The 72,089-nt window shown below is 36.3% G+C and overlaps 2 pseudogenes; one reads left to right on the top strand and one right to left on the bottom strand.

Annotated features, from left to right (window-relative positions):
• Nucleotides 1-16,857: 16,857 nt before the first annotated feature.
• Nucleotides 16,858-53,378, bottom strand: LOC105706432 (neurofilament heavy polypeptide-like; annotated as a pseudogene).
• A 112-nt stretch (nucleotides 53,379-53,490) lies between these two features.
• LOC105727051 (menin-like) lies at nucleotides 53,491-55,318 on the top strand (annotated as a pseudogene).
• The last annotated feature ends 16,771 nt before the right edge of the window (nucleotides 55,319-72,089 follow it).

Raw genomic sequence — 72,089 nt, 5'->3', positions numbered from 1 at the left:
AATATATGTAATTTCTAAACACTAAAAAAGATGTTTTTTACAGCCTTGCAATGTTTCTCTTTGTTTCTCCTATAAAGCATTAAAACACACAAACACAACAGCTTTTCACATTATGTGAATACTAGCTTGTTTTCATTTGTAGAATAAGATAAAACAAACAAATACAATAGTTATATAATTTTGTATAACAACCCTTGTTATTTAGATTTTGTCTATTAATGTTAGGCTAGAGAATGGCATGGCAGTGATTTAATTTCTATGAATTGATTACAGTTTAAAGGCAGCAAACATTCAGAGAGCCACATCACTCTACCTCTGAGTATTGTTTTCTGAGTCCTCTCTTCAAATCAGCTTGCTGAAGGATAAGGGTTTGCCTCTTTTATTCAGGTAAAGTCATCTCAGAATGAAACATAAAAGCTATTATATTTCTCATTTTTTGAGTGATGCTTAACACATTAAAAACTAGTTGGGTAGTTATAAAGCATTGTATCATAACTTCTCAGAAATTTTATTTATCAGCAATTTAAAAATAAATTCTGTATTTAAATTATTTATGCATTTTGTGCTGACCTTTATGATAAAAACACACAGTGGTAGATGGAGTGATGATGTTTTGATATATCAAAGCCAGGTATGCTTTCAAAGAGAGAAAAGCAAATTAAAAGCTTGAAAACTATTTTCATTCAATTATTGTAGTCTTTAAAATTCTGTACATTTAGGATAGACTTGTATAATACATCTCTTGCTTCTCTGTTTTATCTAGAGGATTTTATTCTAACAAATCCACAATTAATGTATAGCAGTTAGTCTCTAAATTACTTCTCAAAGATGGTAATATTGATCAATTATAACTCTATATTGCTAAATTTTCAAATCTTAAACTCACTGATCCATCTTATGCATTTGGGTACCTATAATGAAAGTAGGTACAAAATTATTCTGAAAACGTCTAGACAAACCGCAGGATTACATAGCTACCTGAATACAAAATATCTGATCACAGAAAATATTCATTCAAATAAAAATAAGAGGGATTGTTTCTTTTTTATTGCTGTTGTTCTATAACCAGAGTAGCTGCCACCAGCTTCCCTGGTTCCCACACCGGGAGTAGAACCCAGCCCACCTAGGTGAAAACCAGGAGTCCTAATCACTAGACCAGCATAGAAGCAGAGTGAACAGAGCCAGAACTTAGGCTCTTGGCTTTCCTAAACTTGAAGAATGGGGAAAGGGTCCTTGGTGTCATGGTTAGTGTTACAGCTCAAATAGAGCTCGTGGACCCAAAGAGAGTGTGATAGTGCGATTTATTAGGCAGAGCAAAAAGACAGCTTCCACACCACCATGGATGGGGACCCAGAGAGGGTGCCATCCTAGGCTGGGGCAGCTAGAGCTTTTATCCCTGAGTTATTCCCTCCCCATTCCTGTTATTGACCAATGAGAGGTTTTCTTTCAAACTTCCTCTGGATTAATTAATCTTTGAACCCTTTACTGCATTGGCTACTGTTTTACAACCCTGAGTCACAGAGCCCCTATATTCAAGAGCCAGAGGTGGAAAATCAGAGACATAGCCCCTACTTAGCCTGCCAGAGGCGGGAAAGCAGAAACAAAGGCCCCTAGCTGGCCCCAGGAAGTCCATCTAACATAGTCCCTCAGTTCTTATAAATTATTATTTCTTTTTTGCTTTTATTTCTGAAAAATCGGTATTGTAGTAAGAAAGAAATCATGTGTGCAAGCAGCTGGTTATTTCATGGAGACTGCGAAAAAGTTTCCATTAATACAGATCCTCCGATATCTGCCTCTAGATCCCAGATGAGCACTAGTTGCAGCAGTCTAATGTCATCTATATGTACATCAGGGTAAGTTACAAAAGGATAATGTACCACGTTTAAATGACAAAGAGAAGAAAGGTAGGCAGTAGGGAAGAAAGTGACTTAGGGGCCCCCAATGTTCCCCTAAGCAAGAATAAACTTTAGCCAGGCTTTATAGCTCTAGTCCCTTGCCCACCAGGTTAGTAGAACATTTGCTTTAGAAAACTTGTAATTATAATCTTTTTCTCTGTGCATTTTATGAAAATCTTTTAGAAAGCCTTTTCCTAGCTTTACTAATTAGGACATTCCCCACCTCCCACCCCAAATACCTGGCAATCATCTCTTTGAAATGTAATAATCAAGAAAGATGGAATCTCTACCTCCTAATGTCCTGGGAGAGTAGGAGCTTGAGCTCTGTGATCCTCTTGCTCTAACTTGTAAAACTACCTCCTCTCATGAATATACAAGACAGTTTACTTTTTGTGGGAGTAAGGCCAATTAGCAAATGCAAATAGCCTATGATCCTCTTGCCCTATGCCATTTCTACCTAAATTCTTAGCCACTCTTCATCCATTTGTTGCAGTAAAGTTGAACCTCTTGCCCTATTGCAATAGCCTTCAATAAGTCTTCCTTGTCTGTGTAATTTTAGACAGTACAATTTTTACTTTGGCATGAAGTTTGAAGAAAGGAAGGGGAGAGAGAGAAAAAAAACAGAGAGAGACTAGAAGATAACAATTATTTATAGGAATAATTATGTTAACTTATTTATTCCTATAATATTTATAGGAAGTTAGGAAAAACCTCCTAAGTAACACTCAAAATTCTGAAACAATAAAATAAAAGTTTGATACACTTTAACACCATAGAATTATTTTGCATAACAAAAATGATCAAAGTTATAAATCAAATGAACTGATCAAAACAATTTTTGCACTTTATAGCACAGAGAAAACATTAGTACTCCTGATATAACAAGAACTCCTAAAAATCAAGAACACATAATAGAACATGTGAAAAAAGGAACAAATAATCACATTTTTTAAAAAAAGTTAAAAAGAGTCTTATGCCTATAAGAAGATGCTCAATTTTGCCAAAATAGCAGAAATGCAAATTAAAACTCCATTAAAATATTTTTACTTATCAGAATTTTTTTAAAAAATTTCAAACTTTAGCATCATACTGTTTTAATTCTCTTTTTCTTTTTCTGTATGCCTTTATTCCTTTTGATAAAAAATTTACTTTGGAATACATAAAATATGCATAAATTATAAAATTCAATACTACATGTAAAGAATTATTATGAAGGCTCTAATTATATCTCTGCCTCCCATCCTTGTATTTCTCTCCTGTTATAGTAAGCATTTGTATTAATTTTTATTTACTTTTCTAATACTTCTTTTAGCAAAATATACATGCATATGAGTGAACATATTAATACATATACACATTTCTCTTTCTCTTTCTTATAGAAAAAGTAGCATGCAATATTTATTGTTCTGCACTTTGCCCTTTTAATTTTATATTCCATCTTGCAGATCATTCCCAGTCAGTGTGTAGATGGGATTTCTTCATTTTTAAAGATACAGGGTGCTTCAGTATGTGGATGAGCTGTAAGTTATTCAACTAGTCCGGCATTCATAGGCACCTTAATTGTTTCCAAACTTTATAATTACAAATTAGACCACAGTAAATAACCTTATACCTGAGCCCTCCTATATTTTTGACAATGTTTCATAGAAGTGGACTTGCTGGGTCAAAACTTGAATGAACATATATATTTTCTAGATACTGTTAAATTTCTCTTTACTGGGGTTGTACCACTATTTATTCCCAATGGCAATGCAAGATAGATTTCCCCCAAAATAACGTATTGTCATGCTTTGGTGTTGGGGCCCATCTGCAGGTGGTAAATGACCTCTCTGAGTAGTAGTAATTTGGATTGCTTCTATTTAACCCTGTATATCATGACTTACTTTCCAATTTGACTCTGGCATGACAGGAAGAAAATCAAAATATTTTATCCCAAAACATGTTTCTCTGCCATATCTTGAAACTGCCCTGTAAAGTGTCTTGTGAGAAAAATCCACATTTGATAGACAATCCTCTCTCCCTATTGTTTTCCTTCCTTCCTTTCCAGATCCATGAGATAATCAGCTAAGAGCCAGGCACTCTTTTAGGTCCAATAAGAAACATTTTACCACTTGGTCTCTCTCTGAAGTCTGCTATTTGAAAGATTCCTCTGCAAAATAAAACTTGGTCTCTATAACCTTTGTATTAACCTGAACATTTCCTTTCTATTGCTTCCAGGTCTTCAGATAAACTCAACTGTTAACCAGAAAATGTTTAAATTTACCTATAGCCTGGTAGCCCCCTCTTTGAGTTGTCCCATCTTTCTGAACCAAACTAATGTATTTAATTGATGTCTCATACCTTCCTAAAATATATAAAACCAAGCTGTATCCCTATCAACTTGGGCACATGTTCTCGGGTCCTCCATGGGTCCTCATATTTGGCTCAGAATAAATCTCTTAAAATATTTTACAGAGTTTGATACTTTCATCAACTGCTTAGCAGTTTGTTCTTCCTCTAGAAGTTATTTGCTCTTGTATTATCAGTTCTGATTCATTGTCCTCAATATGAAGAGCAAATTGGACTTTAAAGGTAGAACAGAAAATGTTTATTCCGCCTTTCTATTTTGGCAATACTGAGCAATTTCCCTGGGTATAAAGTAGTAATCTCACTTTCACTCCCAGTTAAAGGGTTATTTTCTGAAATAGAACAACCATTATTAATGGCCTCTGTGATCCACCTGCAAGAGATTTTAACTGGCCCAATTACCTTCTTCTCATACCTTAACTCTGATTCAGATGTTGTCCTGAGGGTAAAATTCTTTCAAGTGTTATGGGACAGAAGCAAAAGAAAGAGGGATTTTAAAAAGGCAAAGAGATAATGCTGGCTGACAGCTGAAGCGGTGATTTTCAAGGAGGTGAGGTATAACAGAAGTGAAGAGTAATTGTGCTAAAAAAGAGGAAGTGGCTGAAAAAAATTATCCTATTATCTATCTATCTATCTATCTATCATTTATCTGTCTCTATTTGCCACCAATCACATTTAATTAATTCAAGAAAATAAATAGTTTTGACTTTAATTTTGATTTCTGGATTGATCTTCGATGGAGATACAGATCAGAGGTCTGACTATATTTTATATTATATAAGCAATTCCTACACTTTTTATTCTATTCATGGTTCAAATCAAGTTTTTAATTACCTACACCTTTGTTTCATTTATCTTTTTCAAAACAGTTTTGCAAACACATTTGCAATAACAATCTTATTTCAATTTTTATTTTATTTTTCTCAAACTCAAGGCTTTATTTCAAATTATATTCATAGATTTAAAAAATGAATTAGATAATTGCAACCTAGAAATCCAAAAATCATTGTCAGATATCAATTATTCTAATAACTGATTTGATACTGCTTCTACTGGTATAGCGAAAATGACCTGATTTAAAGTTTATTAGATGACACTATTGGAATTTTACAGTTGCTGTTGTATTTTCTAGGGAGAAAATAGTTGGCATTACTAAAATTCAAATACAAAAAAAATTAAAACAAATAAAATGTATTGTAGAGTTCAAATTCAGTTTTCTTTGATAAGTTTAATATTAGTTTTGATCAAATAAAAATATGACATTCTCTTAACAGCTGTTATAAATATAAACCACTATTGTCTTCAGAAAATCTCCTGGAGATAGTTAAAAGATATCTTAGTGATAGCACGATTTACATTGTTTTTTAAATTTTATAGCCTAAAGAGAGAGGTTGACTGTGTATATTATATCAGCATACATATTTATGTGATTCAGTATGTTCACATCCAGGGAAGTTCAATATTTTCTTTTCTGAAGTAAGAAAGTTTTCTCTTACTGACTCACACCAGAAGAATGGTGATACACATAGTTATACTGGCCAAAATAGAAAACATATCTATATTGGTACTACATCTACTAGACAAAGTACATAAACAAAGAATAAAAAAAATTAAAAATGCACATATAAACACAGTTATTAAATAGAAGCAAATGAATTCAATAATCTAAAATTATTACTAAAATTGGCAAACAGTTAAAAATAATTGTTGTTTTCAGTAAGAGTGCAGAAAAACAAAAATTCATGCAGTTAGTAAAGAGCGAATTGTTACACTAAGAAAACTTTATTTTTACATATGAGACACAATTTTTCATATGCATGACTCAAATTCTACACACAGAAACTTATGCTCTGTAGAAAATAATGATGTTTTATGCAAATATTCTGAAGCTGGGATGCTTATCAGATATTATTTTCACAAATATTTGAAAATAGGTTAAAACAAAAACTAGAATAAGTAATAACTAAAATACAAGAAAATACATTCATATGACGCAAAATCTTCCTTTACTTACATTATTTCCTTGGAAAAATGTTTGTATTATCTAAAATAGCTTGTTACTATGTTATTGATAGTGACAAGAGACAGGCAGATCCCTAGGCAGACAGGGATTGGTTCCCAGTGAATCCTGACCTTCAAGCCAAAAACAATTTAAAGCCTGAAAACTGAGCTGCCAGATCCAGACTGATTCCACAACCAGAGTGAGAGCTTCTATCCCCATCTTACCTACTCTCTCTTTATTGGTTCCTTCTGAATGATGCCTTTTAACCAATTGAATGGTGCTTTTTCCAATACCACCCATGGACCAATCAGCATGCACTTCCCCACTCTAAGACCATAAAAACCCCAAACTCAGCCTCAAAGATGGCTACCCACTTTTGGATATCCTCTTGTTGCTGAGAGCTTTTTTCTTGTCACTCAGTAAAATTTTGCACTGCCTTATTCACTCTCCAGTGTCCATGTACTTTATTCTTCTTGGTCATGGAGCAAGAACCCAGAACTCACTGAACTATGGGAGCGAAAGAGCTGTAACATGCCTGCTCTCCAAGCTGCAGGTAGAGGAAGTAAAAGAGTTGTAACATTCCCTGCAGCTCGCCAAACAACGAGAGAGAAGCCACCAGGCACCACTCCCTCCTGCTCACTGAACTATGGGAACAAAAAAGCTGCAACATTATTATACTTTGTATTTGTAATATATATGATATTACTGTGATATCTGTGTGTATATATGTGGGTATATGTGTTTGTGGGTGAACGTGTGTGTATATATATATTTAGAAAGCAAGAGAGATTGTCAAAATACAAAGATTTTAATGCTCCATATTATTGCTAATTTTTCATTTGCATTATGATGTATTTAATTGTCTTTTTTTTTTTTTTTTTAACAATTTTCTTTAACCACTGAAGTTCAATTGGGGCCTCCGCTCCAAGTCATTGTCCTCACTCCATGGCCTAGACTCATGGAAAAGCTATCATTTTGAGTAGTTCTGTTTCCCGTTACACTAACAGAAGAAAGTTACATGGCATATAATTCCATTTGCTTCTTGTGGTGATGTCCAGAATTCAGGCATGGCCAAAGCAAGACTCACAACCACTGTTAACTTCAAAGGGCATGGAGGTGAGACACTCTGTGGCTGCATGTGCTTAGTATAAAGAGTGCTGGAGGTATTGTGAATAGCATTAATGACTCCCACACTTATGTGGTGGGTGGGGAAGAGAGATTAAAAAGGAAGACAAGAAGCAAGACATTCCCATTGAATAGATAATTCTTTACTGATAGCCATTTATTTATTTTGCGATAATTATAGCTCTTGCCCTGAAATTTGTTTCATAAACTTCCTGAGGTGGTTATTGAGACACATAGCACTTTTTGGCCCATGGGTTCATCTAAGAGACACAAACTCATTTAAATCAGACCAAAAGAAAGCTACTTGAACCATAGCAGAACATATTGAGTTTTAGGACCATTGCCTCATTTTTATAAAGTTCAACTTAATTTACTTTATTCCTCTATATGTATGATTATCCATATTGTTATGACTTATAATTACACAACTTGTATTTAGTAAGCAGTAACGAGTTAAGGATAAAAGTGCTGATATATTTCTCTGGTTCTCTGTCAGACAATAGCCTTTAATATATGGCTGCTTTGATTTAAAGAAACAGAGAGCATATAAATAAAGGGTTTTCTTAGTTTCTTGATGAGAACTGTCTTCTTTGTGGAACTACACAGAACTTAGCTGTTTTCTATTGAAAAAACAGATTTTCTTGTAGGTTAGATAAATAATTTATTCTATAACACAAAGGGAGAGAAGAAGTTTCAGAAAGACAGGGCATCAGAATGCACTATAAACTGAGTTTATTCCCAACAGAGAAGCTAGTGATTCAAGGTAAAAGTCAGTCACATACACGATATAGGACCCAAAACAGGGGAATGTCAGAACTCAATGGCAGAAGTCAAGGAAGTAAAATATGTGGTGCACAGGTAGCAGAGGATAGGAAAATTTAATTAGCAATTTAGAAAAAAGAAGAACAATTTAAAGGGAAGAAAGAAAAAAAAATGAAACCAGTGGATTCTTGAAGATTTGGGCAAGCACTGCAAATCTAGTAGTAACAGTAATAAATACCTGATCAGTCACCTTCAGAGGAAAGTATAAAACAGCTACAGTACACGCTACTATAGGCAGGGACTTCATAACAGATAGAATTAATTTAGTCAGTAGAATTTATATATATATGTGTGTGTGTGTGTGCGCGCGCGCACGCGCACACGCACGTGCACTCGTGTGTGTATGTGCCTGTGTGTGTGTTTGTGTGTGTGTGTGTGTGTGTGTGTCTTCTGAGAAGGGCAAAATTAACAGATTTTGATACAAAATTAGGCCAGAGGTAAGACAGGCAACCATCAACTCACATTTGAGAATACACATACATTTGTAATTTTTATTTATGTATTTAATAGGACTATTTAACAAATAGAATTAAATCCACAATGAGTCCATGAGTTATGTAGTCAGATGTGCTCTGTCTTTGAGAGTTTAACATATGTAGTTTAGCATAATATAGTTTTTAAGACAAAAATCACTGAATCTAGATGAAGTGATCTCATCCCAGATTAAGACCATTCTCAGTGTCTACAGTTTTACTATCCACAATAAGAGAAGTTTCAGAACTGAATCCAAATAGAAGCAGTTTGACTTACATGACATCCATTCTCATCAAGGAGAGATGCATGAGAACTGTAGCTAATTTGAATTCCCTTTGGAATGGAATGATTTCCATGGCTAATTATTTGCCTCCTGGAAAGACTGCAGGCAGCTTTGCGTGCTACATGGCTCCCACAGGGAAACATTTATTAGGGACAAGGACACAAGATGATAATAGCATGCAGGCATCAGTCCTAGAAGAGTGATGTTATAAATACATAGTCTAATATGGTTGGCAGTAAAATACGAATGTTTTCGTATAGAAAGAAAATTGGAAAGGTTAAGCTATTTGATGTTCAAAAAGAGTCTCATGCTAGTATTGAGTAATATGGTGATTATAGTTAATGTTATTATTAGAAATAATAGTGCCACCTCAAATAGAAGAGCCATTCCAAATTCACCACTTTCAAAGACTGTGTTCATCTAATTAGGAACTATAGGTCTTCATTCCCACAATGAAAACACATGAAATGTATGAATAAGACTGTTAATTATGATACATTTCAGCTTCGAAGAAACTTTAGCAGGAATGAGGACACCAAAGAAAGCGTTAAATTCAAATTAAGTTAATTAAGAGCTACAAGGGACTACTTATATTTACACTTTCTAAAAGCCATAGTCTTCCAGTGCACAGTGTCCTTTTGGAATAAAACTTTATATTTTCCAGAATTTTTCTTAACCCATCTCAGTCATGATTACCAATACACAATAGCAAAGCATCAATTTTATAAAAACTGCCCAGTAGGATGCTTAAACCAACAAAGTTATTTGTTGATGGTTACCTTTTGACGAATGACATTATGGCTAACATTTTAAAGGAAAGAATGTAATCCTCAATGTCAGCATATTTCACTAGTCCTAGAAAAGGCACAAGCTATTGTTGATGAATCTATCTGTTTTTAGATGACACTGGACACTTGCATGCCTGTAATTCAAACACTTTAGAAGGCCAAGATGGAAGATTGATTGAAGCTACAAGTTTGAGACCAGGCTGGGCAACACAGTGAGACCCTGATCTCTACTAAAAAAATAATTAGCTGGGCATGGTGACATGCATCTGTAGTTCTAGAAACTCAGGAGGCTGAGGTGGGATGATGGCTTGAGCCCCGTAGTTTGAGGCTGCAACCAGCCATTATCACATCACTGCACTCCAGCCTGGGTGGCAGAACATGACCCTGTCTCTAACAAAATAAATAAATAAATATAGTCAGAGATTAGGTAATCATAGTTAATGGAGTAATTTTTTGTTTGTTTGTTTGTTTTTACCAGACACTCAATAAATTCCAAAATTGATGAGTAGCTTGTGTCATAATTATGGATCTTCTGGGGCCAACTTTACATCATTATGTACAAAAGGATCAAGTGACCCAGCAAGTGTTACTTTTTCTTGGTTACAGGGTGCATTAGTCCATTCTCATGCTGCTGATAAAGACATACCTGAGACTGGTAAGACAAAGAGGATTAATGGAAACATAGTTCCACCTGGCTGGGGAGGCTTCAAGATCACGGTAGAAGGCAAAAGTCACATCTTACATTTGGTGGGCAGGAGATAAAATGGGAACCAAGCAGAAAGGGAAACCCCTTATAAAACCATCAGCTTTCATAAGACTTATTCACTATCACGAGAACAGTATGGGAGAAACCACCCCCATGATTCATTATCTCTTACCGGGTTCCTCCCAAAACACTTGGGAATTATGTAAGCTACAATTGAAAATGAGATTTGAATGGAGACACAGCCAAACCATATAATTCTGCCACTGGCCCCTCCACAAAGGTCTCTGTCATGCCCTGGAGATATTTTCACCATTGTCTTGGTAATTAACATTTGGCTCCTCGTTAATTATGCAAATTTATGCAGAGTTTTTGAATTTTTTTTTCCTGGAAAATGGGTTTTTCTTTTCTTTCACATCATCAGGCTACAAATTTTCTAAATTTTTGTGCTTTGTCACCTTTTGAATGCTTTGCTGCTTAGAAATTTTTTCACCAGATGCCCAAAGTCATTTCTCTCAAGTTCAAAGTTCCACAGATTTCTAGAGCAGGGACAAAATGCTGCCAGTCTCTTTGCATAGCAAGAGTCACCTTTACTCCAGTTCCCAACAAGTTCCTCATCTCCATCTGAGACCACCTCAGCCTAGATTTCATTGTCCATATCATTATCAGCATTTTGGTCAAAACTATTCAATAAGTCACCATGAAGTTCCAAACTTTCCCACATTTTTCCCTCCTCTTCTGAGCCTTCCCAATGGTTCCAACCTCTGCCTGTTACCCAGTTCCAAAGTTGCTTCCCTGTTTTTGGGTATCTTCACAGCAGCACCCTATTACCCAATACCAATGTATGGTATTAGTCTGTTTTCATGCTGCTAACAAAGACATACCTGCGAGTAGATAATTTATAAAGAAAAAGAGATTTAATGGACTCACATTCCACATGGCTAGGGAGGCCTTACAATCATGGTGGAAGGTTGAAAGGCATGTCTTACAGGGTGGCAGATAAAAAGAGAAAATGAGAGCCATGTAGAAAAAAAAACCCTTATAACACCATCAGATCTTGTGACACTTATTCACTACTATGAGAACAGTATGGGGTAAACCAGCCCTGTGATTCAATTATCTCCCACCAAGTCCCTCCCACAGCATGTGGGAATTATGGGAGCTATAATTAAAGATGAGATTTGAATGGAGACACAGGCAAACCATATCAGTGGGTATACGATCAAGGACCTCATAAGCTGATGCCTTTGAATAACACTTTCAGAAAATTATAGATAACTTGAAGACTAAATGTCATGCTTTAAAAAAGACCTGTATCAACCTTTCACAAAAGAACACTATCAAAACTTGTCAATATCATAGAGTTAAAAGCCAGAATTGATTATTCATAATACAGTAATAAATCTTGATGAAAAGACAAGGAGGCCAAAATAGTTATTTGTTACAAAAGTGTCTGTCTTTTTTTTTAAGGTCTCTAAAGGAAATATAAAGTCATTTTCATTCTTAACTAGTTTAAATACCACTCTACACTCACTACAAAATCTCAATTCTAAGGCTATGTACTTTTCTTTCTTCCTTTGCATGTATGATGCTTCTCCCTGCTCAGAATTATATATATCTCCTTTCCAACCCCTCTTTGGACTAGATGACACTTACTCATCCTTCAGATTGCACTTCAATCAAAAATTTCCAGGGAACCCCTTCTTGGTCTCTCTTGATCCCTTGGTCCCACAGTGAAGAATGATGTCCTGTGTTACATACCTCTAAGCCCTCTCTTTTTTACATCCCAGGCTCTTACTTACCATAACTCTCTAACAGAGAGGTAAGTAAGTTATTATTATGTGTATTTTGTTTTATGCTTGCACTCTTACATTTGTCCCAGTGTTCCCTGGTGTTCATAAATCAGGTCAGGTGGATGGACTTTCAAGCATGTTCATAAAGCTTAAGAGTACGTCAAGCTGGAGATCAAATGTAGATATGGTTGCATCTCATTGGCTGTCAAGACTAGTGACACAAATCAAGTACCACTTGCAGTGATTGATGCCCAGAAATAAGAATGCAGGTTTACCATGACACTGATCAAGCATCTATTCAAAGAGGAGAAAGTAGAACCTAAAAGTTTGAAATTAACTTAGGACTATATATGCCATTTCATCAACTAGATTTTTCCAGATATGACTTGCTCACTGTTGTGCATTAGAACAAATGGAGAATTTATAGAAAAATATATATAATAATAGAAAAAAGAAAATTGCATTTTTGCATTCCTTATTTATTATTTTTAAAATTTATATATATTAGAGATATTTGTGTGATTTTTCATCAATGTCTGTCTTCCTTACCAGTGTGTAAAACCTCATAATGAAACAATATCTTCTTCCTTTAACTTTTATCTCCTTCAAGCTGCATTTTTAGCAGAACACCTTACGCACCATAGACACTAAGTAGACATTGAATAAATATGTCACAAATATGGAGTAAAATTACAATCTGATGTACCACTTGTATATACTTATCATATATATGCCATAAACATGATTTTCTCAAAAAAAGATACATGGATGAGAAATAAGCATACAATAAGATGCTCAACATCATATGTCATTAGGGAGCTGCAAATTAAAGCGGTTACCTGGCTATCCATCTATTGGATGGCTGTAATCTGAAGCACTGAGAATGGCAAATGATGGTGGGGATGTGCAGCAGCAGGAGCTCTCATTCATTGCTGGTGGGAATACAAAATGGTACAGCTCTTTTGGAGACATATTGATAGTTTCTTACAAAGCTAAACATACTCTTATAATTCAACCCAACAATCATGCTCGTGATTATTCCAATGGGTTGGAAACTGATTTTCTCAAAAACCTGCACACAAATGTTTATAGCATTTTTATTTATAATTGCCTGAATTTGGCAACAAATGCTCCCAATAGGTGAATAAACAAAAAATGTGGTATATCCATGCCATGGCATATTATTCAGTGATGGAAAGAAATATAATGCCAAGTCATCAAAAGACATAGAATAAACTTAACTGTATATTGCTAAGTGAAAGAAGTAAATCTGAAGAAGCTATATACTGCATAATCCGAATTATATGACATTTGGAATAGGGAAAACTTCAAAGACAGTAAAAATATCAGTGGTTGCCAGTGGTTTGGGAAGATGGAGGGAAGAGTGACTAAATAGAGCACAGGTGCTTTTTTAATGTGCTGAAACTATTTTTTATGGTATTGTAATAGTAGATACATGTTACTATACATTTATCAAAAGAATGTCATGAACTACAGTTAATATAGTATATCAGTACTGGTATATAAATTGTAACAAATGTACAACTCTAAAGCAAGATGTTAATAATAATGAAGTCTGTTGGGGTAGCTTGACAGGTGAGGAAAAGAAGGAGGGTATGGAAGAACTCTCTGTACTTTCTGCTCAATTTTTTATAAATCTAAAACTGTTTTAAAAAATAAGGTTAGTTAATTTTTAAAAATTTACTTTGAAGAACCTTACTTAAGGATGAATTTCTTTAAAAAATAAGCACAACAGATTCTATCCAGATCCATTTATGCTACTTCCACTGATGTGCCTTGGGTAAATCATTTTATCGCTTTGGCTCAGGTTTCTATCTACAAAATGGGGTAATGATGCTACCTCATAAGGTCATTTAGGACTACAACTGGAACAGGGTCTGGTATACAGTAAGTTTATTAATTTCAGCACAACAATTATCCATGAGAAAAAATGAAAGTGAGGTAAAACAAGAAGATGAGAGAAACATGTCATAGGTATGAGATTATATGACCAGACAACACAATCCTGTTTTCACAGGTAAGTCCCACACTCAATTGTGATATTGAACAGTCATTAGATTGGAAAGCATTCCTTTGTGATTAATATCTCACATGGGCATGTATATTAATTTTGTCTATAAAGACTCTTGATTCACCTGGTCAATTTTGTGAAGATCATTAAGTAATGGTAACCACTGGCATCTATTCAAAACTTTTGTTTTGTTTTCCAGGCACTGTTCTAAGATCTTTGCATCTTATATAATTTGTACATCAACTCTTAAATAGGTACTACTGTTTTTCTCATTTGATAAACGAGAAAATTGAAGTTAATTGACTTAACTTGCTCATGGTCACACTGCAAATAAGTAGTAAAATTGAAATTTTTTTTTTCCTGTTTTAGTAAAATTGAAATTTGAACATAAGTAGCCTGATTTTAAAACTTAATTTTTTGACAAGTTGTCAACTTTAGAATATATAATTATATATGTACGTTTATCTTTGTTTCTTGTTCTATATTAAGATTTGAATTTGGTTCCACAATTTATTTATTTTGTTCTCTTAAGCATCTTTATTGGCCTCTATGGAGAGAATGATATTGACATCACAAGGTTTTGGAAGGATTAAATAGGCAAATACATATAAATTACCTTTAATAGTCCTTGAAGTAAACCAAGTACATTACCCATGTTATCTTTTGTTATAATTGAAATTATTTGTTAATTATTTTTTTATTTCAGTATTATTACTGGTCATGCCAATAACAACTTTTAGAATTTTTGTAACTTTATTACGTTTATTTGTGAAACTATTTTGTAGAATATCAATAATATTTTTAAATGTTTTATCATAGCCAATAATGATTCCTACTTTACAGTTAAGGTAGTTCTAAGAGCATTAACTAGAAAATTTTAATTGGAGCAGGTTTATCATCATTGAAGAATAACACTGAATTCGACACAGTGCCTTGTGTGTAGAAGGCTCTCCATAAATATTTAATAAATGAATCAATAGCACTCATTGCAGTAGCGCCCTACTAGAGAACAAGCATAGTAAATGACAATACTATCCCTAATGCCATGGTTAACCACAAACACAGGAGGAAACTCAGCTCGACTGAACGAACATAATATACTTAAACCTAAAACACTTAGTAAAGTCATAAACCTTACAGAGGTCCAACCAAAGGAGTTTCTAGGAAAAAATGATTGTCAGTGGAAGATTAACAGAGAAGGTAAGACTTACATTTAGATGTCATAGTTTAATAGAATTTATAGAGGAGAAAGTATTCTATTTATCAAGTCATGTGTATTATAAATAAAAGCATTACTACTTAGTGCTAGGGTTAGAATAGTAAATAAGTAATTATTAAATATTCTTTTTTCTATATGATGATTTAATATATTACATAAACCTCATGCAGCTATATGCAAATTTATACACATCTACTAATCTAGTAATAGTTTATGCAACCATTTCTGTGATAATGCTACCTAACAGACCACTGCAAAATTCAGTGATTTAAACAACACACCTTACCTGACTAGAACTGATTATGGTTAAGCCAGTCTTGTCTGGGCTCTTCGGGGTGGATATACTTCAAGATGCAAGTCAATCAAGATTGGCTTCATAGTGTGGGTTAGGTTCAGGCCTACTTCAATTTTCTCTTATCTACATTAGACCAGTGGCTTACTCAAAGCAAATTCTTCTCATGGTGAAAATCCAGAGGCCAGTGCAAAGATTTCTGCTTCTTTTACATCCAGTAACTTTCCATTGGTCAAAGTAAGTCATGTGGCCAATCCTAATGGTAACGGAGCCTTAAAATGTGCTCAAACTATCCAGTGCACCACAAGAGGCACACACTTTGTTCAGGGATCCATAAATGCACATATATTGTCATTCTGAAGAAAGAAAAAAGAAACATTGTCAGTCTTCTTGAGGAAAGAATAATTGACTCTGAGCCAACAATTAAGCAAAGCAGTTAGTCATCTGAATAAGAGAGAATAGAGACATTGGATAAATTTGAGTCCCAGAAGTAAAATGAGATGTGTTACTCAAGGAAGCAAATTTGGGGCTTTCCCTGACTGGGAGTAGACACTCATAAGAATTAAAACAAATCCAAAGTGTCAGGCAAAGAAATCATGGGCTAATAATTATTTGGACTCTAATATCAGGGCAGTAAGACCTCAATCTTGGGATTCTTCCTAAGCTGAAATGTACATATCTTCTATACATTCTATGTAAAATTATACTTAGCTATGTGAATATGTTTGTAACCTCAAAAATCATGCTACTTGATTTGTAATAGACATATTTTTACTGCATGCAGTTGGCACAATTCTTGAGATAACACTCACATCTACGTGCAATTCCTTCCCCTTGAATGTGGTGGGACCTCCTTGTAACCAATAGAATATGGCAAAGGTGAAAGGATTTTGATGAGATTACTAACCAATTAGTGGACTTTAAGTTAATAAAAAGACCAATTTGAGTGGGCCTGTTCTACTCAGGTGAGCTCTTTCAACAGTGGTCTAAAGGTCAGAATTGGAAGGAAAGCAACAGTGTCTGTCTCTTTCTCTCTCCCTCTCTCTGGCTTTGAGGTAGGAACTTGCAATGAATTCCATGGCTTCAAGAAAATGAGTTCTGCTGACAACGTGTGGGAACTTGGAACTGATCCTTCCCTAAATGAGCCTCCAGATGAGAACACATGTCTGACACCTTGAATGCAACTTTCCTGAGAGCCTGAGCAGAGGAACCAGCAAAGTCTAGCTCTTGACTCAAGGAAACTGAGATAAAAACATAACAAAGAGAAAAATAATAAAGTAAAATTATATGTTAAATCTCTGTGTGATAGTTTGTTGCATAGCAATAGAAAACAGATGCATTGCATTAAAATTAAAAAGCATGAGTGATACTGTGATTCAACAAACATTTTGTAATTAGCCTCAGAAAGAAGGAACCATTCCATTTGGTGATCATGTGCACAAAGGGAGAACCTGTTCATAGTTTTAGAGCAAAACTTGGATAGTTATTCTGTTTACCTAGTGAGATAACTTGATCTTTCCAAATGTACCCTTAATATATTAACTTTACTGAGGTCAAAATTAATTCACACTCAAAATGACATAAGGCAAAACCTTATTATTTGTCAATATACAAATTGATTTTATTTTTATTAACATCTTTAATAACAAGACCCTTATTTTTTTATACCAAAAGCTATTTGAATACAATATAACAGAAGAAAACTATTTCGGCATATATCAGATATATTAACAGGAAAAGGTTGAAGTGTTAAATATTGGTGGGTTTGTTTTCCTAATATACTCTAAATATTGTGTCACTGGTCACATTTTTTGGGAAGTAGACTCCAAGACAAAAATGTGGATGCAGGAAGTTTATTCTAGATTGCTCTCGGGATCAAAGCTTCTAGGAAAAAGGGAAGAGAGTAGAATTAATGGGGCAAGGCAAGAAATTGTTCCATAATGCATTCTCAAATGGAAGCTCAGTTGGTCTTCTGGTAAGCTCTGAAGCTGAGGTGACCCTTCAGAGATGTCCTGAATTTGGGTCAAGTGTCTAAGCCTTTATGTTCCTTACAAAGAACATTCACTGGGTGTTGGTTACACATAAAAGAGGAACAGCAAATCTCTTAAGTTGCCAGCAATTCCTGGAAAAGGCTGTCAGCTAAGACCTGACATCTGGCAACACTCCTAGCAGCTGAGGGAGAAGTTCTTATCGTTCTAAAAGAGGACTGGATGGGGGGCATCAGCATGTTCCTGATACTGATTTGATATTTTATCTCAGTTCAGGCTCAGTACATTAAGTTGGAAATCAGGAGTAGAAGGTAAATCAGTGACCATTTTCTTACTTTCCTAAACAAGAATATAGTAACTTTACTTTTCCTTTCCTTTGTTTTTCCCATACGGGAAATGAGAATAGGAGCTGTGCCCCTGATAACCTTACGGGAATATTCCTTAAGTTAAAATGGTGACTGGGTGGGTGTGATACAAACAGATAAAATCATCTTTAAAGGTCTTTGAGGAAGATGTATACATTAAAATTATGCTGAAATTAATAGTAAATTGCTGTCAAAATGATATATTCTAAAACATCGGACCTGCTTCTGACAAACCTACTTGTAATTGGGAATTAAACCTTTCATGACATTGTCACATTCGGATTTATCTTAAGTCCTGGAGAGTCTTGTGATAGTGAATACTCTTATTGATCTCTGGACCCTAAATAAAAGAAAATTTAATGGAAGCCACAGAATTTCTAGTGGGGCAGTCACAGAGCCAGTGATTAAAAGTCTGATCTTTCACCTAAGCATTACAATTCTGCCCTGAGAGGTTTAACACCTCACCTAAGGACTCAGGCAAGTCCCAAGTGACTGAGTGGACATCATAAACACATCCCCAAATTTAACAACAACAAAAAAAGTAAAACTGGGGGAAAATTTTACAAGAAACTGTTGAGTATGGAGTAAAGAACAAGGAAAAGCCTAATGAAATTGTTTTTAAAAGTCTTTAAAGAGAAGAAACACAACAAAACACATCTCTGTTTTAACTGAAGATCAGGCTGCCAGAGGCGAGCTCAATTGTGTCCAGATAAAGTACTATCATCCTTTACCTTAATGAACTCTGTACTGACAAGTCTTTTATGACAAATTTTGTGCTCTAGCAGAAACTTCAAATCTATATAAGATTTGGAGCTTCATTTAAAAAGTCGTATCTAGCTCTGTCATGCTTGTGTGACAAGTTTGCTCAGTCCTCATCTGGGTCACTAAATGGGGATCCCATGATAGAGAAAACTGACATTTCATCCATCTTGCTTTGCATGAATGTGTCTCTGTCAGTGAAACTACATAACAATGTTGGTTTTATATACTCTTAGGAAAAGCAGCCCTGAATTGGCTTCTAACAGTTCAAACAGAAGCAATGTGCAAGTTTCAAGTTAGAATATAGTCAGTCCCCTTAACCAAAAAACAAAAACAAAGCCAACATTTTCTCCAACCCTATAGCATACAATTTTTCAAAGTTCCTGTATACCTCTTTGTTTCAGACGAAAAGATTAATTGGTCTTCCTTCTTTGAAACAAGAAAAAAATCATATCATGTAGACAGTAAAGAGAGTTTATTGTGCAGTTAATTAAATTTTATTAACATTTTACTTCAATTACTTCCTCAAAGAAATTAAATAAAATTTTGCCAGCGGTTTAAAATGGAAAAGATTTCATCTTAGAGTTGTAGCAGTCTTTTGTGCAATTTTATGTTTTTCTCTATCTTTGTTTTCGTTTGTAACATGGGTTTTTTGATTTTCCTTTAAGCAACGTGTTAAAGGAAAAACACCTGTGGCCTTTCTGTTTTCTTGTAAGACCTGCAACAACTCACGATTAGTGAAAAAGTTGTATTCCTAGAACTCGGCAAAACATTCTGAAGTTTTTAATAAAAGTCAAGTTGCTCTAAGTAATTTTTAAATTATATGAAAGTCAAATTAAAGGTGGCATTGTCATCTACACAACAAAAGTGAGTCATGCACATAATTTTTTAAAAGGCATCATGAAGTCTCTTGTGTGTTGCTTCATCTTTATGGTATATAGGAAAGTCTTATGAAACTGCCTAGACTCTTATGAAGCTTGGAAGTAATAAAAGAATAACCTGAGTCTGTTCAACTGTAAATGCTTATTAAAGATGAGCTTAGAATGTGTTGTAAAGTTACTGACTTCAAATAGCAATAAAAAGAACAATAATTGAAAAGAATAGAATGACAAGCTGCATTTAACTATTACAAAAAAAAAAAAAATGTAACCACTGTAGACAAAAGGACAAGGCTGCAATGTCTGAAACTTTGAAATACCATTTAGAAATCATATTTTCCCCCCAAGATTTTCTCCAATATACATTTTGTGAGAATTATTTCCGACCTCTTGTCTATAGAGATGCTGGTGTCTGTAGAGGAAATTTTATAGAAAGCATCCCCTTGAAATGAAGGAACAACTTACATTTGCCCTTCACTGATATAAACTATATTGAAAACAACTTATGTTGCTCAGCAACATTTAATATACCAAAATAAAACACCACCGTCCACCTGGCTCTTAAAAGCAACAAAATTGAATTTCTTAGCATGGCTTCTGATATCTATTTAGTTTAGATTAAATATAGATTAAAGTGTAATCTTTCTATAATCTGATCACAGATTCCAACAAATAAGATAGCTAGGAGCAGGACACAAAATAGAAAATTCCACATTGTTTTAAGCATGTTCATATCTAGACTGTGAAGCAGAGTCCCCAGTGGCTCAGTGCCAGCCTTGCATCTTCCAAAGGATGTGGTATCTCTGAGTGAACTCTTTCTGAACTCTACTTGTCAAAATAATGGCGAAATAACCACATCACGTAAACAAAACAAAACAAGAGGCTGGATTTCTGCTATTGTTAGGATCATTAAAAATTAAGGACGACTGATTTTGAGCAAATATTTAATGCTGGCTATTCCATTCTTTATAATGTTTTTCTCTAAAATGGAGTTATTTTTCAAAACATTTTAAAGGTGTTACATGATTTTTATACTTTATTTCTTTTTTCTATTGTTACATTTTTGTTTGACCTCACAGATTATTGTATTTATGAGATCTGAGATCCCATTTAAACATAGCAACATATAAACTGTTATAAAATATGAAAGCAATTCTTTCTCCTTCAAATATCTATTAGAAGTTATATATATGTCAAAATAACAAAATAAATACATAGTAAATGTGTGTGAAACTTCTAACAATTCTGAGGTATCAAAAAAGCAGATATTACTTAGGTGAAACATTGAAATAAGTTTTCCATCTAAATTTATAAGGAAGCATATTGAAAACACAGAAGAAAAAATAACCTTTATTTCAGAGGTTAGTTTTTAGGTCCTCCTGCTTATAATTTGATTTGCAAAACCCCCATGTACAAGCCCTGTTATTGGTCCTATTTTGTGAATAAAAGTAAAATTTGAGCCAGCTCTGACACTGTAGAACAGGTACTCCATGTCAAGCTTTATGTTTTGATTCTACTTCCACCTAATATGAATAGTTTATACCCGCCATGGTATTCATACCTGCAAGAGCAAATGTTAGAGTCCTACAGATGTTTTTATTTTGAGAAGAGGAAAGCCTACAGTCCATGGAATGAAAATACAGTCATGAAATTTAGTGAGTTTATATGATCTGTGTTGAATTTTGGGGTGAGTTAGCAGCCTCTCAACAAATACACGTATAGTCATGTGATTGACCCCCCTAATGTCCTTTCGGCCTGCAGTGTTAAAAAATAATTCTCAAGGAATCACAGGTTTCAGAAGTGATGCTCTAAAAGTAATAGCTACTAAAGTGATGATAGACTTTATGTGTTTTTTTCTTAGAACATCATCAATTTTTTGGCTGAATATATGTTTTGCTTCACATTCTGTTCTCCAGTGTTTTTCAGTTTATAGATTGTCCTCTCCTTGTTTTGCCTTTTTATTTTGCACATCCCATTTCCTCTTCTTAGAATTTTCTTTCCTTATTATACTTTAAGTTCTGAGGTACATGGGCAGAATGTGCAGGTTTGTTACAAAGGTATACACGTGCCATGGTGGTTTGCTGCATCCATCACACTGTCATCTACATTAGGTATTTCTGCTAATGCTCTCCCTCCCCTAGGCCCCCGCACCCCAACAGGCCCTGGTATATGATGTACCCCTCCCTGTGTCCATGTGTTCTGATTTTTCAATACCTATTTATGAGTGAGAACATGCGGTGTTTGGTTTCTGTTCTTGTGTCAGTTTGCTGAGAATGATGGTTTCCAGCTTCATCCATGTCCCTGGAAATACATGAACTCATCCTGTTTTATGGCTGCATAGTATTCCATGGTATATATGTGCCACATTTTCTTTATCCAGTCTATCACTGATGGGAATTTGGGTTGGTTCCAAGTCTTTGCTATTGTGAACAGTGCTGCAATTAACATATGTGTGAATATGTCTTTATAATACGATTTATAATCCTTTGGGTATATACTTAGTAATGAGATTGCTGGGTCAAATGGTATTTCTATTTCTAGATCCTTGAGGAATCGCCACACTGTCTTCCACGATGGTTGAACTAATTTACACTCCCACAAACAGTGTAAAAGCATTGCTCTTTCTCCACATCCTCTCCACATCTGTTGTCTTCTGATTTTTAATGATTGCCATTCTAACTGCCGTGAGTTGGTATCTCAGTGTGGTTTTTATTTGAATTTCTCTAATGAACAGTGATGATGAGCCTTTTTGATATGTTTGTTGGCTGCATAAATCTCTTCTTTTGAGAAGTGTCTGTTCATATCCTTCACCCACTTTTTTATGGGTTTTTTTTTCTTATAAATTTGTTTAAGTTCTTTGTAGATTCTGGATATTAGCCCTTTGTCAAATGGGTTGCTTGCAAAATTTTTTTTCCCATTTTGTTGGTTGCTAATTCACTCTAATAATAGTTTCTTTTGCTGTGCAGAAGATCTTTAGTTTAATCAAATCCCATTTGTCAATTTTGGCTTTTGTTGCCATTGCTTTTGGTGTTTTAGTCATGAAGTCCTTGCCCATGCCTATGTCCTAAATGGTATTGCCTAGGTTTTCTTCTAGGGCTTTTAGGGTTCTAGGTCTTATGTTTAAATCTTTAATCCATCTTGAGTTAATTTTTATTTAAGGTGTAACGAAGGGATCCAGTTTCAGCTTTCTGCATATGGCTGGCCAGTTTTCCCAACACCATTTATTAATAGGGAATCCTTTCCCTATTGCTTGTTTTTGTCAGGTTTGTCAAAGATCAGATGGCTGTAGATGTGTGGCATTATTTCTGAGGCCTCTGTTCTATTCCATTGGTCTATATCGCTGTTTTGGTACCAGTACCTTGCTGATTTGATTACTGTAGCCTTGTAGTATAGTTTGAAGTCAAGTAGCGTGATGCCTCCAGCTTTTTTTTTTTCTTCTTAGAATTGTCTTGGCTATGTGGGCTATTTTCTGGTTCCATATAAAATTTAAGTTGGTTTTTCCAATTTTGTAAAAGTCAGTGTTAGCTTGATGGGGATAGCATTGAATCTATCACTTTGGTTAGTATGACAATTTTCATGATATTTATTCTTCCTAACCATAAGCATGGAATGTTTTTCCATCTGTTTGTGTCCTCTCTTATTTCCTTGAGCAGTGGTTTGTAGTTCTCCTTGAAAAGGTCCTTCACAACCCTTGTTAGTTGTATTCCTAGGTATTTTATTCTCTTTTTAGCAATTGTGAATGGGAGTTCACTCATGATTTCACTCTGTTTGACTGTTACTGGTATATAGGAATGCTTGTGATTTTTGCACATTGATTTTGTATCCTGAGACTTTGCTGAAGTTGCTTATCAGTTTCAGGAGATTTTGGGCTGAGATGATGGGGTCTTCTAAATATACAGTCATGTTGTCCACAAATAGAGATAATTTGACTTCCTCTTTTCCTAATTGAATACCCCTTATTTCTTTTTCTTGCCTCATTGCCCTGGCCAGAACTTCTAATACTATATTGAATAGGAGTGGTGAGAGAGGGCATTCTTGTCTTATGCCAGTTTTCAAAGGGACTACTTCCAGTTTTTGCCCATTCAGTAGAGTGCTGTTGAATTTTGTCAAAGGCCTTCTCTACTTCTATTGAGATAATCATGTGGTTTTTGTCTTTGGTTCTGTTTATGCGATGGATTACGTTTATAGATTTGTGTACATTGAACCATCCTTGTAGCCCAGGGATGATGCTGACTTAATCATGATTTAAAAGCTTTTTGATGTGCTGTTGGATTTGGTTTTCCAGTATTTTATTGAGGACTTTCGTATCAATGTAAATCATGGATATTAGCCTGAAATTTTCTTTTATAGTTGTGTCTCTGCCAGGTTTTGGTATCAGAATGATGTTGGTCTCATAGAATGAGTTAGAGAGGATTCTCTCATTTTGTATTGTTAGGAATAATTTCAGAAGGAATAGCACCAGCTCCTCTTTGTACCTCTGATAGAATTTGGCTGTTAACCCATCTGGTCCTGGACTTTTTTTGGTTGGTACACTATTAATTGCTGTCTCAATTTCAGACCTTGTTATTATTCTATTCAGGGATTCAACTTCTTCCTGGTTTAGTCTTGGGAGGGTGTAAGTGTCCAGGAATTTATCAATTTCTTCTAGATGTATTGATTTATTTTCTTCCTCTACCTTTCTTCTGGTAAAACCCTGCTTATACTTCATTCCTGATGTTGGATGTTCCTTTGCTAGGAAGCTATTTACATAACCATGCCCATCCAGGTCAAAGTAGGTGCTGCTTCCTGTACTTCTGAAGTAGCACACCCTTCTCCAATCAGAGTGTTTATTAGATGGTGTCATTTGAGCACTGAAACAGCATCTGTCTTATTCATTACTGTTTTACTCTCTGCACACAGTACAGTGTCTGGCAGCTAGCAGGTTTTTGACTAAATAAGAGCTGATATATTCACAGTCTTGTATCTTAATATTCCCTCACTTATGCTACTTAGTGCAGTCATTTGGAACCATTTGCCATCCTTCAACCTTTTCACGTTCTCTCCTAGCTCTGCACTGTAACTCCTTCTATTTAGAATTGCCTTCTATCATTCCTCCTCTACCCCACTAAGCTGGCTAGTTTTTACTATCCTTCAAGATTCAACTTAGCTATCACCTCATCTGGGAAGCTTCCTGTGACCATAATCAACCTACTTTTGACACAAAAGAGCATTGTCTCAGTCTGCTCCTGGAATTCTCATTAAAATATCATATAGATAGAACTGCTGAAATTATTCTAAATTTTGGGATCCCCAATTTGATTGAAATATCTTTTACTTTTTATTTATTTATTTATTTTTGAGATGGAGTTTCGCTTTTGTTACCCAGGCTGGAGTGCAATGGCACGATCTCAGCTCACCGCAACCTCCGCCTCCTGGGTTCAAGCAATTCTCCTGCCTCAGCCTCCCGAATAGCTGGGACTACAGGCATGCGCCACCATGCCCAGCTAATTTTTTTGTATTTTTAGTAGAGACGGGGTTTCACCATGTTGACCAGTATGGTCTCGATCTATTGACCTTGTGATCCACCTGCCTCGGCCTCCCAAAGTGCTGGGATTATAGGCGTGAGCCACCACGCCCGGCCAATTGAAATATCTTAATAGTGCTGACTGATTTCACTTTATCTTAGGCCCTATACTTATACTCTATTCTGTACTCATGGAAGACATTCAAATACATAGAAGATGTTCAAATGTATTTACTCCGAGCCCAGGATCCACAATGTACTTTTTGTATAATCTTTATTAAATTACTTAACATTTCTGAATTTTAGTTTAGTTTTGTTAACTTTGAAATAGGAACTGTAATAGTTGTTATAATGAATACTTTTATTGATATCTGGATCAATACAAGTATTGGTATCAATATAAATGGACAATTTTCTTTCCCATGACATAATGTTTCCAAGTGGAAAGCTTTCAGCAGGAGTAGAGTACCTCTTCTCTCCCTATGCCTCACTCACTGATACCTGTGAAAGGAGGAGTGACTTTTCTTGGAGGTGAGCTTGGGGTTATATTTATTTTATTTGTCTATACACTATAGAGTGTATATTTTCTATGCTACAGTAAGAGACCTGCTGCAATTCTCCATATTGCCTGTGACTATGTAGATAAGATTTTACGTTTCACAGATTAAGACTGAACAGGCCTCTTTGGCCTCAGTTCTGAAGCTACATTCACCAATGGGCTTTTCCTCTTATAATAGTGAGATCTTTATCTGTTTATCAACAGTTGTGATAACACACTAGGAAAAAGATGTTATCACCGAATTAAGAGTGTAACAAGGAGTAGGGAGGTGGGGCAAGATGACCAAATTGAACCTTCCACTGATCATTCTCCACGCAGGAACACCAAATCGAACAACTATCCACACAAAAAAATCACCAAAAATCAGATGAGTGTTCGCAGTACCTGGTTTTAACATCATGTTAAGAAAAGAGGCACTGAATAAGGAAGGGAAGACAGTGTTGACTCACCTACAATACCCTTATCCTATCCCCTAGCAGTGACTGCATGGCACAGAGAGATAATTAGTGTGTTTGGGGGAGGGAGAGCATGGTCATTGTGTGACTTCACACTGGAACTCAGTGCTGTCCTGTCACAGTGGAAAACAGCACAGGGCAGAACTAAGCCAGGACTCATGGAGGAAGCATTAAGACCAATCTTAGCCAGAAGCCAGTAGCTTATCCCAGTGGCTGAAAGCTGAGTTCTTGCAAGCTACACCACCATGGATTAAAGTGCTCTGGAGTTCTAAATAAATTTGAAAGGACTTGAAAGTCCACAAGGACTGATTCCTGGGCAAGCCTTCATACTGCCCTGGGCTTGAAGCCAGTAGATTGGACTGCATGTGACTTACACCACCTGGGGCAGCCAAGGATATGTTTGCATCACCCCTCTGAAAACCCCAGGCAGCATTACTTGGAGCTTCAGTAGAGATTCCTTCCCCGTGTTTGAGGAGAGGAGTGGGATAGTAAAGAGGACTTTGTCTTGCAACTTGCATATGAGCCGAGCCACAATAAAATAGGGCACCAGACAGAGACCTGAGGCCCCCATTCCAAGCCCTAGATCCTGAATGACATTTCTAGACATACTCTGAGCTAGAAGGAAACTGGAGGACTTGAAATGAAAAATTTAGTCCTAGTAGGATTAATTACATGGTAACTAAAGAGCTCTTGGGCCCTGAATAATGAGCAGTAGGGGCGAGGCAGTACTTACCACAGGCCTTAGGTGAGACTCAGAGCCATGCTGGCTTCAGGTGTGAACAAGCACATTCCAAGCTGTGGTGGCTGTGAGGAAAGAAACTGCTAAAGGAAAGGAGAGAGAAAATGAGCTGAATAAGGCACTAGTGACCAGTCCTACAGAGACAGAGATATGTGACCTTTCACAGAAAGAATTCAAAATAGCTGTGTTGAGGAAGCTCAATAAAATTCAAGATAACATAGAGAAGAAATTCAGAACCCTGTAAGCGAAATTTAACAAAGAGATCAAAATAATTGAAAAAAATGAAGCAGAAATTCTGGAGCTGAAAATGCAACTGACATACGGAAGAATGCATCAGAGTCTCTTAACAACAGAATTGACAAGCAAAAGAAACAATTAGAGAGCTGAAAGACAGGCTATTTGAAAACACACAGTAAGAGGACACAGAAGAAAAGAGAACAAAGAAGAATGAAACACGCCTGCAAGATCTAGAAAATACCCTCAAAAGAACAAATCTGAGTAATTGGCCTTAAAGAGAAAGTACAGAGATAGGGGTAGAAAGTTTATTCAAAAAGAAAATAACAGAACTTTCCAAATGTAGAGAAAGATATCAATATTCAAGTACAAGAAGGTTATAGAACACCCAGTACATTTATCCCAAATAAGATGATCTAAAGATATGTAATATTAAACTCCAAAAAGTAAAGAAGAAAGAAAGGAGGCCGTGTGCAGTGGCTCACACCTGTAATATTTGCACTTTGGGAGGCTGAGGTGAGCACATCACCTGAGGTCAAGAGTTTAAGACCAGCCTGACCAACATGGAGAAACCCTATCTCTACTAAAAACACAAAATATTAGTCAAGAGTGGTGGCAGGCATCTGTAATCCCAGCTACTTGGGAGGCTGAGGCAGTAGACTCACCTGAACACAGGAGACAGAGGTTGCAGTGAGCCAAGATTGTGCCATTGCACTCCAGCCTGGGCAGCAAGAGCAAAACTCTATCTCAAAAGAAAAAAAAAAAGGATACTAAAAGCAGAAAGAGAAATGAAACAAATAACACAGAAAGAGGCTTCAATATGTCTGGTAGCAGATTTCTCAGTAGATACCTTACAGGCCAGGAGAGAGTGGCATGACACATCTAAAGTGCTGAAGGGAAAAAAAAAAGCTTTTATCCTGGAATAAATTACTTCAAACATGAAAGAGAAATTAAGATTTTCCAAGACAAACAAAAGCTGAGGGATTTTGTTAACACCAGACCTGTCTTATAAGAGATGCTAAAGGGAATTTTTCAATTTGAAGAAAAAGGACATTAATGAGCAATAAGAAATTATCTGAAGTTGTAAAACTTACTGATGATAGTAAATACACGGAAAAACAGAATATTATAACACCGGAATAATGGTATATAAACTACACATACCTTGAATAAAAAGACTAAAAATATGAATATATTAAAAATAATAACAACTTTTCAACACATAGTATAATAAGATAAATAGAAACCACAAAAAGTTATAAAACAGGGGTATAAAGTTAAAGTGTAGAGAGTTTTTAGTTTTCTATTTGTTCATGCAATCAATGTTCTCTTTGGTTGAAAGCAATAGGTTATAAGACATTATATGCAAGCCTCATGGTAACTTCAAATCAAAAAACATGCAACAGATATACAAAAAATTAAAAGCAATAAGTTAAAATATAGAACCAGAGAAAAATCACCTTCAGTAACAGGAAGAGGAAGGAAGGAAAGAAGAAAGACCACAAAACAACCAGAAAACAAATAATAAAACAGCAGTAGTGAGTCCTTAATAAGAATATGGAATATAAATGAACAAAATCCCCCAAACAGAAGACACAGAATGGTTGAATATTTTTTAATGACTCAATAATCTGTTGCTTACAAGAAATATATTTCACCTATAAAGACACACATAGCCTGGAAATAAAGGGATGGAAAAAGATGTTTCATGCAAATGGAAACTAGAAAGGAAGAGGATAGCTATACTTATATCAGAAAAAATATATTTCAAGACAAAAACTATAAAAAGAGACAAGGACATGATATAATGATAAAGGGGTCAAATCAGCAAGAGGATATAACAATTTGCAAATACATATGCACTCAACACTGGAGCATCCAGATATATATCAAATATTATTAGAGCTAAAAAGAGAGAGAGAGAGAGACTCCAACACAATAATAGCTGGCGACTTCAACATCCCTCTTTCAACATTAGACAGATCTTCCAGATGGAAAATCAAAAAAGAAAATTGAGTTTAATCTGTACAATAGGCCAAATAGACCTAGTAGATATTTACAGAACATGTCATCCAACAGCTGTAGAATACACATTCTTCTCCTCAGTACGTGGATCATTCTCAAGGATAGTCCATATGTAAGGCCACAAAAAAAGCCTTACAATATTCAAAAAATTAAAATTATTTCAAGTATTTTCTCTTACCACAGTGGATAAAACTAGAAATCAATAACAAGAGGAATTTTGGAAAATGCAAACACATGAAAATTAAACAATATGCACTGAAAATAAGAAGCATATTAAAAAATTTCTTGGAACAAATGATAATGGAAATATAACATACCAAAACATATGAAGTATAGCAAAAGCAGTTCTAAGAAGAAAGTTAATGGCAGTAAGCACTTACATCAAAAAAGTAGAAAAAAACTTCAAGTAAACAATGTAACAATGAATCTTAATGAACTAGAAAATCAAGAGCAAAACAAACCCAGAATTAGTAGAAGAGAAATAAAATAATGAATATGATTAAAGAAACTGAAGTAAAAATATAAACAATCAACAAAAAGATATGTTGCTTTTTTTAAAAAAAGATAAACAAAACCATCAAACCTTTAGAAACATAGAAAGATAGAAGACTCAAATAAAATCAGAGTTGCTGAAAGCACTAGAGAAGCTCTCCAGAACATTGGAGTGGGCAAAGAGTTCTTGGATAATACCCCACAAACACAGACAATCAAAGCAAAAGTGGGCAAATGGGATTGCTGGGGTTCAGGGGAGCCCTCAGCTCCCTTGAGAGGATGTTTCTTCAAGGTTATTGTTCTCCCACTCTCTCAAGAATTAGAGAGGGAACCATAGCAGAAGCACTCATAAAGTAAATACCGGACTCAAGAAGCTTTTGCAGAAAAGTGATTTACTTAGGTAGAGAAAGAGAAAAAGGAGAAGAAGAGAGAAAGAAACAGTTAACTCTCATACTGAATGAGAGAAAGAAAAGCCACTCTTACACCTAGTGAGAAGGGTTCCCAGAAGGGGGAAAATTAGAGAAGGAAAACTACTTTCACACTGAGAAAGAGAATCCAGAAAGATGGAATTCAAGAGAGGAAAGCAGCTTCCACTGAGTGGAAGGGAATTGAGAGAGAGATGGAGTTTAGGAGGGAAAGACAGGCTTCCATGAGAGTGTGGAAGGGGACTCCGGAGGGAAAATCCACCCGGATGAGGGGGACAGGGACTTTTAACCTGGAAGGAATTCTCTCCCTCTCCAAGTCCTTTGGCCAGTGAAAAGAAGTTCCTTAGAACTTCCGCTGGAGTGACAGACTTTTGACCCTTTCTGGCACCCACAAAAATTACAACAGAGACCGTTAAATCTCCCGGATGGAGAGAGATGGGAGGGGGGCATGGCGCTGGGAAGTTCTTGCCCTAAAAACTACGCCCCCTTGTGGACCTGGAAAGAACACGTTCCCTCAGGATCACATCCAGTTAAGAAGCTTCTGAACAGCAAAGGAAACAATCAACAGAGAGAGGAGACAACTCACAAAATGGGAAAAAATATTTACAAACTATCCATCTGACAAGGGATTAATAAACAAAATACATAAGGAGCTCAAACAATTCTACAAAAAATCTAATAATCCAATTTATAAATGGGCAAAATACCTGAATAGATATTTCTGAAAAGAAGACATACAAATGAAAAATAGGCATATGAAAAAGTACTCAGCATTATTAATCATTAAAATACAAATCAAAACTATGAGATATCATCTCACCACAGTTAAAACTGCTTTATTCCAAGAGCCATGCAATGACAAATGCTGGAGAGGTGGTGAAGAAAAGGGAATCCTTGCACACCATTGGCGGGAATGTAAATTAGTATAGCCACTCTGGAGAACAGTTTGGAGGTTCCTCAAAAAACTAAATATAGAACTACTGTATGATCCAGCAATTCAGTTCCTAGGTATATTCTCAAAATAAAGGAAATTAACATATTGAAGAGACAGTCTCTGAAAACCCAAAGTGAGTCTATTAAAGAAGTCATACAATAGGCAGAAATGGCTTGGTCTTTTCTTAGGCAATGGCTGAGGTCGGTTCTGCAGAGTGTGAACTTGATTTCAAAGCTGAAGCATACCTTGGCCTGAATAAATTAAAGCCAGAGGCTGCCATATAACCATAATTCTCACAGCTGGGCAATGAGTGTGCAGCATGTTCCTTTTTTTTTTTTTTTTTGAGACAGAGTCTCACTTATTTACCCAGGCTGGAGTGCAGTGGCATGATCTCAACTTACGTCAATCTCCTCCTCCTGGGCTCAAGTGATTCTCCTACCTCAGCCTTCTGAATAGCTGGGATTATAGGTCTTTGCCACCATGACTGGCTAATTTTTGTATTTTTAGTAGAGATGGGGTTTTGCCATGTTGGTCAGGCTGGTCTCAAACTCCTAGCCTCAAGTGATCTGCCGGCCAGGGCCTCCCAAAGTGTGTACAGGCTTGAACCACCACACCCTGCTTGTTCTATCTTAAAGTAGGTTTTGAATGGTGCATGTCCATGTCTGTAATATGTGACATTATTCTCCCATATGTTGACTATAAGTTTCATTATATAGAGATTTTTGCTTCATTCACTATTTTATCACCTGTGTCTTTAAGAATGCCAAATATGAGTAGGAGCTACATAAATACTTGTTGAATGAATGAATGAAATCTATTTGATTTCTGTGTCCATCTCTCACTGTTTTCAAAATATTGGCAGGGATCAGGAATACAGTGTATTGGATATCTTCTGTCCTCAAAGTGTATGTGGCCTGTCACATAATATTCTGGTAAGGATCATATTCAATAAAGTACATAATTTGATATCAAAATGTTCAAAGCACTGCACAAATGTTCACAATAGTACTGAATACTACTGCCAATTTAAAATTACTATTTCTGTCCTTTCCTTGTTTTTCTATTGATTATTGCTTTTAATTCACATTTTCCAGTTTAAAGGGTATCTATTCTTTCCTTCCTTTTTATTCCCTGTCATGCAATCTAACACATCTTACTTATTACTTCCAAAATAAAATAGTGACAGTATTATATAAAGAGAGACATATGAAATTCAAATTGGAAATTATTTTTCTAAAAGAGCTTATATAAAGCCTTTTGTTGTATGAAAACTTTGAAACCAGAAACTACAGTGTCATTTGGAAATTGTAAATTTGTCCCTGATAATAGAAATGAACTCACTGTCATGCACTCAACATACATCCCACTCACTGGTCTTCTATGCATTCTAAGAGGCATCAATTCACTGAATTCAGCCTTGAATGCTTCACACCCACTAAACCGGGTGGTCTTTTACGGCTACCTTGGCCATAACCCCTTTGACCTGATTTTATTGTCTATATCTTCCTTTTCAGTTACTTCAGACCTTTTCAGTTAACACCTCCCATGCCCCAACTTCTTTCTAAATATCTCCCACTTATATTACTTAAATATACATTTGGTTCTCACAACAGTACTGTGAGATAGGTATATAATTATTATCCTCTTAATTTTATAAAACACAGAAAAGGAAATAAAAAGAAATAGCTATTTTCCCAGATTACACAGCTACCAGGTATAAGAGTGAATACATGAACGGAGGTAAAATGACCTAAGGTCTCAGCTTCTTAATTGGATTGCCCGAGTGCTGGCTTAGTTATTATTGGCATTTCATCAAATACAGCATAATTATGTAACCTGTTCCAAAATGTTTACCATCTATTAATTATTAAATAAGAAACATTTCGGCCTGACATTCTAACTTGTCTGCAGTAATACAAACTCATTTGTCCAATTTAATCTGTTCACTCCTCTCACACATTTATTCTTAGCCTCCCAAGAATTCAACTAGTTTTCTCGCCCTAACCCTTGTATCTAAACGTACTTGTAACTTTCCCCAGCTCTATATTCTTATGCTGTTTAAATTCCATCCATACTTCAAAGAATATATTTTTAAAATAGAGTCCTATCAATTCTCTATCCAAGGTGCTCTGTGAGAGGTGAACTGGTATTACAATGCATTGTACTTACTGCAATATAATATGGATATCTAAGTTCTATTTTACAACATAAACTGTGTCCTTCTTTGAAATGAGAGTGTATTTCTGTCTAAGTGTTAATCTTCACCACTTTCAACACAGTGACTTTTACATAGTATGTCCAATAAATGATTGCTGAATTCAAGAAACTCAAACAAACCTGGTAGAAATTTTCCTTGTTGCCAATGAGAAAAAGATACACTGAGAATGAGGTCATAGATGATCACAATAGTTTTCCATATCTACAAAGATAGGTCTCAAGACTCCTAAGTTAATGCCAAATCACAGATAGTACCAAAACCTATATTTACTATCTTTTTTCCTCTACATACCTACCTATGGTTGAGTTTAATTTATAAATTAGGCACACTAAGAGATTAACAACAATAACATAATAAAATAGAACAATTATAACAATATACTGTAACAAAAATACGAATGTGTTCTCTCTCAAAATATCTTGTTTGTAATATTTTCAGACTGGTTGATTATGGGTACATAAAATCAGGAAAAGTAAAAACCACATATAATGAGGGAACTGCTGCGCTCTGTTTATAGTATTCTCTATTTTGGAATGAAATTTTCACTCACTTTGCTATAGATGCAAATATTGCTTTCTAATTAAATGTGTTTTGTTTTCTTATTCTAATTCTAAAAAGCTCCCTTTGCAATAAAAGGGAAGGAATTTTAGGAATGATGCATTCTATATTGGCATGCTACTCTTTGTATTTTTAGTACCAACTTCAGATATTACTTAACTCTATGGAGGAAAAAAAAACGCTGGCACCACATAAAAATCACATCTGCTGTCACAACTATTTTCATAGGTCCCTTTCTTTCTCCAAAATGGCAATAGAAAAGCTGTGCACAGAACAGAATCCTGAAATGTGGGAGCCGGCCCAGGTGCCCCATTGTCCTTTCTGTCATATTATAAATGAAACAAAAAGACAGCCCAGGCAGTTGGCTACAGGTCTGACTGCCAAAAGTAATAAATATAACGTTTAAAGGTATGTCTTTTTTAAATGAGAATGTCTTGATACTCCACAAAAATAAACATATTAATCCTAACATACAGTGAATTCATATACAGTAGTGTAACCGGTGGAGGTACTCAGCTCCCTCCCAGTTCTGAAGAGGTTCTTAGCCTCGCTAACCCTGAAGAATGGGGAAAGGGGTCCTGGAGGTGTGGTGAGTTTGCTGTTCGAATAAACATCATGGACCCAAAGAGTTTTTGCAGAAAAGTGATTTATTAGAGTAAGAGAGAGAGAAAGACAGCTCCCACGTTGCCGTGGGAGGGGACCCAGAGAAGAAATCCTTACAGGATTTCTGAAGGAGCAGCTGAATTTTAACCCTTGAGTTATTCCCTCCCCATTCATGTTCTCATCCAATGACAGAAATTCTTTCAAACTTCCTCTGGAGTGATTGATCTTTGACTGTGATACCCCATTGGCTACTTGGTCCACAACTCTGAGTTACAGAGCCCCTCTTCCCAGAACTTTCGGCGGGTTTTTTTGTACAAAGGAGCCCACCTAGCTTTTCCCACCTAGTCATCGCGTAGGAAACCAGACAAAGGACTTTCTTTACATTTGAAACTTCTCTGGTTCCCTGATGGAGGTGTGGAGCCGGGAAACTCCTGCCTTTTAAACCACGCCCCTTGCGGACCTGGGAAGAGAAGTCACTCAGTAGCAGCAAGTTTCCTGACAGATGTGATAAATTAAATTCAGTTCTTAAATAATATGTTCTAGAAAATATGTGGAAAGTCATGGTGTAAGGGGAGAACTGACTTTGTTTCCAAAATTTATCCAGGGATAGTTCAATTTTAATTTCAATCTTAGCACTGGAGGCTTAGATGGACTATGTGCTGTAGTGGAAAAAACAGGTTTTGAAACCTGAACTGATAAAAAAAATACTGACTCTAGCAATTTTATAATTGGAAGACGTTTTCATGTTACTTAATTTCTCTAATATACTTTTTTAATTGGTAAAATGGAGATGGTAACCTTTTTTGTATATATAGTAGCTCTAAAAGATAGTCATTATGTCTGGAAACATAGGTGTTCCACAAATAATAGCTAATTTTATTAGTATTATTAACCTTATATGTAAATAATAGCAAAAGGCATCAACATTCTAAATCGTATCCTATGGAAAGGAAACAAGAGAATGTAGGACCTCATTAGAAATTTCTGTGTTGGAAAGAGTAAAGTTACCTTCTCTCCTCTGGTCCTCAGACCTTCACTCCAGTGGAATCATCTCCCCAATATAAAAATTAAAATAAGAAAACAAACAAAAAACATCCAAATGTGAGATGAATAAAAACTCTGGAAAAGTTCAATACTTTTCTTCCAACGACTTCTAATTTCCACTTCTTTGCAATAATTGCCTATTAGTATTCATCCCATTAAGCAGCCAGAGTTTGTAACAGAGGAAAATGGCAGTTGCTTTCCCAGTTCTAATTTTAAACTGGGATAAAGATTACTACCTGACTATACTTATTAGCTTTTATTTTTAACAAATTACCCTGTAACATTAATTAATTCATTTTTTCATTTTTTTCTTCAATTGACATAACCAAGTGTAGTCTATATGCCAGAAGATACAGTGTATATAGATTTGGGTTTTGACTTTAAGAAGCCAAAACTTGGTATTTAAAAAAGGAGGGAAAAAAGCAGTTACTTGTCCAGAGCCAGCTTAGGCTTCTGTAAAATAGTAAAGAAAATTTTAAAAAGTATTTTTTTTTTCAGCTAGGTGTGGTGGCTCATGCCTGTAATTCCAGTGCTTTGGGAGGCCCAGGCTGGCAGATCACCAGGTCAGGAGATCCTGACCATCCTGGCCAATATGGTGAAAGCCCGTCTCTACTAAAACAAAAAATTAGTTGGGCGTGGTGGTGCATGCCTGTAGTTCCAGCTACTAGAGAGGCTGAGGCAGGAGACTTGCTTGAACCCAGGAGGAAGAGATGGCAGTGAGCTGAGATCACACCGTTGTACTCCAGCCTGGGCGACAAGAGCGAAACTCAATCTCAAAAAAAAAAAAATAGTATTTTTTTCTGAATACATTAGCACATATCCTAACACATATTCTAATACATCATATACCTTACGTAAACACACGATCTAGATCTACACCTTACTTGAGATAGATAACTGGAATTCATTAGTTAATCAAAGCTTTTAATTTATATTTTACTTTCATCTTATTTGTCAAAAAATGATGTGGAGAGCATCGAGAAGATTGTTCAAAGAGAATAGACACATAATATAAATGAAGATATAGCAAGAGCAATTTAGTTTCTCTATATAAATTCAAATCCCTGAACTCAGGTGAAGTATGCAGAAGGAGTTGGGAGAATTTGCAAAAGTGCTACAAAACCCCAATGTTGGCAATATTTGTAAAACCAGAAAAAACAAGACAATATCTGAAAAGTGAAAGACTAGCAAATGTTTCTTCTTGTAAGAAACTAAAGTTTCTGGTGTAGAAGTTTTAATAGATGATTCGTAAATCTTGGAAATAAAAACACTGACCATTAGCAAATAGCATATATTTGCACAAAAGAGAAGCCAATTCAACCTTTAAAAAAATCTTAAGTTTCACTGTATTTTAGAAACAGTGCATCAGAATTGGATTAAGAGGTATACCAAAATCTCTCTTTAATCTCTCTTAATAGGATTAAGATGTATACTCAAAATCACAATTTTCAAGAAGAATGCAGAGATGTACCAAGAAGTCATTGTACAACTCGCTGGTTTTAAATATAGATTGATGTAAGCTAGCAGGAACATTTCCAAATGGGGGGTTAATAAATTTTGTCTTTAGTCTTTCTTTCTCAAAATTTTAATGACACAAATTTGAAAGGTTTAGCTAATATGTTCTATATCAGAATCAAATATAAAAATATTTAAACATAGTAGATTAAATTTAACGTAATGGAAGTAATGGAATAAATATAAATTAATAGATGTTAGTGTCATACAACAAACTATACTAGGATCAAGTGGTAAGATTTGCCTTAAAAATGGCAAGTACCTATATATTTTAAGGTCAAACTTAAAGTTTGAAAGAATATTATATGTCATTAAGTTAAATATCTCACTGAATACAAATATTTCCTCCTGAGGAATGATTAGCAAGCTTTAATCTTAAGAGAGGGAATCAGATTCTTCCTTTGCAAATATTAGTTGTGTTCCTTCAATCTAAAGTTGTGTAGGGAAGCAAAATTGATCATAACACCGTAAAATACATTATTTGCATGTGTATATGTATATATAAAATAACATTTATTTACATATATATGCAGATAATATATATTGCACATATTTACATATTTATATATAACCAATCACTTATTACATCACTTACATGTATAAAATTTTATCCAACCAACCATTTTCAGCTTAATGTAACCTCTGAATCAAACTAAGTTTCTTGTCAAATATTATATGTATAGATCATACAGTGGAATACAGTGGAAACTGACTGCAAAATTAAATTCAAATATTTCAAAAGAGGTAGGATTTTATACAAAAAAATAAATAAATGATGTGATGAAGAATGTTTGAATTGCATGCAAAGTCTTTACAAAAGAGCATCTGGCTATTTAAGTCAATCAATTTAGAAGCAAAAACATAAAATATTTATGACATGCTGAACACTTCCATAGAGAACAACTTGAATATAAAAGAAATAAAAGAGGAGTGAGTAGTAATTGATGGAGCATACTACTGTCTCAAGAACGATTTTCTTTATAATCATATTGTCAAACAGGAATTCAAAAATATCATGTTATGCTATTATAAACCTTTGTTAAAAAATTGCATACACACCCAAAATCTGTTAAAACTTGATGCATTCTAAGTTAGCTCACATTTTCTAACATTTAAAATTTGTTGACTATCATACAGAATTTCCACTTTGAAAATGCTAGTTTTAAGACAAGTTTATAATAACAATTTTCAAACCTTTCTATGAAATTTTATTTCTTTTTTTAGAGTAGAATGATTTCAATTGCCTTTTACTGTCACTAGTTATACTTAGCAGGAATCTCACCTGTACCTTTTGAGAAACCTTATTCTGTATTTCAATGAATTAGACTTTATACTTTGCTATCTATTCATTCATTAATGTATTCAAAAATATTTGTTGTGTTCCTTAAACCTGCTAAGATTTGTTGTAAAAGCCAGGGGACTGCAGTGAATAAAACAGATAAAAATCTATCTTTTCAGACATTTTGTATTGAGTCAACCTCTTAACCAATTCTCTTTCTAGCTTCCGTCTATCCTGCCTTTGGTAATGGTACTTAACAAATCACCTCTGCAACAAAATAGCCTTTCGAATATTTGAAGTTGTTGTCATGTTTTACTTTAATCCTCTTTTCTTCCTGTTGGAAATACCCAGGTCCTTTCATTGTATTTTGTTTGACAGTTTTGAAACGTATCATCAACCATCAACTTCACCTGAGACGCCATGATTTCTAAATTACTCCCTCATCCTTTTCATCTTCCTTTAGTGCCTTCCAATAATTTGTCAGAGATGTTTTTAGACTGTAGTTTACCAAATGTAAACATGATAGATATACAATATGAAAATGTAGGATAGAGAATACTCTACCCTTTGTCAAGGACATTATATATCTGTCTGTGCAGATAATAATGTATCTATAATATTTTCAGGAATATATCAAAGCTTAGAGCCAAATTAAACTTTTCTTCATCAAACTCACCCATAGTGATTTAGCTGCAAATACTTCAGTCAGATATTTTCAACTCTGTATTTATTTGAGTTGAGGGTTTGCTTCCCCCACTTCCCCTTTTGTTTTGGCACTGGAGGGCATCATATTTATCTCTGTTAAATTTTATTGATTTTAGTCTATTGTTTTAGGCTTTTAGGGGAATGTTTAGTGTTAATTCTGTCCCAACAATATTTGTAATATTCCCTAGCTTTGTGTCACCTACAAATTTAATAAGCAGGCTTTTTTTCTCACTATCTAATTAAAAAATATAAAATAATAAACCAGAGACAAGCATAGATCCCTGTGGTAACCTGCTGGAGATTGCCACTGGCTAATTCTTTGTATAAGGATGTTAAACTGGGTCTCAATTTCCCTTTCTCTGTTATCAACCAACTTACCTTCCACAAGATTACAACCAATCCATCATGAATACAATTATAATGCTTTTCTGAAACTGGAATATACCACGGTTACAGTATCTCCAATAATTTCCCCCAGAAGAATTGTATAGCTCCTTCCTCTGTGCATTTATTGCACGTTTTATGTACCTACAATATATTACCTACTAGAATTATATTAAAGTCATTTGTTCCAACCGCAGGTCAAGCAATGGTACTCAATATTTATTAGTTGAATGAGTACATGAGTGGTAGGTTAGTTTATGCTAACTTCTTCGTCAAGGACCCTAACAGAAAATGACACAAAGCTGTTCTCCTGGAAATGCTGAATGATTTTTGGCAACACCTAAGATCTTAGATAACAAGATTCAATATATTAAGATCATTGCATGGCTGTAAGTTGTACAAATGACAGGAATTGCTACTTGCATCTAGAGCTGGAGAAACTAGAGTAACTAAAAATTATGACTGCTCCAGGGTCTATGACAAAGCAATTTAAAATAGGACTCACACGTCCTACTTTACAGAAATGTTCCACTCAAATCAGGGACAAATCTGTCAAATCAGAGAAGCAGCTTGGGGGTATATCATGTTTTGCCAATGCAAATTAATGTAGCAGTTTAGAATTAATGTTTTCTTTTATTACATGATTTATTTCACTTGTTAGTGTTTTATAACAGTGCATGCAACTATTTTTATTATTAAATATTTACCACGCATCAGCTATGTAGTAAGTATTCTGCTATGTATGTGTAGCACTTTGGAGACTCTATGAAAGTTATTAAATATAGGATATTTAATTTGATATACATAATGCATATATGTATAGAAAAGTTCTCACTCGTGGGAACTCACCATCTATTTGAGGAAGGCACACGCATGAGAAAATTAAATAGCTAAATATGCATGATTAAGTTCAACGAGTAGTTTAGTATTATAACAATAATGGTAATTTCGATTTTATTTAATTAATGACACAACACATATTTAACGAATGATAATTATTGTTTGCTATGGAATTTCCCCACTGGGCAAAACAGTTACGGATCCTGCACTTTATCAACCTATAGTTTAATATTAGAAACATTGTAGAAGTTTAGAGAAGAGAGATTTAGTGAGGCTATTTGGTCAGTAGAAGATTCATGAGGTACCCTGAATGCTGTATCTTGACAACTGAATAGTCACAGAATAGAGGAAAGCTGAATTCCAGCTAGAGAATAACTGATTTTGCCTATGAAAAAGAAAAGTAATGACAAAAATAGATGCTGCTTCTTAAGAGAAGCTGTGTTTTCTTTTTTTCCTTTTTCTTCTTTTGTTCAATCCTTTATATATATCAAGCAGAGAAAGAGAATGATACAGATTTCAATTGGAAGAGACCAAGGCTTGCACTGGGAAAAGATGAGCACAAAACTGTAAACTGATTAGAAGAGTTTTAGCATCCCTTGAAAAAGTAAAATATTTATTGCTCTATTACACAAAGAATTTATTTTAAGTTCAAAACCTAAAGCTCTCATTTTAACTCTCTGAATCTAAATGTCAAACCTGGTGTGAAGACTAAAATAAAACATGACTTAAAGAGAGAGAACTCTCATACCACAAGCTTCCAACTTCCCTAGAAAAGGCCACTGCAGTGCATTTTCAATGCTGCCTGTCATTCAGTTTGCAAATTACAGGTCTTCCACCGAACATTGATGATCCATCACTGCCATGACAACAAAAGCGCTGCCTTAGCGACACTCACTGCTGGTGAGAGGCTGACACACTGCTTATAAATACTGTAGTTGGGAGATTAGAGTAAATTTCACAGAAAGTCATATAATGAATCATGCTTTGGAAATGCAATTGAAGTATGTCAATTTATTTGTATGAAAATGCTTTCCAAAATTTTGCGTAGTCAAATTTACCTACTTAATTACAAGTTCAAAACAAATGCTTAAATGTACATATATGAACTTTAAATTTTTACTTGATAACTTAATGGATGGTATACCACTTATTACTTTTGATCAGAATTCAGAAAAATAAATACGGAATATAGAAACCTGTCAAATTAAACATACTTGGGCAACTTTTTAATAAATGCCAGTTATACTATATAAAAAATCAAGAACATTGCTCAACCATTATTGTCACGTTCGTCGATATGAATTAGAATTTCATGTGACATTATTTAAATTTATGTTTTGAATTATATTTATTAATTATATTTCAGTCTTATGAGAAAATAAAAGAGAGCTTTGCAACTATATATCAGAAAAAAGAAAAATTAATATGTACTTGTTTGGAAAACATAAAATAAGACTAAAACACATTTATCTTATTTTAGTTTTAGATTACATAAGAAAAAAGTAATATATGAATAGAATATAAAATACGCAATATCCAGTTAGTTAAATTATTTAAAATTTCCAATTGCCAGTATTTAGAACATTGTAAAATTTCTGTGGACTGGAGACTAAGGCAGAATTGCTGAAACCAGAAAGCTGAGGGGTTGTGGTCAGCTGAGGTTACGCCACTGCACTCCAGCCTGGGTGAAAGAGTGAAACTCCGTCTCAAAAAAAAGAAAAAAAATTGTGGAGTGAGTGAGTACTCATTGGATCAATATTGGAAATGCTGACCTTGTATTGACTCAGCTTAGGAACAATAATGGTTTTGAAGTATCACTCTGGTGATGGGCAGTTTTATTTTTTTATACTGCTCATTGGGATTCTATTCTTACGATACTATATATTTATATATTTATTTCTCCAGTCAACTTGAGGACAATCTTTTATCTTTGTTTATTGTATTCCTCTATGGTGCTTAGGGGATTGATGAGCACATCATAGGCAATGAATGCATATTAGCTAAATTCAATTGAAACTGGCTTAAAATAGTTCTGACTAGTTCATGATTCATGGGAAATAGAGCTTTGGAAATAGTGCATTTGGTCTGAGTTCAAAGCTCTTTGTTTCATAAGAATCACTGGGTTGGAAGACATCTTAGCTCTTTGGGTCCAAACTCTCATTCAGTTTGCCTGCCATAAATTCCCTGGACACCTGCATTCAGGACTTTATGCAAACTCTTTAGGTTGTCTATTTTCACTAAAGATCATATTGTTGGAAACTCTTTATAATATTTACCTGTTTATTAGAAGCTTTTATCATTTGGTTATAAATTTATTCTTTCAGGCTCAAGAATTCATCAAATATAAACATCTTTCAATGGTAACGTAGAATTTTCTATGGATCAGGAACCATGCTAATAAAAGGGCAGGGACTCAAAGATAATTTAAAAGGTTACCTCAACTCTGGAAGGAGTTTACAATAAATAAAGTGACAATGCCATATATACATACACACATACATACATGTATATATCAGTATATATGTTATTTGTGTATATATAATATTTAAATATATATATATCACAAAAATACACACAGATATATATATTTTCAGGTTATAAAAGTTATATGCCAGCTATAAAAAATAGGAAAACATTCATAATCGGCTTGAAATGCTTATATAAGCACATGTGTGTGTATTACCTTGTCTAATTTTTACATTTTTTAAAAAGTTTTTGTTTTGAAGTAAAAAGTAATTTTACATTCAAAACAAGATGTAAAAATAATAAAGATGTCTAATGTACCTAAAAGTAACTTTTTAAACAACTACAGTACCATATCAAGTAAGGAAATGAACACTGGTAAAATCCAAAAACTTCAGATTTTACTTGTTTTTCATCTACTAATTTGTGTGTGTGTGTAATGTTCTATGTCATTTTGTCACATGTGTAAGTATGTGTAACCACTGCCACAAGAAAGATGTACAACAGTTCAGTCATCACACAGATCTGCATGCTGCTCCTTTACAGTCTCATGCCCCTCCCTCTCCCTCATGCCTAAAGCTTGGCAACCACTAATCTTTCTCCATCTTTATAATGTCAATTTTAGAAGGTATAAAAATTGAAGCATATAGTGTATAACCCTTTAAGATTGCTTCCACTTTTTGCTATTCAATAGCATTGCCTCTTTAAAAAATTATTTTTTTTAGAAATGAGATCTCTTTGTTGCTCCGGCTGGAATGTAGTAGCATGATCTTAGCTCAGTGCCACTTAGAACTCTTGGGCTCAAGGGATCCTCCCACTTTAGCCTCCTGGATAGCTGGGACTACAGGCTCCTGCCTCCACACTCAGCTAATTTTTAAAAATTAATTTTTGTAGAGACAGGGTCTCACTATGTTGCTGAGGCTGGTTTTGAACTCCTGGGCTTAAGTGATCTTCCCATCTTGGCCTCCAAATGTGCTGGAATTACATGTGTGAGCCACTGCACCTGACCAGTATAAGGCCTTTGACATATATTAAAATCATTATATGTATCCACAGTTTATCCATTCTTGTTGAGTTGTATTTCATGTTATGAATATACTAAAGTTGATTTTGTCATTCACCTAGTGAAGAACATTTCGGTTATTTTCAGTTTGGAGTACTACAAATAAAGCTGTTATGAATATTTGTGTATAGATTTTTGTGTGAATGTTAGTTGTCATGTTCCTGGGATAAATGCCTCTGAGTGTGCTCCTGGATGTATGGTAAGTATGTGTTTAGTTTCTTAAGAAACTGGCAAATTATTTTCCAGAGTAAGTAAACTACTTCATCTTCCAACTAGTACTGTATGAGAGACCTACATCTATTTTATCTGTATATTTGACAGATTGTACCTACAATTATTTTTATTTTGTTATATATTTATATTTATATAATATATGTTTATTCAACTATAAGCCTATGATTTACAAAACTCCCTTTCTTAAAATAATTCTGCAAAGTACAAAACACACACATATAATACATGTATTCAGTTTTGAAGTATTTTTTACTTACTATTTTATTGCATTTTCGGATTTTCCATATATTCTGGTTTTTAATATTTTATTTGATTGCAATATCTACAGGCAAAAACATATCTGGAACAACTCTCAAGTAATGTCAAGTTCTTTATTTTTATCTTTTATCAAGTATCATTTATTTATTTAGCAAACTCTTATATAACACTAAGTCATTTAATCTCCAAGGAAAACTTACCAAGTATGAAATACTGTCATCCCCATTACAGAAATTAAGACAAGAGGGGGTTAAGTAACTTACTAATGCTTGAATAATCATATATTAGCAGACCCAGAATTCAGGGTCAGGTTGTTTGGTCTTATACACCCTCTACTGTAACACTTCCCTAGCATACCAGAAATCTATAATCATCTCATTTTTATTAATTATTGAGATTAATAATATAATCTCAATCGAGGGACATTCTACAAAATGGTTGACCAATAATGCTCAAACTGCAAAGTCATTGAAAAGAGAGAAAATCTGAAACTTTCACAGGCAATAGGAGGTTGAGGAGATGTGAGTATTAAGTGTGTTGTATTTATGCTCGATGGGGTCATGCAACAGAAAAGGGACATTGGAGAAAAACTGAAGACATCTCAATAAAGTATGGACTATAATAATACTAATGTATCAATTATAGTTCATTAGTTACGACAAATCTAATTGATGTAAGATGTTAATAGCAGAAACTAGGTGAGAGCTATTTTGGAACCCTGTACTTTCTTTGCAATAGCTCTAAAATTGTTCTTAGAAAAGGTTTTTTAAAAATTGCAAATTGCAGTATAATCATTATGGTGTTATTCTTTTTGTTAAAGTAAACAAAGTATTATAAACATACAAAAGAGTATTATCAATACATAATATTTATCACATACATACATGCACATATTTTATTATTTTAGAAAACATGTAGAAGGAAAATACTAGACTATTAACGTTTACTACCCCAGTGAGTACCTCTGGGAATGGAGCAGACGTGCTGAAATGACATTGCTAACTTTTATTTTACACATGTAGTTTGGCACTTACTGAACCACTTGGATATCTTTCCTCTCTGAGTCAGGTCTTCTATGATTCTAATACAAGGAAAGAGACCCAGACATAGGGATTAATATGCTCTCCATTTCCTGTCAAATGCAATTGCCAAACAATATTCGACTGCTCCCTCAAAGTGGTTGTTTTCAGTCATCCAAATTGTCTTTGGCTTCAGATTTGATAAATTTATCTATTCAGATTAAGGTTTAGAGCTGAGCTTCTACAAACTCTTATCAGCTTTCCACTTCAGGAAGAAAGAGAGAGAGAGAAAGTAAGAGAGAAGGAAGGAAGGAAGACAGGAAAGTAATACAGAGAGAAAGAAAAATGAAAGAAAGAGAAAGAAAGAAACAAAGAGAAAGAAATGGAGAAAGGAAAAAGACAGCAAGGAAGAAAGGGAGGGAGGGATAGGGGGGTGAAAAAGCAAGAAAGGAAAGAAAGAGAGAGAGAGGGAGGGAGAGAGGGAAGGAGGGAGAGAGGGAAGGAGGGAGCGAGGGAAGAAACTGGTGATTTTATTGCCCCCTCTTGCATGGAATTTTCTGTTTCTTACTTTCCTTGTGTAAAAATGGTAGACTTTGAAAATTTAAATTACAACTGTTTGACTTTGAGATAAAAGTATAATAAAGTTAACATCTATATATGAAAAACTTAATTACTAGTACAAGATAAAAGTATATCTATTCATAAAATAATTTTCACCAAGCAATTTGTTAAATAATTTTTCTCATTTCTCACAGTACTTAGAGCCCATCTTTCACAGAATGTTGATGGAAAGCTGGCCCACCATCCTTTGGTAAAATGTCAAGATGTATTATTCACACATGAGAAGGAAACATCATTACATCATGGAATATCAAGAATTTCAGACTTTATCTGAGAATTTCCTAAAGATTAGGATGATAACATATTGATAGCCTCACTAGTTACAATGATCATTTGTCATTATACAGATATTAAATGTAAAATAAAACACAAAAGGAAAAAATGAAGCTTTTATAAAACTATTAACTACTTGAATAGTACTAGCTCAAATCAGAGAATTGCAGTATCTATACCAGTTTCTGACAATTGTCTCAAATAAATTTTTTTTTAATTATTTAAAAAAATACTCTGACAAGTGAAAGTGTACCTTTTTATTTCTTTTTCTTGCTTGACTGCTCTGGCTAGAACTTCGAATACAATATTGAATAGGAGTGCTGAGAGACGGCATCCTTGCCTAGTGCCGGATTTCAAAGGGAATGCTTCAGTTTTTGCCCATTCAGTATGATATTGGTTGTAGGTTTATCACAGATAGCTTTTATTATTTTGAGATACATTCAATCGATACCTAGTTTATTGAGAGTTTTTAACATAAAGGGCTGTTGAATTTTGTGGAAGCTCTTCTCTGCATCTATTGAGATAATCATGCGGGTTTTGTCTTTGGTTCTGTTTATGTGGTGGATTATGTTTATAGACTTGTGTATGTTAAACTAGCCTTGCCTCATATTTCTAGGCTTTTGAAAAAGTAAAAAATGCTTAGCAGTATACTTAATAGTCTAACTGTATTTTAAAAATAAAGTTAATAATTTGCAAGAAGGATATTTAAAACTTAAACCAATTTACTGATTATGTGTGGCACTACTTTTTAATTTTTCTTTCTTTCTTTTCTTTGTAGCTCACTGCAACCTCTACCTCCTCGGTTCACGCAATTCTCCTGACTCTCTCTCTGGAGTAGCTGGGCAACCACGCTCAGCTATATTTTGTATTTTTAGTAGAGATGGGGTTTCACCAGGTTGGCCAGGATGCTATCGATCTCTTGATTTTGTAATCTGCCCGCCTCTGCCTACCAAAGTTCTGGGATTACAGGCGTGAGCCACTGTGTCCAGCCAAAGATTTGTTTAAAGCTATTAGAATTGAGTTCTCTAAAAGTTGCATACACTCTTGGTTTTGTTTTGCAGGATTTTCAAAGATTATAATAATTATTCAAAAATCAAAATGATCTAAACTATTAAAAATGATGGCAGGGTATAAAAAATGCCTATAAATTATTTTTGATTTTATTCATGTAGAAAATTTATCATTTCAAAATATCATTTTTCTAATTCTCCCCCAAATTTCAATGCCTAAAAACTCTGCACATTTATCTATTTTATATTTGCCCTGAGATATTTTTTTCTTATTCTTTTTATTCTTTCATAATCAGCCTCTCTATTTGAAGACATTATTGGACCTGGAACACGTCCATTGCTGTTTCTGTTGTATGCATAATAATTTTGTTTTTATCACATTTATATAAGACATAAATATATATCTTGATTAATACTAATATATTAATGGTCATCACTTTTTTTTGAAAAAAATTCTATTATATACATTGTCTGGCATAGTATTAAATTATGTTTGCAGAAGCACTCATATGATAGTACTGGTCTTTGAATTAACCGCCATGATTTCAAGTCATGAAATCAATATGGCCCATCTTATTCTTTTATGTTTTAGCTGTAAAGAAACTCAGAGAAAATTTAGTGGTCATTTGCAGTAACTACCCAATCCTTATTTTGGGGAAGATTTTTCAAATCATAAGGAACTGTTTTACTTAAAATTTTTTTTTAGTATATGTGCTGTGTAAGAAGTGAGCACTACTTACATTTTTATTATGTGTATGTAAATGCCTTTGCTGTAACTGTAAATGGTTCATCTTTCTCTACTTCCCTTCTCCTATTCTTAAGCCTCTTTTTGTTCATGTACATTTTTTTCTGTTTTTATTTCATTGTTATTTACTAGTGTCTTTAACTCTGTTATCCTTGTGCATGTCTTCCAAATCTATTACCACCAATTCTAACCTTGCTTGGAACCTTCACTTATTAATCTCATGGTGATATTTAAATGTATCTAAAATCCAAATTGTCTCCCGTGAAAATTGGCTTGCACTACTTTTTGTCCCTCAAAAATAAAGGTATTATCACCATTTAAACTAGAAACTCTGGATTCCATCTTTGAGGGTTTTTTTGTTTTGTTTCGTTTTGCTGTTACTGTTCTATATTCATGAAATTTCTGTAGTCCAGGCACTCCATCTGCACATAAATTATTTCAATAATCTCTTAAGTAATTTATTTTTCTTTAATCTCTGTCACCACTTCATTCACTCTCTAACATGTCATTGTAATTATGGTTTAAAACAGAGAAATCATTATGCCAATTCTGTTTAAGTCTCTTAATTTCCTCTCCCTTTCATATTGGAATAAATACAAATGTTTCCACAGCTTTTCAGATGCTTTGCACATTTTTACCAACCTGCCTCTCTCACCATTCTTTCCACACTCCATCATACAACTTTCCCTTGCTCACACCATGTAATTTTGTGTACCAATTACTGCCCTCACTGTCTGACAAATGGCTATCCATTGTTCAAGTCCAAACAAACAAAAAAAACAGGAACATACAATTAATTTTAAGAATAATAAAAATATCTAATATTTTAACATTTTACAATATATCAGGACTTGCTTTAAGGCCTTTATATCTAAAATTTTATTTAATATTTACAGCAACCATATTAAGTAACCCATAGTGTTAATAAGAGGCTAAATTTCACCAAAAATCTAGATCTCTCTTTCTTAAACATATCTGAACTTTTTAAAGCTTTGTATGGGCCTCCGTGTCTTCACTTATAATAAATGGGTTTAATTATTGAATCCATTTCATAGGGTAGTTACAAAGATTTTAGTAGTTATACATCTGAAGCATCTGGAACAAAAACTTGCATATGACACTAATATACATATATATATGCAATTATTATTAATCAATACTATTCTCTAATGACTCAAATATCACCGCTATGAGTAGTGATATTTGAGTCATTAGGGGATAGTAGTGAATAATAACATAAAATAATCTGTTATATTATTAATAACAATAGATTGTTATTAATATTGTTATTAATAATAATCTGTTATGATTACTTCATTTAGAATAACTTTTTCTACATTTATCTGATGCCTGTAATAACTCTGCTACCATGCAAGCACATTGTATATTTGTATTGTGTTTGTAGCGTTTATTTCTGATTATCACCAAATTTGGTAATGGTATTTTTAAAAATATATTTATTGTACATATTTATTTTTATAGATCTCCAGTGTCTCATCATCAGTGCTTAATAAATGTGTTTATATATGACTCGTGGTTACCTACCTCTCAGTTGTTTAAGGAAGGTAACCAAAGAGCAAGAATGACAGTTAAGCTGATAAATATCATTTTATAATTGAGTCTCCATCCTGAAGAGAATGTTTTTTAAGACCTCTCAGCTCCTCTATCAACTGGAATCTTACATGGGAGACATCTGCTTGGTAGCCAGTTTTGATTTTCTGCTCTGTCGTTGGTGTTGCTCTCTGAATTCTAACCAGATATAGCAGCATCATTTCTCACTAATGCTCACCTCTCATCCCTTTAGCAAGTGAGGTGAGAAAATGGCTGACCCTTCCCCACCGACTCTAAAATGTCAATTGTACATCAAAGCAATGTTCTTTATCAAATCAGTTTTCTTAAAGACTTTTCTTATGAGGAACTTGAGACAAGTTCTCTCAAGGGCAAGATAGAGAAATATGACAAGCACTTCAAATTATCATATTAAAATAACTTTTCTTTGTTTCCCCAACTCTTAATTTTGAATGTGTCACAGACAACACAATTCTCTCCAACAAATTTGTAAACTGATAGCATACTCAATATGAAGTAGTCTATAATTGGATATGAAGATACTTTTTAAGTCATTATTTTGTTTAAGATTCTTTAGTTTGGCATCCTGGTATCCATCTGTAGGACCAAAGTCATCTTAATCATTTCTCTGTATGCAAATAAAACTACTAAGGGCTCATTTTAATATGCCAGAGTTCACGAGGTGAGAATATGAATTAATTTACAATGACTCTTAGAGTATAAAATTAAATTAAGTAGGAAGAGCATAAATATTAAATCAGTAAAACATTGTCAGCACTAGGAATTACTACTATTTTTATTGCTATATGCAAAATGTAGCAAACTTTCTCTCTTGCAAGTGAATCTTAATAGTATGTAATGAAAATTCATTCACTCTCACCTTTTCTGGTGGAAAGTCATAAGAAAGCAGCCTACAAAACATTATTACCAGCACCGATTGCAATGATCCAAGTCAAGTACTACTTACTCAATTAATCTTTCAAGGGGATCACAAATTTGACCTGCCACTTTCTTTTAAATCAAATGTATTTTACTAAATTGGTATTCTGATATCACATGAATTTAATACACAAATAATATACCTTATTTTGTTTTTGTCTTCTCCTATATGATCTTTCACTTATGGCTGCATTCAAACATTAAAAAGAAATTCTCACATCAAGAATATGAGAAGACAAAAACAAAATAAGGTTTTTTTTTTCATTTTATAAGCACTTGGTTTTATTGCAAAGAATCAATTGAAAGTGGACTCCAGTGGAAAGTGGGCCCTGGCATAATTCAGTGGCCAGTGCCCGGCCCCACCTGCATTGCTCTTCCAGAATAGAGAGCTCTGGGCAAGGGCTTGACCACTCCTTTGGAAAACAGAAGGCATTTGGGAATAGGTTAATACATCTCAAGCATAATGTGTTCTAACTGCTCATTCATTATTGCGGTCATCTGTCAGTTGCACATAGTGGCAATAAATGCACTTATTTGGAAAGGGGGGCAGTTTTTATAATCAAGTGTTTACGTGTGGCATTTGGCATATATCACATTCAACTACATAAACTATCATAACATAATTGTCCATCACCTGGGAAGGGTGTGGGAGCAGGGGGCTCGGAGTGCCCTCTCTTGCTAACATATAGCTAACAGAAATTCCTATTTGAAGAAGGAGGTCCCGTCATCTAAGCAGTTTCTTCTTACATAAAGAGAGAAAAAGTGAAAATTACGTTACCCTGATCCTTGAGCTCTGGGACCCTTCCGAGTTTCTTTGGCTGTTCCGGACGTTTCTTTCTCCCTGCCTTACTTCCCCTTTGTGGTTTGTCTGCTGTGGCCTTCTCTGGAGGCCTGCTGTCTTTTTGGTCTGTGCTGGACGATTTTTCAGCCTTTTCCGCCTTAGGTTTGCTGGGCTCCTTTGAGAGCATCTTGTCATCCTCCTTGGCTTTGGCCTCTGTCTTGGATTTGTCTTCAGGCTTCTTGGTCTCGGTGGCCTTCTCCTCTTTGGTCTCTTTTTTCCCCGGTGCTGCCGCCGCTGCCTCCTTCTCTGCTGGTTTGCTGGGTTCCTTGGCCTTGGCATCATCTGGTTCCTTCTTGGCCACCTCTGTCTTCTCTTTGGGTTTAGCGTCTTCCTTCATTTCCACCTTGGCAGGAGCCTCCTTCTCTGGGGTGGCCGCTTTTTTCTTATCTTCAGTCTCTTCCTTTTTGGCTTTGACTTTGGATTCTTTGGGTTTTTTTGACGGCAGGTTCCTTCTTCTCCACCTCAGGCTTTGGAGCCTCCTTCTTGGGTGTCTCCTCTTTCTTGCTGTCCTTCTCCTCCGTTTTTGGCATGGTGGGAGCTTTCTCTTCTTCTGCCTTCTTTGGGGGCTCTTTGACTTTCACCTCCTGCAGCTTCTCCTCCTTCACTGGAGACTTCACCTCTTCCTTCTTTGGGATCTCCTTCTCAGGATGCTTTTCATTGCCTCCAGCTCTGTGGTCCTGGCCTGCAAGCAACACCGGTCCTTGGTTATCTCCTCCAGCCTGAGCGCATGGCGTCTGCATTCACTTTGGCTGCCTTTAACAGTCGGTCCGGCCTCACTCGGAACCATTCCTCTGCAGCGTGCTCTGCACTGCGTGGCCTTCAAGCTGCGCGCGGATTTTGCGCAGCGCCGACGTCACGTCGCACTAGAGGGCGTCGCGTGTCTTTGCCTGTACCTGCGCCTGCGCGAGGGTGGACCCCTAGATCTGGCGGAGCAGCTCGCCCACCTCCTCCTGGTGGTGGTGCCACAGGTAGCCGCACTCCTCCCACTGCGCCTGGGCCTGCGCCTTCTTCTACAGTTCCACGCGCGCCGCCTGGGCTTCCTGAAGGAAGCGCGCGAGCCGCTGCCTTGGCCTCCTCACGCCGCCGGGCCTCGTTGTTGAGGCGCTGGCGCACATGTGCGATGTCCTCGAGCAGGGCCTCCCGCTCCCGGCGCAGCAGACCACGCGCCGAGCCCAGGCACAACACGGTGCCTCGCATCTCGCGGACCTCGCGGTCGTACAGCTCGCCCATTGCGGCGCGGCCTGCCTGCTGCTGCCGCAGCGCCGCCGCCTCGCCCTCCAGGCTGCGGTTGTGCGCCTCCAGCTGCCGCACCTTGTCAATGTAGCCCGCAAAGCGGTCGTTCAGCGCCTACAGCTGCTTCTTCTCACTGCCCGCCGCGGCCGCTGCCACCACGTAGCCCTCCGGCCAGTTGCTCAGCGTGTCCAGCGTTTCGGTGCTCGAGGGGGCGCCTGCGCCGTGGAAGAGGCTGGGCGAGGCGGACACGGAGCTCACAGACGTTCACGAGTGGAAGCCGCTGGAGGAGCCGGCGGCCGAGCGCGTCCTGCCTGCGCCGCCCTGGCCCAGCGCGTAATGGAAGTTGCCGCCGTTGTTCAGCGGCTCGAAAGGGACGCCCAGCAGCGCATCCGCGCAGCCGAAGCTCGTCGTGGCCAGAGGAGGTGTGCGTGGCCGGGACGGGACGGGAGGTACTTTTCTTTCTTTCTTTCCTTCCTTCCTTCCTCCCTTCCCTCCCTTCCCTCCCTTCCTTCCCTTCCTTCCTTTCCTTCCTTTCCTTCCTCCCCACCCCTTTCCTTCCTTTTCGTCTTTCTTTCTTTTCAAGTGCCAAAAATGTCCATTGTATTGGTCAGGGGTGCAGTACAGGCACCACGTAATTGTCCACAGTAGCTTGAGGGGCCTTGTGTGGGATGTAAGCGGAGGTGGGCGCAGGAGACCGAGGCTAGGACTCTCCTTGGGGTTTGGGGGCTTGGCCTGGATGCGCTTTCTGGACGGACCCTAGGGCTCCAGGGGCACAGTCCTAGAGAGGGAGAGGGGTGGCCATTGGGGATAATCAGCGGGATCCTTGGGGCGCATTTCCTTGGGACCAGGAGTCCTGGAATTGTGAGGGACAAAAAGGCTCTGCAGCCTTGGCTGAGGGTCACACCAACAAAAGACGGGAAGCTGGCCGCCGCCCACCCCCACCGCCATGGGGCTGAAGGCCGCCCAGAAGACGCTGTTCCCGCTGCGCTCCATTGACTACGTGGTGCCCCTGTTTGCTGCCGAGTGGGGCCGAGAGGAGCCCGACGTGATGTTCCTCTCCTTGGTGCTGGGCTTCGTGGAGCATTTTCTGGCTGTCAACCGCATCATCCCCACCAACGTGCCCGAGCTTACCGTCCAGCCCAGCCCCACCCCTTACCCTCCTGGCGGCCTCACCTACTTTCCCGTGGCCGACCTTTCCATCATCGCTGTCCTTTATGCCCGTTTCAGGGCCCAGATCCGAGGTGCCGTCGACTTGTCCCTCTACCCTCGAGAGGAGGGTGTCTCCAGACGTGAGCTGGTGAAGGTCTCCAATGTCATATGGAACAGCCTCAGCCGAACGGATTGAGGCCCATATCCAGTCCTTCTTCAGCTTCATCACAGGCACCAAATTTGACAGCTCTGGTGTGGCCTTTGCCGCGGTTGGGGTCTGCCAGGCCTTGGGTCTCCGGGATGTCCTCCTCGCCCTGTCTGAGGATCATGCCTGTGTAGTGTTTGGGCCCAATGGGGAGCAGACAACTGAGGTCACCTGGCATGGCAAGGGCAATAAGAACCACAGGGACCAGACAGTCAATGCTGGTGTGGCTGAGCGGAGCTGGCTACCTGAAAGGATCATACATGCGCTGTGACCGCAAGACGGAGGTGGCGTTCATGGTGTGTGCCATCAGCTCTTCCATTGACCTGCATACTGACTCATTGGAGCTGCTTCAGGTGCAGCAGAAGCTACTCTGGCTGCTCTATGACCTGGGACATCTGGAAAGGTACCCCATGGTCTTAGGGAACCTGGAAGATCTAGAGGATCTGGAGCCTACTCCTGGCCGGCCAGACCCACTCACCCTCTACCACAAGGGCATTGCCTCAGCCAAAACCTACTATCAGGATGAACACATCTACCCCTGCATGTACTTGGCTGGTTAACACTGTCACAACCAAAATGTGTGCGAAGCCCTGTAGGCCTGGGCTGACACGGCCACTGTCATACAGGACTATAACTACTGCCGGGAAGACGAGGAGATTCACAAGGAGTTCTTTGAAGTAGCCAGTGATGTCATCCCCAGCCTGCTGAAGGAGGCAGCCAGCTTGCTAGAGGCAGGCGTGGAGCGGCCTGGGGAGCAGAGCCAGAGCACCGAGAGCCAAGATTCTGCCCTCCAGGACCCTGAGTGCTTTGCCCACCTGCTGCGATTTTATGACAGGATCTGCAAGTGGGTGGAGGGCAGTCCCACGCCTGTGCTGCATGTGGGCTGGGTCACCTTCCTTGTGCAGTCCCTAGGCCGTTTCGAGGGACAGGTGCGGCAGAAAGTGCACATAGTGAGCCGGGATGCCGAGGCGGCTGAGGCAGAGCAGCTGTGGGTTAAGGAAGCCCAGGAAGGCTGGTGGCAGGGCCCACGGCAGGAGTCCAAGCCAGAGGAGCCCCCGCCCCCCAAGAAGCCAGCACTGGACAAGGGCCCAGGCGCTAGCCAGGGTGCGGTATCAGGACCTCCCCCTCTTGCCCCCGGCAACCCCCGCGAAAGTCCCTGGCACAGCCTGAGGTCCCAAAGGTGGCGGCACGGCTGAGGCGCCAGCGCCCGCAGCATCACCACCGCCAGAGGGTCCAGTGCTTACTTACCAGAGCGAGAAGATGAAAGGCATGAAGGAGCTGCTGGTGGCCACCAAGGTCAACTCGAGCGCCATCAAGCTGCAACTCACAGCGCAGTCGCAAATGCAGATGAGGAAGCAGAAGGTGTCCACCCCTAGTGAATACAGTGTCTTTCCTCAAGCGGCAGCGCAAAGGCTTCTGAACTACTGAGGACTTCGGACCACATGTGGGGACCCAGGCCCCGCCCTTAGTCCCCCTACTCTGAGCCCATGCTGTGCCCCAGCCCAAGGGGGACATGCCTCACCCCTACCCAAACCCAAGGCTCCAGGTCCCGAGTACAGTCTACATCAAACCCACGATATTCTCCAGCTCAGAACCCAGGGCTCTGCCCCAGTCGTTAGAATATAGGTCTCTTCCCAGAATCCCAGCCAGCCAATGGAAACCTCACCCTGGGTCCTAATTATCTTCAAAGGTTCAACTCCTAGAAACCCAAGTTCCTCCTCAGAACGGAGCTGCTCACCTAGAGCCAGACCAACATTACTCAGGGCTGGCTGCTCCGAGCTTGTAGTACTTGAGGTTTCATCCTTAACCCAACGAGCACAGGTTCTGCCTCCAACCTGGGAGCCTAGGACTGTACTCAGTCTCTAGGAGTATGTTTCTGTGCCAGAATTCCATATCTTGCGAATCTAAGCCCCCTACCCCCAAAGAACCTGAGTCCTGCTCTAGAATTTGGAAATCTAGCTTCCTCTCTTTGCTATCCCTAGTCTGGGACACGAAATTCCACCCCCAGCCTATGAGCATCCTGAGCCCCGCCCTCTTCCTGACGAAACTGGCCCCGGGTCAGAGCAGGACCACCTTTCCCACCCTCTGGGAATCTCCCAGAGGTCCAGCCCAATTTGGAGCATCCCGGAGGAAATCTGCAGAGGGTTGGGAGTGTGTGGCAGGAGCCTGATCTCTTCCTGTTTTGTACATGGATTTATTTTTCAGTTCCAAGAAAGATAAATACATTTTGTTAAAAAAAAGAAAGAAAAGAAAAGCGCTTAGCTAATGGCTTCTTTCCATCCAAACTATTTATAGCACCACCTTATGCTACCCTGCTTCCTCTCCCTGAACCTGCAGCTGGAGTTGCTCCAAAGGCTGTGGCAAAGGAGTTCCCACATAAGAGTGTCCCACACTCTCCTGAGATGGGGCCAGTTGGGATTACAAAGAAAGAAGCGCTAAACACCAGTGTCATAATTCCAAAACATTTATTAAGAGAACTTATACAGAGAGATGTAGCATCTTCATGATGGACAGAGAAAGGATGTTCTACCTAGGTGTGTCCATAGCGAGGTGGTCGGGACAAGAATTTATATGCAGGTTTAAGGAATTTGGCTCAGAACCGATGGGGCCAATCTCCTTCAGTGTTTTGAGCAACAGCTTAGACACCTTTATCAGGGCCTGGATATGTTTAAGGCTCCAGCTTGGGTTCAGCCTGATGGTTAAAACATGCAGCTAAGTCACAGAGCCGTCAAAGCATTCTGTGTTTCTTGGTCAGGACACAGAAAGAAAACAGTGGGTTTTGAGGAAACCTACATCACCAAATTCCGGAATCCAAATAAGACACATTTTAATATGTGTCTGGTTCTACTTGAATTCTATTATTTTGTTAGTAGTATTATTCTTTAAACCAGTAAACAATGATGGATTCCCATAAGGCCTGAAAAATTGTTACGATCTGCCAAGATCAGGTCTACTCCAATACTTGGAGATTTGGATATACATTCTAGATATTACTATAGAAAATGCATTTTTTAATGAGAAAAGAAGTAATTTATTCAAATAACTTAAATCAAAATAGTAATGAGGTACAATTTCAACTATAAAATTGGTATTTTTAAAATGAAAATATCTAGTGTTATTGAAGTTATTAAGCCTATATTTACAGTGAGATAGTTGATACAAAGTTATGTGAAAGTTGGATTGTTTGTATTTTTAATTGTCTACTTTTTGTTTATGTGTACTTTTTGTTTTCTATAATGAACATGAAGTACTTTGTAATAAAATATATACCTTAATCACTCCTCCTTTTAATTGAAAGCAGTATTACTGTTTTAATTTCTCTCTTTATGATTATCTTCTCCATACTAACTCACTCCAATTGCAATTTCTTCTGTTTCTTCTTAGAAGGTCTAATTTTCATTCTGAAATTGTACATATAAGGCTTTTCAGGACTTTCTTAATGTTCTTCATGTGCTTAATTAAATTGAGCTTACTTTCTAAATTATTCTATCACAACAGGTTTACATTTATTATTTATTTTCTGTTTTTTCACTTTACAAATAAAAATTTTATATATTTATTAGCTACAACATTTTTGAAATATGTATACAGTGTGGAATGCTAAATATAACTAATTAAAAATGCATTACCTCATATGCTTTTCTTTATGGTGATGACACAAAATCTACCATCTTAGAAATTGTTGCGAATGTAATACATTGTTAGAAAGTTCATTTCTTAGCCATTGCGATCAGATAGAAATCATATAGGTTAGAATTAATGCAACACAAGCATATATGGAGGGATAACATTGACTAATAATATTCAGCCTTTTACTAAACTAGAGGTATAAATAGAGCATGTTTTTGTTGAAGTTATACACATCGTTAGTCTGTGTATTGGATTCTTGGAAGCCAGACTTTCTTACTCAAAAATAGATTAACAAAATAAAAACTAAGAATGTGAATTTCTTTTGTACTATCATTATGTCTTTGGATTAATTCAAATTTTTGCAAAATTTGTATGTAGAGCTTCATTAGTATTAAAAATTTCTGACCCCCTCCTAAAACCATTGCTTTTAGTAATTACATAGGAATATGTCTGCTATTTCACTATTCACATGAGAGTTACATCAACTTTTGTGTGAACTATATAAGGAGTCCTACAATGATCATAACAGTTAATTTTCTTATTCTCATTTACATCATTCTTAGTAATAAATAATTTTTTTAAAATATGTATGAATGCTTAGTTGTATCTTTTAAATGGACTGACAGAAAAAACTGTGTGCGTGAAAATAAACTTCAGCAGTCAGGTACACTGAAAAGGATACATGAAACTTTATTGCTCAAACTAATGGGTAAAGTACAGCAAAGATGAAAAGATATAAATGATGATACAGAACAGATCTAAATAAGAAAAGTCAAAACTGTACAATTTTCATTAGTAATTGCATAAGTCCCTGTGTATCTGGGAGATTTCCAGAAACATTAGTTATTAAAGCAGTGGTTATTTAGAAAATACATGCTATGTAAGTGTTGAATGATGACACATGCAAGAAAATGAAAGAGATCATTTTATAACATTTTACATGAAGAAGGTTGAGAAAATATACTCATTTATTTTCTTAATAGACATAAAGTTCCTGTATATTTTGATTATAAAAGTATCATTAATATTTTTCTAATGAAATATAAATTGTATAGAAATGCAAGTGATTAAAAGCAGTGTATGTTAAGAAAAATGAGAAAATTACATGATATATGCAACGTAATAATTGATATATGCAACTCAATAATGTGCAATTTAAATATATAAATTTAAATAAAGATTATTAAAATATTTAATACCTTGGCTGACAGCCTGAAATGCATTTATTTATATTTAGATGTATACAAAGAATTATAGATTTATTGTCTTTCTTATACATTATAAACAGGGTAATAGTTGTGGTGTTCTTGGTCAAAAAAATAAGCCAAAAAGGTACTATTGAAAATGAGGAATGAAAAGATAATGTAACAAGAATTGGGCTGAGATAATAGTTTCCTTAACTCTTGATTGTGGTTTGAAGATAAGGAGCAGACTGCCTTGCAGAGCATCTTTAAAGAAAAAAAAAATCCCTTGCAATTGGTACACCTTTTCAGAGCTGCTGTACAATCAACTGAAGAGGGGTTTGATTCAACACATTTAGGCAAAGAAAGAAAATTGGAAACTTTTATAACTCTATTTCACCATTTACCTTTCAAAATCTAGGGAGTAGGATCCTTAGCTTTTTTTTTTTCTTTTTCTTGAAAAAGGAGGTTGAATCAGTTCCCTCTTCAATTGATTACATTGAGCAATAGTTAAAGGAATCTAAAATCTGATATGTGGAAGCTCTTCATAGCCTCAAAAAGCTAATTTTGACAGTTGATTTCACCAAGTTTTCTTTTAAAACTTATCCACTGACAAAGGAAAGAAGATTCATTTTTAATTTTCAAAAACTGGTTATATATTTGTAAAAATTATGCTTTGATAGAAATTAATATCTAATGTTTTATAGGAAAAAACGGAGTAATTTATTTACACATCTGCTTATTTGTGTATTTTATATAGGTCTAAGTTTGTAATGTTCTTCATAATATTAAAGTTTTAGAAATAGGAAAAAGAAGGAGTTGGTATAAAATATAATCAGTCTTATTAGCTTTTATGTGGCTAGTCTGGCACAAGGATCACGTCAAAAATATGACATTTTATTAATAGTATATTTCTGTAATGTAAAAGTAATTTGTCTTTATTTAAGAATCCTAAAAATGCACAGTGTAATTCCCTTGACAACATAAGCAGAGCTTATAATTCCTCCTGCTCTTACCTCATTTCTTTTTCATAATACCTCACATCCACAATAGATGTTTTAGAGTTTTTAATGCCAACTCAAGAGTTCTGAAATTTTCTGTAGGAGCCAACTCAGAGCTGGCACTCCCTTGTATTTCCCTCTTTCTCTCTGACTTGTAAGATCTCTTCCACCAATGACTGTATCCCTCATTGAAGATCAAGATGGTCTGGAACCTCTTAATCTTTCTGCTCACTCCAGTTACCCTGATTATATACTACAAAGACCCAGGAATTTAGTAAAAACCAGGTTCTCAGTAACAGACTGAGGAAGAGCTTTTGTGCCCATGTCTATATTAAAATCTTTATATCCACATGCTCTCACACTCAGATACATATGTATACCCTAAATATATTATAAATTAGCAAAATAAAACTGATCAAGTATAGTGTAGTGATTCATCTAAACCTTAAAGATGGCCAAAATAAATACATCACTGCCAATACTGTTTTGCTGACCTACATTAGAGACATATCTTTGGTGAATTCTATTGCTTTTATCTCTAGACTTACTAATTTGTGAAAGTTGAAAAAAAATACACCATTAGTTGCTGCTGGAACATTTTATTATTTAAAATGCTATTGTATATGTATAATACCATTGTATAAAATATACGTACAAACCTTATAGAACTGCTCAGTAATGTCATATAAAAATATATATTTATATATTTTACTATTTGTATAAGAACAACACGTTATTGTGGTGGAGAACATTTGGTAATACTTACTTTCATTTCTCAAAGCAAAGTCCCAGACCACTTCTGCAGCATTTACACAAAGGCAAGCCAAAATGTGTTCTGCCAGTATTAGCCCACCATTTATCTCCTTCTTAAGAGAGAGTTGATGTGCTGTGCATTCTGCGTCTCTCACCCCAAAACCAGAAGGGAGGGATTATTGACTATTCATCTGATCACATGAGGAGACACTGAAAACAAATACTCCAAGAGCTTAGCTTCAGGTCCCTACTCTGGAGGGATATGCAGAGTAGCCTGATTCACGATGGAAGAGTCTAAATATAAGAGGTTATGGCTGGTCAGTTCCAACAGCACAATGGGAAATGACTACTTTTTGAATGGCCAGAGTTTCATGGTCAAAGGATGTGTAAAGCTCTCTATGCCAGTTCTGGGCCTCATGGAAGGAAGTTAGACTGCATTACTTTGAGAGGGACAATATCTAAAAGGCTTTCCTGAAAGTTTAGGAGATCTTAACAGAGATACTGGCATCAGAAACTAAGGCTAAGAGAGACATCTTTAAATTCCAGGGGTTTTTACTTGTTCTTTACAGACCTCGAGGAATAAAGATCTAAGAAGCCACATAAACATCCGTGAGAAAGAATCTGTGTGTGCAGTAAACTCCCCATGATGGATAATGTGACCAGATTAAGTCCATATTACTAAGGTAAACTGTTACTTTTATTTCCTTTCTGAATGTTTTTTCTTTCAAAATTATGGGCACCTGAAACAGGATCTAGAAAGTTAAGGAATCAATGAATGAAAATGGGAGTAGAAACTGGCCACATACTCCAGTGTAAGTTTTTTAGCCTAATTTGAAGGAGGAGAAAAATAAACTATATGAAATTTTGGAACTTTGATATTATAATGGCTTGAATTTTTTATATGTGCAAAAAATAGTGTTTAATTATCTGAAAATGACTAAAACAGCTCTGAAATATTTCTAAGGTTTTATTTCACAGTAGCAATATTTCACACATGGAATACATTTAATGAAGTATTAGTGAGAAATAGTAAGATTGTTTTTTACTTCCCTCCTTCAGTGAAATTCATTCAATACAGTGTTATGCATAATTAAAAACTTTTAAAAAAATAGGATAAAAATATTGTTTCTTGCATTTTCTAGATAAAAAATGAGGTAAACATTTTATTAGGTAAGTCAAATGTTAAAATAAAATATAATAAAAAGGATAATAAATTGGTATTAGATCAAGAGAAGACAGAATTGACTCTAAATCCTAGTTCTAAAATAATGCAATTTTCCATGGAATATGGCTGCTCATTTAGTATTGAAAGAGTTTAGTTATATGAATTATTGTTAGCTAGTTAAATAATTTGATGAGAAATCCAATTTATTTAATTAAATGACATTTTATTTAAATGTTTCTATTATAAATAGACTTCTGTAATAAAAAACCTCCTCAAATAAAGTTTTATTACTTTTGATGTCTGTTCAATATTTTACATATAAAGTAGAAATATATTGATAAATTGTCATTTTTTTATAATGTTTGCTACATATTTTAAACTCCCTAAGGTTTCTAAGTCTGTTTTTATATGGGTGAAAATGTTATAGAAACTAAGATGTGTTTTATGAGCATTTAACCAGTGCCTCCAGACATACTCATATGCTTTTAAAAAGTAGATATCTATAGGCATTTGAAATACTAATGCATTTAAAGTTAGATTTTAGCGATAGAACTGTATTCATAGATTGCTAAACCAGAAAATTGTGCCTTAATATGAAGGTTTAAAAAATAGCAGAATGATGTGCAGTTCACAATTAAATGGAAAAGAACTTATGCCCCAACTCCTGAGAACAGTGCAGCTACATAAATTCTTTGTAATTCTTCTCTTCAACAGATCTTTCTGTCATCCTCATTTACTTATTTATTCAATTACTTATTTATGTCATTATGGACACACTGATAGTTGTTTTGTATTCTAGGTTATAATCCAATACTGCTTCATTAATTTTCTGATGCAATTGCTTCCAGCATTGGTCATTAGGAGTTTTTGCAATGGGGTTTTTATGTCCCTTTGGCATTCTCCTACCATTATGTTTTTCTAGTTTTTCCTTATTTGGGTTTGCTTGTCCGTAGCAAATTTCTTTGAAATAGTATAGTACAGAAAGAGAAGAGGAGAGAAGAGTAACTTTACAGCGGTGATAAGTGACAAATAGTACCTCAAGCTAGGTTAACTTCAACAGTGATGCCATGTTTATACTAGGTACCCTTGATATGATGTGATGAGAATGGTGCTTTATCTATCTGCTCTTCCTCCCCCAAATCCATAACACAAATCTAATAATGAGAATGATAGGAGTCAAACCCCACTGAGGGCATTCTAAAAAATAATTGATCAATAATCCTCAAACCTGTTGAGACCACCAAAAGCAGAAAGTCTGTGAACAATCACTGCAGAGAGGCCAACAGAGATAATAAAACTAGATGTAATGTGGTGTCCTGGATGGGATCCTGAAACAGAAAAGTCATGACAAGTAAAAATTAAAACAGAGTGATTTACGGACTTCAATTAATAATAATAATGTATCAATATTGGTAATTTAATTGTGACAAATAATAATAAGGGAAACTGGGTTTGGGATACATAGTAACTCATTTCCAGAACTTTTGTAAATATTAAACTATTCTAAAATTAAAAAGGTTATTTAAAAGATAATATGAAGATAATTATCATTAATTCATATAAGATAATTAATTACCATTGATTCATATAAGATACAAATATCTAACAAACTTTAAGAAATGGAAGATAAACTTTACAATCACATTTAAACTTTGCTTTGCACTTAATATTTACTTTTAAATATAGACTCAATTTTTCAAACTGTTTCAATCCGCAAGTAAAATGATAATTCCAAAGACAGAATAGCTAGATGAATATAAATAATGCATGCAAATAGTATTTAAATTACAATTAAGCTAGTTATCCAAAATCTGTTGTTGAAAGAAAATTGGAAGAGGGAAACACCCTGCATACATTTAAATGTTTTAAATGGATGCCTTTTTAAAAATGTACTACATACTCCTACGTTTTGTATCTTCTTAATTTCTCATGGCATGCTGTGTTTGTGGCTATAGAGATGTATCCAAATCTTTAGTACATAGGATGAGATGGTTTACCCTACTGGTTTCCAATCTGGCTGTATGTCGGAATTACATGGAGAACACAATTGTCCAGTTGTATTTGAACCTCTGGCATTGAGAAACAAGCATTAACATTTTTTAAACTTTTTTCAGGTGATTCTAAATTTGGACCAGATTAGAAATGACTGTAGTTCATGAATAATCCTCATGTGAACAGCAGGATACAACTTCTCATGGAGTTGATCTCTTTCTGTGGTCATGTGTTCTGAGTAACACCCAAGTCATATCCCATTATCAAGGAGTTAATGTTAACTTTTATTCTCCTACAGAATGTAAACGTTTCCTCTCTTCTGTCTCGTTATTGATTATTTTCTTATCTGCTCTAGCTCACAACATTTGCTTTTATTTATAATCTCCATTTATCACAGATATCAGTACAGTCTTAAAGATACCTCTCAAATATTTTCTCACAGGTACTTCCAGCACTATCCTCTCAAGACTTCTACCATTTGCTCTTCTCTTTAGTTTTGTTTGTGAGGTTTTCAACTTTTTAAATTTCCACTTTTTTGTTTTGTTTTCTGATTTCTACTTTCTTGTGTCTTTTGCCTCTTGCCACTTTAGTCAAACAATAACAAATAGGTTGGAAAGATTGATGTTATCATAAGTATCATCCACCAAAAAGATAAATTATTTTCTTTTACTGAATGACCCAACCCATCATAGTACATTGAATTGATGTTGAATTCTTAAAACCTTCTGCTGCGTTCATAATGGTTATTTCTGTGCCACCAGTTTCTTGGAGATCACATTTTCTTCCCTTCATTGTGGTTGTTGCTGCTGTTGGTATTATGATTAATGTTGTAGCCATTTAAGTCAGTGCCAGAATATTCCTTAAAAGATGAGACCTACAATTTTGTTCCTGGTGTAAAGTAACAGAGACTCATCTGGTGGACAGAATATAGAGATTACTTTGATATTATAGTGTCTTCTGAATCTTTGCTAAAAACTATACACATTGAATAAGATGTTTTTTAGTTAATTGAAAATATAATAGCAAATTCCTTCTTATATCGTAACTCAATTCTATGGCAAGACAGATACTTTTCCTGAGCGTTGGAAAGAGTGGTGGGTAGCCCCATTAGGCGTGAGAGATCACAATTTTATGGGGTTGTGATTTGTACCCAGAGTAGTGAAATAATCCAGATGGATTCAAATTTTATATGACATCTTGGCAGTAGATGTTTATCACAACATAAATCCTTCATATAGGGAAGGTAAAGATAAATTTGAAGACAAAGTTATTACAGGTCATTTATTTTTAAATAGCTAAAGAAATATAGAGTGGCAGAAGTATATAAATGTTCCTAACCCTGTTAACAGGGACAGAATAAAATGGATTCAAATGCAGGCTTCACTTCTTATGTAGCAGCTTCCAGAATATGGCACTTTCCTCAGTTTATCCTATCATTCTCAGTGATAATTTCAAAGAAATCACAATTTTTAAAATGTTCCTGGATGTGTGTGCATAGCAATACATTTTATTTTTCTACACATAAAAATTAACTTACCAAATATTTTTAAAGTGTTTCATTAAGACTGATGTCACTTGTCCATGGACCTATGTATAATTCTACATAGGAAACTATGCATTCCTGATCTAGAATATATATAGAGAAATGTGTAAGGAATCTGAGGTCATTAGTTATTCCTAGATTATGGAGTGTACGAGTTCTATTTGATCAACTTACTCAACTTTTGCTTTGAGTTTGGACTCTTATATACTCAATATTTAGTAAATATTTGCAGAACAATGAATATACAAAGTTTAGGTCATCTCATATTTACCTCTTTTCACAATGACTGTTGAGTTTACAGGATGTTAATTGCATGCAATAGTAGGGTCCATCGGTGTATTAATCTGTTTTCACACTGCTGATAAAGACATTCCCAAAACTGGGGAATTTACAAAAGAAAGAGGTTTAATGGACTTACAGTTCCACATGGCTGGGGAGGCTTCACAATCATGGTGGAAGGTCAAAAGCATGTCTCATATGGTGGCAGACAAGAGAAGAGAGTTTAGGTAGGGAAATAAATTCCCCTTTTTTAAGCCATCAGATCTGGAGAGACTTATTCACTATGATGAGAACAGCACAGGAAACACCTGCCCCATGATTCAGTTACCTCCCATTGGGTACCTCCCACAACATGTGGGAATTCAAGACAAAATTTGTGTGGAAACAGCCAAACCATATCGTTCAGTCCCTGGCTCCTTCTTCACATTTCAAAACCAATCAAGCCTTCCTAACAGTCCTCCAAAGTCTTAACTCATTTCAGCACTAACTTTAAAGTCCATAATCCAAAGTCTCATCTGAGACAAGGCAAGTCCCTTCCACCTATGAGCCTGTAAAATCAAAAGCAAGTTCTTTACCTTCTGGATACAATGGGGATATAGGCTTTGGGTAAATACAGCCATTTCAAATGAGAGAAATTGGCCAAAACCAAGGAGCTACAGGCCCCATGCAAGTCTGAAATCCAAAATGGCAATCAAATCTTAAAGCCCCAAAATGATTTCCTTTGACTCCATGTCTCACATCCAGGTCACACTGATGCAAGAGATACATTCCCATAGTCTTGTGCAGTTATAGCCCTGTGGCTTTGCAGGGTACTGCCTCCCCTCCTGACTGCTTTCATGGGTTGGTGTTAAATATCTGTGACTCTTCCAGGCACATGGTGCCAGCTGTTGGTGGATCTACCATTTTGGGTTCTGGATGACAGTGGCCCTTTTCTTGCATCTCTGCTTGGTGGTTCCACAGTAGGGACTCTGTGTGTGGGTTCCAACCCTACATTTCCCTTCTGCACTGCCCTAGCAGAGGTGTTCCATGAGAGTCCCACCTGCAGCAAACTTCTGCCTGGGCATCCGGGTGTTTCCATACATCCTCTGAAATCTAGGGGGATGTTCCCAAATCTCAGTTCTTGACTTCTGTGTACTTGCAGGCTCAACACCACTTGAAAACTGCCAAGAGACTTGGTGCTTGCACACTCAGAAGCCACAGCCTGAGCTCTATGTTAGCCCCTTTCAGCCAGGGCTAGTGTAGTTGTGATGCAGGGTACTAAGTCTTTAGACTGCACACAGCATAGAGACCCTGGGCCTGGCTCAAAAAATATTTTTCTCCTAAACCTCTAGGCTTGTGATGGGAGGGGCTGCCACAAAGGTTTCTGTCATGCTCTGGTCATTTTTCCCATTGTCTTCATGATTAACATTCAGCTCCTCATTACTTTTACAAATTTCTACAGCCAGCTTGAATTTCTCCTCAGAAAATGGAATTTTCTTTTCATGCCTTTGACATCACCTAAGTCACCTCTTGAATGCTTTGATGCTTAGAAGTTCCTTCCACAGGATACCGTAAATTATCTGTCTCAAGTTCCACAATTTACTAGGGTAGGGGCAAAATCTCTCCAGACTCTTTGCTAAAACATAACAAGAGTCTGAGAACTTCAGCTGGAAACCATCATTTTCAGGAAACTAACACAAGAACAGAAAACCAGACTCTGAGTGTTTTCACTCATAAGTGGGAGTTGAACAATGAGAACACATGGACACAGGGAGGGGAACATCACATACTGGGGCTTGTCAGGGGGTGGGGAACTAGGGGAGGGTAGCATTAAGAGGAATACCTAACGTAGATGATGAGTTGATGGGTACAGCAAACCGCCATGGCATGTGTATACCTATGTGTCACCTTTGCTTCCAGGTCCCAACAAGTTTCTCATCTCCATCTGAGACCCCTTCAGTCTGGATTTCATTGTCTGTATCATTATCAGCACTTTGGTCAAAGCCATTCAACAAGCCTCTAGAATCTCCAAACTTTCTCACATTTTCCCATCTTCTTCTAAGCCCTCCACACTGTTTCAACCTCTGCCTGTTACCCAGTTCCAAAGTCACTTCCACATTTTCAGGTATCTTTTCATCAGTGCCCTACTCTGCTGGTGCCAATTTACTGTACTACTCTGTTTCCACAGTGCTGATAAAGACATACCCAAGACTGGGCAATTTACAAAAGAAAGAAGTTGAATGGACTTACAGTTCCACGTAGCTGGGGAGGCCTCACATTCATGGCAGGTCAAAGACATGTCTTACATAGTGGCAGACAAGAGAAGAGAACTTGTGTAGGGAAATTCCCCTTTTTAAAACCATCAGGTCTCATGAGACTTATTTGCTATCATGAGAACAGCACGAGAAAGACCTGTTTCCATGATTCAACTACCTCCCATGAGGTCCCTCTCATAACACGAGGGAATTCAAGATGAGATTTGGGTGGGGACACAGCCAAGCCATATCAACTGGATCAGAGGAATATATTTTTAAAATCAAGTTATCTTCAGCATTTCATCAATACCCTGAATTTGCTGGTAAAGAATCTCTAAGATGTTAAATGATTCCCATGTTCATATATCTGCAATAACTGAGATCATAAATAGCTCTGTTCTCAATTGCTCTTGAGTAAGCAGTTTTTACATTCATTCTCTTCTGATAATGTCTTTGCTACTGTCCATTTTCACATATCTCTGACAATCAAAAATTTATTCAAGCAGAAGATTAATATTTATTTGTAGAAAACATGAAAGTTATCTTTATAAAAATATTTTCTGTGCCCAAAGGAAGTTATTAAGTCATCTTATTGTTTCCATTCAAGGTTAAGTAATTCTAATGTTATCAAGTATTCTTTTTTTAAAGATGGTAATTTCTGACTCTTCGATGGTTGTCAGTGTTTCTTTCTCTTAGAGAATTTTCTCTTAATGGTCTCTCAGTCACTTACATACCTTGATTTTTCATCACAGAAGCACATTAGATTATCAAATAGAAGCTTTTAAATAGATTACAATAGGAAGCTAAAAATGCTGAAGTCACCAGCAATCATTATGTTATTATTATAACATTTGTAAATATTGTTATTCGGCATTTTATGTATCACCTTGATATTCTCAGGATGTTTTATAATCATCATGTTCTAACTATCTTCAGCTTATATGCAGGATTTATAATTGCTAATGAAGGAATACAGTAAGCATTCATGATCTCATTGCCTCTTATTTCTTAAATAACATATTTTCTATTTAAGCTATATTCTTCTCATATACAATAGCCAGAAAACCTCACGTGGTGATGTATTAATGCATTTTTATACTGCTATAAAAAATACCTGAGACTGAGTAATTTATACAGAGAAAGAGGTTTAATGGACTCACAGTTCCATGTGGCTGGGGAGGCATCACAATCATGGTGGAAGGAAAAAGAGGAGCAAAGGCACACCTTACATGGTGGCAGGCAAGAGAGCATGTGCAGGGTAATTGCCCTTTGTAAAATCACCAGATCTCATGAGACTTATTTACTATAACGAGAACAGCATGAGAAAAACCCATCACATGACTGAATTACCTCTCACCAGGTTCCTCCCATGACATGTGAAGATAATTGGAACTATAATTTGAGATGGGATTTGGGTGGGGACACAGCCAAAACATAGAATTCTGCCCTGGCCCCTTCCAAATCTCATGTCTTCAGATTTCAAAACCGATCATGCCTTCCCAACAATCCTTCAGAGTCAACTCATTTTAGCATTAACTCAAAAATCTATAGTCCAAATTCTCATCTGAGACAAGGCAAGTCTCTTCAGCTTATGAGCATGTAAAATCGAAAGCAAGTTAGTTACTTGCTAGATACAATGGAGTTACAGGCGTTGGGTAAATAAACCCATTCCAAATGGAAGAAACTGGCCAAAAGAAAGGAGCTACAGGCCCAATGCAAGTCCAAATTCCAGCTGGGCAGTCAAATCTTAAAGCTCCAAATTGATCTCCTTTGATTCCATGTCTCACATTCAGGTCATGCTGATACAAATGATGGGTTCCCATGGTCTTGGGCAGCTCTGCCCCTGTGGCTTTGCAGGGCACAGCCCCCTCCTGGCTGCTTTTATGGGCTGACATAAAGTATTTGCAGCTTTTCCCGGTGCCTGGTGCAAGCTGTTGAATCTACCATTCTGGGACTGGGGACTGGAGGACAGTGGTGGGGTAGGACAGTGGGACTGGAAGACAAGCTCTTCTCAAAGCTTCACTAGGCAGTGCCCCTTGTGGCGACTCTGTGTAGAGGCTCTCACCACACATTTCCCTTCTGCTCTGCCCTAGCAGAGGTTCCCCATGAGGGCTCTGCCCCTGCAGCACACCTTTCCTGGACATTCAGGAGTTTCCATACATCCTCTGAAATCTAGGGGAAAGTTCCCAAACCTCAATTCTTGGCATCTGTGCACCTACAGGCCCAACACCACATGTAAGCCATCAAGGCTTGGGACTTGCACTGCCCAAAGCAAAGGCCTGAGCTATACGTTGGCCCCTTTTAGCCATGACTGGGATGCAGGGCACCAAGTCCCAAGACAGCACAAAGTAGCAAGCCCTGGGGCCTGGCCCAACCCATGAAACTATTTTTTCCTCCTATGCCTTTGGGCTGTGATGGGAGGGGCTGTTGTGAAAACCTTGACATGACCTGGACACATTTTTCCCCATTTTCTTGGTAATTAACATTTGACTCCTTATTACTTATGCAAAATTCTGCAGCAGGCTTGAATTTCTCCTCAGAAAATTGGTTCCTCTTTTATATCACATTGTCAGACTGCAAATTTTTCTAACTTTTATGCTCTGCTTCCCTTTTAAACATAAGTTCCAATTCCAAACCGTATCTTTGTGCATGAATAAAACTGAATGCCTTTAAGAGGACTCAGGTCAAATCTTGAATGCTTTGCTGCTTAGAAATTTCTTCCACCAGATGCCCTAAATCATCTCTCTCAAGTTCAAAGTTTCACAGATCTCTAGGGCAGGAGCACAATGCTGCCATTCTTTTTTCTAAAGCATAGCAAGAATCACCTTTGCTTCAGTTCCCAATAAGTTCCTCATCTCCATCTGAGACTACCTCAGCCTGGATTTTTAGTCAAAACCATTCAGTAAGTCTCTAGGAAACTGTAAACTTTCCCATATATTCCTGTCTTCTTCTGAGCCCTTCAAACTGTTCCAATTTCTGCCTATTACCCAGTTCCAGAGTCACTTCCACATTTTTGGTTATCTTAATAGCAATACTCCATTCTACTGGTACCAATTTACTGTATTAGTCCATCTTCATACTGCTATAAAAAAATACCTGCTACTGGGTAATTTATAAAGAAAAAGAGGTTTAATGGATTCACAGTTCCAAATGGCTGGGGAGGAATCGCAATCATCGTGGAAAGGAAGGAGGCACAAAGGCATGTCTTACGTGGTGGCTGACAAGAAAGCATGTGCAGGGGAGCTGTCCTTTATAAAACCATTGGATCTCATGAGACTTATTCACTGTCATGAGAATAGCACAGGAAAAACCCACCTCATAATTTAATTACCTCTTACCAGGTCCCTCCCAGGACATGTGGGGATTATGGGAGCCACAATTCAAGATGAGATACGGGTTGGGACACAGCCAAACCATGTGAGATGAGAATTTGGCACATATTTCTATATATGCAATTTTGTTACATTTGTGCACCTGTCTAGCATCAAAACTCACATTAAGATAACATTTTTTCAGCAGGTGAGATCTGCATTTTTCTTATTTTCTTCTATTCAAACATTATTTTAGTTGGTCATTTGCTGTTCATCATAATGACAAGTAGAATTTTAAACTACAAAACATTTTAAGCCATAAACTTGAGTTGGAAAATGTCTAAATATAAAATTAAACAGTAAATATATTAAATATAGCATTTAAAAGTAAAAGAAAGCTTTTGCTTATACTGTGAAGCATAGCTGGTAGTAGCAATAATATGTTTGCTATTTATCCACATTTATTTATGCCACATCAAGCCTGCTTTAATGCTGATGGACTGGAATAAATCCTTTTCCAGGTAATATTACCACTTAGGGTTTATATAAAAGGAAAAATATCTATAAGTCTGGAGGCGTTAAGGTTATATCAACCACTTTTTAGACATTAGTGCTTCTTTGTTCATGTGCTTTTCAGGATGTTCTTATTTCTACTCTCAAAAATAAAATGAGCAATCATCATATAATAAAGCTTGTTTAAACTCAAGAAATTGCCACTGATAGTTTCTGTGGTATTGAATCCCTATGATCATCAGTTTCTCTTTTGTAATGTGAGAACATTGGAATTTTGGTCTCTTAGCCTCACTAAGACTTATTTTTATAGTACTATAGGGTTGTTTGTGCTTGCCTTTCATGTTCTTTGAGGACTATACATCATGCATCTTTATGTTTTTTTAAATCTTTTCATTCTCTCTTCTTCTAAGTCTTACCCATACACAGAAGAGATAATATATTTCTAACAATCTCTGGTATTTCCATCAAAGACATTTTATATTAACCTAAAATCAGATGATGGATGGCTGATTTAATGTATCCAATGATGCCAAAGGTATTATATATCTTTAGAACATTGGCTACCCATCTGTGTTTTCCCAGGAAGTTT

The sequence above is a fragment of the Aotus nancymaae genome, unplaced genomic scaffold, assembly GCF_030222135.1.
Source record: "Aotus nancymaae isolate 86718 unplaced genomic scaffold, 86718_ANA_hifiasm-v0.15.2.pri h1tg000009l, whole genome shotgun sequence".
NCBI lineage: Eukaryota > Metazoa > Chordata > Mammalia > Primates > Aotidae > Aotus > Aotus nancymaae.
Note: the sequence above shows the minus strand (reverse complement) of the source record. Positions and strands in the feature narration are given on the sequence as shown.